Source organism: Macrobrachium nipponense, chromosome 48 (genome assembly GCF_015104395.2).
Source record: "Macrobrachium nipponense isolate FS-2020 chromosome 48, ASM1510439v2, whole genome shotgun sequence".
In the NCBI taxonomy this organism is placed as follows: Eukaryota; Metazoa; Arthropoda; class Malacostraca; order Decapoda; family Palaemonidae; genus Macrobrachium; species Macrobrachium nipponense.
The window spans coordinates 21,057,826-21,129,914 of record NC_087223.1 but is presented as its reverse complement, the minus strand read 5'-3'; the positions used below and the strand labels follow the sequence as shown (position 1 = coordinate 21,129,914).

General features: G+C 37.7%; 2 protein-coding genes across 3 annotated transcripts in view; one reads left to right on the top strand and one right to left on the bottom strand.

Moving 5' to 3' along the window:
- The window catches only part of LOC135205115 (probable G-protein coupled receptor Mth-like 1), a 33,433-nt gene extending 13,452 nt beyond the window's left edge, over nucleotides 1-19,981 (top strand). Inside the window, exons 2-8 of the mRNA XM_064235463.1 lie at nucleotides 4,834-6,007; nucleotides 6,540-6,618; nucleotides 12,703-12,786; nucleotides 13,627-13,718; nucleotides 15,022-15,232; nucleotides 15,970-16,059; nucleotides 18,316-19,981. Coding sequence (XP_064091533.1) covers nucleotides 4,834-6,007; nucleotides 6,540-6,618; nucleotides 12,703-12,786; nucleotides 13,627-13,718; nucleotides 15,022-15,232; nucleotides 15,970-16,059; nucleotides 18,316-18,598 — 2,013 coding nt within the window. The 3' untranslated portion in view covers nucleotides 18,599-19,981. The remainder of the gene's footprint in view (nucleotides 1-4,833; nucleotides 6,008-6,539; nucleotides 6,619-12,702; nucleotides 12,787-13,626; nucleotides 13,719-15,021; nucleotides 15,233-15,969; nucleotides 16,060-18,315) is intronic.
- An 11,762-nt stretch (nucleotides 19,982-31,743) lies between these two features.
- LOC135205114 (DNA damage-inducible transcript 4 protein-like) lies at nucleotides 31,744-61,847 on the bottom strand. Of its 2 annotated transcripts, none has more exons than XM_064235461.1 (4): nucleotides 61,380-61,847; nucleotides 50,218-50,338; nucleotides 49,389-49,487; nucleotides 31,744-32,088 (listed from the first exon to the last, which is right to left on the bottom strand). In XM_064235461.1, exons 1-4 carry the CDS (start codon nucleotides 61,432-61,434, stop codon nucleotides 32,019-32,021), a joined length of 345 nt encoding a protein of 114 aa, XP_064091531.1. In that variant the 5' UTR covers nucleotides 61,435-61,847; the 3' UTR covers nucleotides 31,744-32,018. The 2 variants fall into 2 exon arrangements, with proteins under 2 accessions (XP_064091531.1, XP_064091530.1); XM_064235460.1 differs by lacking the exon at nucleotides 31,744-32,088 and adding an exon at nucleotides 45,429-48,138 and having other exon boundaries at nucleotides 61,380-61,827.
- Nucleotides 61,848-72,089: the final 10,242 nt, after the last annotated feature.

Genomic DNA, 72,089 nt, shown 5'->3' with positions numbered 1-72,089 from the left:
TATTTCCGGCGTTGAGTTTTGACTTGAGTATCGCCTTGAGTCTCTGCATATATTCTTTCCTGATCGTGTCCTTCATCTCTTGGTGTTTTATATCTCCTCCTTCCATTATTCCCAGGTATTTGTATCCTGTCTCATCTATGTGTTTGATATTGCTCCCATCTGGTAGCTTTATCCCTTCAGTTCTCGTTACTTTGCCTTTTTGTATGTTGACTAAGGCGCATTTTTTCTATTCCAAACTCCATCCTGATGTCCCCAGATACAATCCTTACAGTCTGGATTAGGGTATCTATTTCCTTGATGCTCTTACCATACAGCTTGATGTCGTCCATGAACATCAGATGGTTGATTCTGTTGCCTCTTTTCTTGAGTTGGTACCCGGCATCCATCTTCTGTAGTACTTTCGTCAAGGGAATCATGGCTACTACGAAGAGTAGTGGGGACAGTGAGTCGCCCTGGAAGATCCCTCTCCTGATATTAACCTCTGCTAGTCTTATTCCAGAGCTTGTAAGTATTGTATTCCAGTTGCGCATTGTATTTTTGAGGAAGCTGATGGTATTTTCCTCTGCCCCATATATTTTCAGGCATTCTATTAGCCATGTGTGTGGTATCATGTCGAAGGCTTTCTTATAGTCTATCCATGCCATGCTTAGGTTGGTTTTCCTTCTCCTACTGTTCTTCATTACCATTTTGTCTATGAGGAGCTGGTCTTTTGTGCCCCTACACTTCCTTCTGCAGCCTTTCTGTTGGTGGGGATGGTGTTTGTCTCCTTTAGGTAGTTGTATAGCCTTTCACTGATGATACCTGTTAGTAACTTCCACATTATTGGTAGGCAGGTGATAGGCCTGTAGTTACTGGCTATATTTCCCTTACTCTTGTCTTTTTGTACTAAGGATGTTCTTCCTGTGGTCATCCATTTGGGTGCTTGGTGATTTGAGATACAATGCTGGAGTTGTTCTGCTATTCGTGGGTGTAGGGCCTTGAAGTTTTTGAGCCAGTATCCATGGACTTCATCGGGACCTGGGGCTTTCCAGTTTGGCATTTTCTTTAGTTGGTGTCTGACTGTGTCTGTCGTGATCTCTGTGAATCTTTGTTTTATTCTTCCTTGACTTCCTGGAGCCATGTTGCATGTTTGTTGTGTGATACCGGATTGCTCCATATGTTTTCCCAGAGTCTCTTACTTGGTTCGGCTTCAGGAATTTCTGGGTGGTTGTCTTCCCCTCTTAGTTGGCTGTATAGTCTTTTCTGGTTGGTTCCGAATAGTTTGTTCTGTTGGTATCCCTTATTCCTGTTCATGTACCGTTGGATCTTATGTGCTTTGGCCTTAAGCTTCTGTTTTACATCTTCTATTGTGTTGTTTAGTCCCCTCTCTTGTACTTTGTATTTCTCGTTGAGTTCCTCCCTTGTTTTCTTGCTTCTTAGCCTTTTATTATTATTATTATTATTATTATTATTATTATTATTATTATTTTATTTAGATGAAACCTATCCAATTGGAACAAGACCAAAATATGCCACCGACTTGAAATTCTTTAAGCTTCCAAAGAATATGCGCTTCGTAATTCGTATATTTTTTATCTCTTTTTTTTTCATTTCCTTAATAGCTCTGAGCCCAGGGCAAGTTCGTTTAATCAATGACAGACTCTCTCTCTCTCTCTCTTCTCATCGTCGTCTCGGCTCGTCTCTCTCTCTCGAGGTCTCCTCTCTTCTCTCTCTCTCTCTCTTTATGGCCGCAGTTTCGGTCAACAGTAACCTTCAGAAATAATCGAAGAACAGAATATATTATATAGGATTTAAACCAAAGGCCAAGCACTGGGACCTATGAGGTCATTCTGCGCTGAAACAGTTATATTGATAGAAAAACCTCAAAGCTATTGCCTTTGCAACAGTTATGAAGGAAGGTTGAGGAGAGGCAGATGGAAGAGAGAAAGAATATGAAAGGAGGTACAGTAAAAGGAATGAAAGGTGTTGTAGCTAGGGGGGCCTACGGAACATTATGGAATGTCTACAGTCCGCCGCGTGAGGTGCACTGACGGCACTACGGGGACCAAAAAATAAAAAATAAAACGATATTCATAATGACGGCAGAAGGATTTGGGCTAAACCCCCACCCCCCTAATAATCCCCAACACACACACGCGCGCGCTCGCGCAGATCCTGATTTCCAATCAGGAATTCCTCTCTCAGTGATTTGCTTTCTGTCAGTCACGATTTGCTTGACTAGCCAATCAATCAATACCCTCAAGAATGCCCAGGCGGGTATATGTAAGATGCCCGCACTCTGTGATTTCGGGGCACCGACCTGCAATAATATTAGTGTCCCTTTTGTGTATATTGAGGTTGAGTGTCTACCTATATGAGAGAGAGAGAGAAAGAGAGAGAGAGAGAGAGAGAGAGAGAGAGAGAGAAAGTGGATACTATTCTTTATTAGCAATATCTAGACACTGAATGAATTCAGACAATTGAAATTTTTGTTTTTAACACAAAATAATCTAATAGAGAGAGAGAGAGAATACTATTCTTCGTTAACAATATCTTGACACTGAATGAATTCAGACAATTGAAATTTTAGTTTTTAACAAAATAATCTAATAGAGAGAGAGAGAGCGGATGCTATTCTTTGTTAACAATATATAGGCACTGAATGAATTCAGTCAGTTGAAATTTTTGAATTAACTCAAAATAATCTAAGAGAGAGAATACTATTCTTTGTTAATATATAGACACTGAATGAATTCAGTCAGTTGAAATTTTTGTATTAACTCAAAATAATCTAATAGAGAGAGAGAAAAAAAATACTATTCTTTGTTAGCAATATCTAGACACTGAATTAATTCAGACAATTGAAATTTTTGTTTTAAACACAAAATAATCTAAGAGAGAGAGAGATAATACTATTCTTTGTTAACAATATATAGACACTGAATTAATTCAGTCAGTTGAAATGTTTGTATTAACTCAAAATAATCTAATAGAGAGAGAGAGATAGAGAATACTATTCTTTGTTAACAATATCTAGACACTGAATGAATTCAGACAATAGAAATTTTTGTTTTTAACACAATATAATCTAATACAGAGAGAGAGAGAGAGCGAGTGGATGCTATTCTTTGTAAACAATATATAGACACTGAATGAATTCAGAAAATTGAAATTTTTGTATTAACTCAAAATAATCTAAGAGAGAGAGAGAATACTATTCTTTGTTAACAATATATAGACACTGAATGAATTCAGTCAGTTGAAATTTTTGTATTAACTCAAAATAATGTAATAGAGAGAGAGAATACTATTCTTTGTTAACAATATCTAGACACTGAATGAATTCAGACAATAGAAATTTTTGTTTTTAACACAATATAATCTAATACAGAGAGAGAGAGAGAGAGAGAGAGAGGATACTATTCTTTGTTAACAATATCTAGACACTGAATTAATTCAGTCCGTGTAAATTTTTGTATTAACTCAAAATAATCTAATAGAGAGAGAGAGAGAGAGAGAGGATATTATTCTTTGTTAACAATCTATAGACAATGAATGAATTCAGTCAGCTGAAAGTTTTGTATTAACTCAAAATAATCTAATAGAGAAAGAGAGAGAGAGAGAATACTATTCTTTGTTAACAATATAAAGACACTGAATGAATTCAGACAGTTGAAATTTTTGTATTCACTCAAGATAATCTAAGAGAGAGAGAGAAATTTTTGTATTAACTCAAAATAATATAATAGAGAGAGAGAGAGAGAGAGAGAATACTATTCTTCGTTAACAATATCTTGAAACTGAATGAATTCAGTCAGTTGAAATTTTTGTTTTTAATACAATATAATCTAAGAGAGAGAGAGAGAGAGAGAGAGAGAGAGAGAGAGAGAGAGAGAGAATGAATTTGGACAATAAACGTCGACCCAGATCCCCAACGAGACAACACGTGACCTGATGTGTACATACCCAGCTAGTGACCGACCTTCTGGGTCCCCATTGGTATGAAATGGTTCGTGTTTATATTTTCTAGAATCATAAGTCACTTAAGTTATCAGCATAACTCAGCTAAGCCACTTGAAATACTTCTAAGTGGATGTAAGTCTGCCAGGTCCATTTGGGTCCACACTGGGAGCAGAGATGAACCTTGAGGCATAGTCCTTGGGACTTGAAAGGTAAAAAAAAAAAAGTCACAAAACTGAGTAATCTGGAATGACCTTCATAAACTGCCAATGTGCATATAGTGCCAATATGTGTAACAAATAAAGCATTTTTTAAAGCGGGTACTTCTATAATTTGTAGTAATGTGATTGTCCACAAGCGACAAATCTTCAGACCTGACTCAGCTGGAGGATGTATCTGTCAAGTGTCGTCAGCATTCTGTTGACGCAAACTTGCACAAGCACAAGCGTTGGTTGGAGTAACTCTTCATAGACTCAAAATAGATTAAAGTTAGTAAATTCATGCCTTCAAGTAAGATGGCAGCCCTACAAGCCGCCAAGACCTGTTGATTACTGTGCGTTACTATAACAGGAACAGTTTTGATATACAGTCTTTTGGTGTGAATACCAAGCTAAGCAGTTTTCCAGTCTGTACACTAAAAAATATTGAAGGTACAACAACGCATTTGAGGTTAGGTTGTTGACATCCAAAAGTGAATCTACCTCTTTGGAACTTGGCTCAAGTCCTCTTTATTAAGCGCTTCTCGTTCAGTGAGTGTGGCCAAACTTAGGAAGTCTTTTTATATGCCTTGAGTTTCCTAGGACGTCCAATGTTAACCAAATTTTTTGTAGCTTTAAGATATTAATTCCAGCTTGTACACTCCATTACATTAACCTTATTCTATTGACTTTTCAGGAGACTCCAGTGTCCAACTTCCGCGTTAGAGTCCAAGACCTGGACTGCTCCAACAATGTCACACACAGGCAGATGGTCTTCCCGAAAGGCACCTTCTACCTGAGGAACCGGGGCGACATCGTCCTAACCGAAGGAGCCGCTCACCTGGTAGGCCTTCGCATTAATGACTACTGTATCGACCACTTCTTGGACGAGGAAGGCAGCCTGTCATGGAGAATGAAGGCCTGCATCCCTCATCCAGTTGTTCCGAGATGCTGTCCGCCCGATCAAGTGTTCAGGAATGGTACGTGTCAGACTGGGCCATCTCCTCCTCACTTGTACCCACCAATCAAGGCAGACCCAAGAGGTGGGGAGCCTATCACCTGGCCAGTCATTAGGAATCAGATTCATAGTCCCACGTGTGGCAACGGGCAGGTCATGAGGACTGTCGCTCTAGATATTAACGGGTCATACCTGTTGGCACTCGCTAACGGGTTGGCTTACCGATGGTACACACACGTACGCAATGGGAAGTCCGAGTTTCACTTCTGTCCGGACTTCTGCATCGACGGGATACAGAGCATCGACGGCACAATGGAGTATTTCACCAACTTCTGTTACACTCTCCCCGAGCAACGACGTCCCGAGAAGTGCGACACGGACACCTGCATCCGCAAGTGCTGTAAGCCTGGCGAAATCATGAGCGTGGACCACTACCGCTGCCTGCCGTATGCAAAGAGCAACTTCGAGCCTCCCGTTTCGGAGAGCCTCGACAAATACGAAGTCGTGTACGGCCGGCCGCCCTGTGCCATACATGTCGTGGAGGTCAACAACACCATAATTGACTCAAAGGGCAACTGGGTCATTGGCGAAGATTCCCTGTCGCCCAACGAGTACTGTATGGACACATTCGCCTCCCAGGGAACCCAGACCATGAGGGCCCTCATATGCTGGGGTGGTTACGAGGTCAGCGCCTGGATGAAGGCCCGCATGATCATCTTCCCCGTGTGTCACGTGATCTCCCTCGTCTTCCTGGCCATCACGGTGGGATTCTACCTCCTGGCGCCTGTTCTGATGAAGCAGGGAGGGTGGCACCAGCTGGCTTATGTGCTGTCTCTTATGCTGGCCTACGCGTCTACATTCAGCCTCAATATATACCACACCAGACTCACTCCTGGAGGATGTGTGGGAGTAGGTAAGGAGAAGCGTTTCTGTCACTTTTTCTGTTGCCAAGTCTGGTAATTTTAAAGAATTTAATATCTTAATTAACATTTTTTATCTTGTGCCACTGGAACCCCAAAGGTTCAAGCAAGGCACATCGCATTTCTACTATAACAATTCTCCCGGAACTTTAATCATTTACTTACATTTTTATATAGTTATTTATTAACTTGTTAATATATTCCTTCTTTTTGAATGACTGATCTCTTCTGCTACTTCTTTCTAGTGAGCACCATAATAATATCCTTTGGAAGCTTGAATTTCGAGTCAGTGGGCTTGTTCCATATGAATATTGCTCATCTCCTGAATAATAATAATAATAATAATAATAATAATAATAATAATAATATTTACCAAGTTGTACTATTAGAGTCAGGTTATCACCTTTCAGTCCCACTAACAGTCAGACTGAGTCAACAAAAAAACCAGCAGTATTATTTTTTAAATACCTCTCAGCAAAGGTATAACAGCAAGAAATATTCTAATATATTTTGTCTACTTTGCAGCCCTCATCATGCAGTTCGGCTTCCTGTCCACATTCTTCTGGCTGAGTGTCATGTGCTTTGACATCGAAAACAAGATAAGGTCAGTGAACTGTCAAGCAGTTTTGCTTTATATGGATACCGTAAGTCAGTATAGTCTAATTATACAGCTGCTAACTTACGTACAATTGATTCAATTTGCTAGGAGGGATTTTAGCCAATGTTATCAAATGGTCTTAATAGTATTCCTAGTGTTGCACGATTCCCTAAGTGGACTGAAAGTATTTTTTTATGAAGACTGGTTGTGCTGAGTGGTTTAAACGCAAAGGTAGATCGAGATCAAATAGGGACTGCGTAGTTGGTAGGTAGGGGTAAGATTTTTGAGTCTTGTGGAAATATTTCTTGAAGATCTTTGACTACCAGTAATGCACCTCGAATAGGGGATGTAAGAGGGAAAATCATACTGTCACAGAATAGAAAGGTGCAGTGATTTTACAAGTCAAGACGCTGCACTATTGCAGTGATGGTGCGGTTAAGTAATCGATCTTTCCTAGATTGTGAGCACCAAGGGTTTTAAGGGGGTGGTTACTTAGGTGGATACATCTCGGGTTAAAACTCACGGGGGTCACTAACTTGTAAAGAACCTAAGTAACTTAGTAACTATCCAGAATATGTGAGGACGGATCACATAAAGGAAAAGGTGATAAGGGGTGGATGTATGAATTACTAAAGCATAGCATTATTTTCAGTGTACCAGGAAAGGTTTATGGTAGAATACTGACTGAAAATACATACCACAGAATGACTTGTAAGGTACAAGCTGTGTATGTGGCTTCAGACAAGAACTAGGGTGTGTGAATCGAGTGTCTTTAGTGTATATTATGAAGCAGTTGTGAGGAAAGTTTACGAGTAGAGGGAAAAAAGCTTTTACGTGGTCAATTTAGGCCCAGGAAAAGGTCGTGGTATCATTGACCGAGCCACAATGTGTTCATAGTAAAGATTTATGATACAGAATAGCTTGATTTTGTTTGTTTGCATGGTGCTTTTACGTTGCATGGAACCAGTATGGTTATTCAGCAACGGGACCAACGGCTTTATACGTGACTTCCGAACCACGTCGAGAGTGAACTTCTATCACTAGAAATACACATCTCTGACCCTCTCAGTGGAATGTCCGAGACAGAATAGCTTTGAGATTATTAGAACACCTTTATGACGAGATTTTAAGCTTGTGTTAGATGATATAAACATGATTGATGGCTGGTTTGGTGCAAAGGCGTCTGTCAGACGAGCATGGGCTGGGTTTCCATGCCTGTCCAATACCTCTGCAGACAAAGAGAATGGAAAGGACACTTTCTTGATCGAGAGTCGTTGTTGGCCAGATTTAAAAAACACGTCTTTGTGGAAGACTCGGGGGAAAGATGGGGGAAAAATTTGAAAATAAACTAGAAAACTACGCCTAGAATACTATCTGCTTCGTTCTCTGAAATCTCTTCTAAGTGATTTGTAACGACTCATCTCGGTTTCTGGGTCACAACCGGAAGGAGACAAACTCTCGGCTTTGGCGCTGTTATTATTGCTCGCTGTTACTCTCTCGTTTGCAGCAAAGCTGTTAAAACCGGCTCGGACGAACCAGCGGGTGAAGACTGCTGCAGCAACTCTCTCTCTCTCTCTCTCTCCTATCTCCTCTCATCGTCTCTCTCTCCTCATCTCTCTCTCTCTCTCTCTCTCTCTCCTATAAGGCTATCACCCTCACACACCCTAAAAAACCTACTGGGAAACTATCAAGCTAGCACCTTCAGACACTCTCTCTCTCTCTCTCTCTCTCTCTCTCTCTCTCTCTCGAGCCGGTGACACCCTGCCAACGACTAGGAAAAAAAAAGACTATACAGGCTCTGGAACCGGTAAGTAAGAGGTAACCGCTGGAAGGCAATTGAAGGTCTCTCTGGAACTCTTTGGAAACCGGCGAGCTGATGGAATATGTATCGCCTTTGCAAACTGGAACTATACTAGGGCTAGTACTATCATACTTCCGCTCTGCAATCATGTATCAAGGGAATGTATTTAAAAAAAAGACATTTCTTACGCATGACCGTAACATTCAACCGTATCCGACTCTTAAAAGAAGTGAGAAAGTTAAGAACATTGATCCGGATCCGAACTCTCTCTCTCTCTCTCTCTCTCTCTCTCTCTCTCTCCACACACACACACACACACTATATATATATTATATATAATATATCTATATATAGATATATAATATATATATAATATATAATATATATATATATATATAATATCGTTAAGGAGAAAGTTAGAAAGCGGTTTTAAAACCGTTGAGCTGGACGATGGTTCATCGACGTACCATCGGCCCAGAGCCCTAGACTCATAATGCTGCCGTTTGCTGGTTACGTAATAATAATAATAATAATAATAATAATAATAATAATAATAATAATAATAATAATAATAATGAGTGAAATTCGCTCGCTATCTGTTAGGGTAAGGCTCGAAGGACAATGTGCAGTTGGAATTCCTGGAATATCTGGATTCCTGGAATACTGTTGTCTTTGATATACACACACCTACACGCTATTCCTGTACGTTGGCTACGTTATGACGGTATTATTATTATTATTATTATTATTATTGATAACCAGACATTTTCTCTCTCTCTCTCTCTCTCTCTCTCTCTCTCTCTCTCTCTCTCTCTCTCTCTCTCTCGGGCTGCAAATTCCTCTTCCTCGGAATTCACGTTAGACTCAGTGGCCCGCGAAAGGTAAACTTAACAACATTATTATACAAAGAACTGGTAGAATCTCTCTCTCTCTCTCTCCCTCTCTCTCTCTCTCTCTCTCTCTCTCTCTCTCTCTCTCTCTCTCTCTCTCTCTCTCCGGTGAGACTCTGACAATGCGTCTAGTTCCCACTATCTACCAGAAGTTGCTGAGTCATCGCTATTATCTCAATTATGGTAGCTGTTGTTGGAAATATATATATACCTTTCTTTTTTTATGGATCACACTACTGTTTTATATAGATATTTGGTATTTTTTCAAAATGTTTTTTAGATTCGGTGGCATTTTTAGTCTGATTTTATGATTTCTTTCGTGCACGAGTTACAACGATCATGCCTCAGTTGACACAAGCACATGAGAGAGAGAGAGACCTTACCTTACAGACCTTACATCTTGTTCGGGTTGCCCCAGGTCCCTCAGTGTGAGGCACCTCTAATGTCTACCAGAGAGTTGCTAGTACATCTTCCGGTATATTTTGCATCTTCCAATCTTGGATGGTCTGGGATGCAGTTTAGATATTTGTCGAGTTTATTCTTAAACACATCTACGCTCACTCCTGATATATTCCTCAGATGAGCTGGCAACGCATTGAATAGACGCTGCATTATCGATGCTGGTGCGTAGTGGATTAATGTCCTGTGTGCTTTCCTTATTTTTCCTGGTATAGTTTTGGGCACTATTAATCTACCTCTGCTTGCTCTTTCTGATATTTTTAGTTCCATGATATTTTCTGCTATTCCCTCTATCTGTTTCCATGCCTGAATTATCATGTAGCGTTCTCTTCTCCTTTCTAGACTATATAATTTTAAGAATTGTAGTCTTTCCCAGTAGTCTAGGTCCTTAACTTCTTCTATTCTAGCTGTAAAGGACCTTTGTACACTCTCTATTTGTGCAATATCCTTTTGATAGTGTGGGTACCATATCATATTGCAATATTCAAGTGGACTACGAACATATGTTTTATAAAGCATAATCATGTGTTCAGCTTTTCTTGTTTTGAAGTGCCGTAACAACATTCCCATTTTTGCTTTACATTTTGCCAACAGAGTTGCTATTTGATCATTGCATAACATGTTCCTATTCATCATCACACCAAGGTCTTTAACTGCTTCCTTATTTGTGATGGTCTCATTATTAGGTCCCTTATATGCATATAGCTTTCTTTCTCTGTCTCCATAATTTATTGATTCAAATTTATCAGAGTTAAATACCATCCTATTTACCTCTGCCCAATCATATACTTTGTTAAGGACTCTTTGTAGAGCGTTCCTATCTTCATCACAAGTAATTTCTCTACTTATTCTTGTGTCATCTGCGAAACTACTCACTACCGAATCCTTCACATTATTGTCTATGTCTTCAATCATAATAACAAACAGTATTGCAGCTAACACCGTACCTTGCGGCACACCGGATATTACCTTGACTTCATCCGATTTCTCGTCGTTTGCAATAACTATCTGTTTTCTGTTGTGTAAAAATTCTTTTAACCATCTTCCTACTTTATCCACGATATTGTGTTTTCTAATTTTCTTCGCTAATATATTATGGTCTACTTTATCAAAAGCTTTTGCAAAGTCTATATAAACCACATCTGTTTCATTTCCGCTTTTCATATTTTTGAATATGTTCTCACGGTGGACTAACAGTTGGGTTTGTGTACTTTTTCCGGGTACGAAACCATGTTGTCCTTTATTAAACAAATTATTTTTTATTTAAATGTTTCATAATATTTTTCTTCATTACCCTTTCATACACTTTCATAATATGTGATGTTAGACTCACAGCCTATAATTACTTGCCTCTAGTCTTGATCCACTTTTGAAAGTAGGGGTAATATATGCTAATTTGTGCTCATCATAAATCTTGCCTGTATCTACACTTTGTCTTAATAATATTGCAAGTGGCTTTGCGATAGAATGAACTACTTTCTTTAACAAAATAGCAGGAATTCCATCAGGCCCTGCAGCAGCTCCATTTTTAATTTCATTAATAGCCTGCACAATATCAGCTTCATTAATATCTATGTCAGCTAAATATTCACTATTTTCATCCCTTACTTCTATATCATTATCTTCATTATCTATTCTAGGGGTGAATTCTCTCTTATATCGTTCTGCCAGTATGTTGCAAATTTCCTTTTTTTCATTCGTTAATCTCCCTTCAATTCTCAGAGGGCCTATTTCTATTCTTCTTTTATTCATCTTCTTCGCATATGAGTATAATAGCTTGGGGTTTTGCTTGATATTTAATAGGGTTTTTTCTTCCAAGTCCCGTTTTTCATTTTCTTTTGATTGTATAATCTTTTGTTCTGCATTTTCTATCTTACTTTTTAGTTCTATAACTTTCCATGCATTTTTTTCTTTTGCAAGACCTTTTTTCCACTTTCTGATTTTCTGGAACAAGATCCTTCTGTCTCTTGGTATGCATGAATGATGTTTACTTTTCTTCTTCGGTATATATTTTTCCACTATTTTCTCCAATATTTTATATAATATCTCCGTATTTTACCCTTATGTCATCACTTACGAAAATGTTATCCCAATCTTTGTTTAATTCTTCATTAATTTCTGACCATTTTATATTTTTACTTTAGAAGTTGTATTTTCCATATCCTTCCCACTTTTTCATTTCTTGCTTATCTCTATTTTCACTTGCTTTGGAATGAACTGTTAATTCTATGACATTATGGTCTGAAATATTCGCATTATAAACTATTATTTCTTTAACATAATTCATCTCGTTCACAATAATAGGTCTAAAGTATTTTCCTTTCTTGTTGGCAGGTGAGTAAGAGGAGAGAGAGAGAGAGAGAGAGGAGAGAGAGAGATAGAGAGAGAGAGAGAGAGAGAGAGAGGTGCAAAATAACGGATGTAGAATCACTTACGCTGGTGTGATTGGCCAGGGGTTGGTTGGGCGGTGGGCGGTTCGACAGGTAGCTATATAGGTATGATACTAATCCAGTATAGGAGGTGATGGGAGTGATATATATATATATATATATATATAATAATATATATATTTATATATATATTATATTATATTATATATATTATATAATGTATTATATATATATATATATATATATAGATATATATATTATATATATATATATATATATATATATATATATGTATATGTATATGTGATATATATATATATTATAATAAACTATTACTTTTAAATCATTATCTAAACCAGGTGTTTAAAGACGTTGTGATGCTTTCTTTAGGCACTATTATTATTATTATATTATTATTATTATTATTATTATTATTATTATTATTATTATTATTATTATTATTATTATTATTATTATTATTATTATTATATTATTATTATTATTATTATTATTATTATTATTATTATTATTATTATTATTATTATTACAGGAGTCTCAAGGAGTTCAGAGCCTATGTACCATTGCATCCCATGGCCTACGTTGCTTTCGGATTTGGTGGACCAGTCCTTATAGGGTAAGTTGATTTATTATTATTATTGATTATTATTATTCAGAAGGTAAACCACCCCTATTCATAAGGAACAAGCACCCCCCCCCCCATGAAAAAGGGGGCCCACTACCTTGAAATTCTTTAAGCTTCCAAGGAATATTACAGATGACAGGGCTAGAAAAACCTGTAGCAGAGTAAACAATGATTAAATGAATCAGTAAAGATATAAGAGTAAGAGAAAGCTATTCAAATACAAGTTGAATTGTCTGTTCGGAGAATAAGATATGACTGACTGCTGATGAAACTATCACAGCAGATTGTCAACACTCCAGTAAAAGTTATATAGTGACAGATTTTCGTAATTTTTTTTTCTTTTTGGAAATTACTGAATCGTGAATCTTCCGTGACTTATAGTGAATATTGAATGCTCAGTGAATGCAAGTGATTTCAGTCAACTTTCACCTGATCCGTGAATATAATTCGTGTCGTCGGGTGTGAAAGTGAAGTGCAGTCTCTCTCTCTCTCTCTCTCTCTCTCTCTCTCTCTCTCTCTCTCTCTCTCTCTCTCTCCGCTTATTAGCTCCTTTATCTATCTATCTATCTATCTATCTATCTATCTATCTATCTATCTATCTATCTATCTATAAAAGTAATCAAACCCACAATCACGTTCTAACAGAGACGAATTTCTCTAACACCCACTCCGACATCGAACCCAGGCTCCAACCTCTCTTCATTTTGTGACCTGTGTGTTGTGGGGGTTGGGGGTTGCCCAGTTGGTACAAGCTGATCAGGATTTCAGTCAGAAATATATATATATAATATGTGTGTGTGTTTATTTAATAACAGTACTTTCTCCTTGTAGGCTGGTCACGTTGATAATCCACGCGACGGTACCCATTGGTACACCAGGCGTCGTCGTACCTGCCATTGGCATATCTAGGTGTTGGTTCCATGGTACGTATCAACCCCCAAACCACCCCACGCCCCGCCCCCCTCTCTCTCTCTCTCTCTCTCTCTCTCTCTCCTCCTCTCTCTCTCTCTCTCTCTCTTTCCTCGTCAAGACGGTTATTTGCAAAACGCGCTGTGTCAACAATACATTCCAACCTATTTACATTAAACGAAAACCAAACAAGAGGTAATGGATGGAAACTAGAACTGAAGAGATACAACACATCCCATTGTGGGAACTTCTTCATATACAAGATATGTTTAACGTGGAATAAACTGCCACCAGAAGTTGTAAACAGCAACAGTGTGGAAGAGTTTAAAAGAAAGCTAAACAAAATCATTAGGAGGACACTGTGAATGCACAGTAAAACCTGCTCCTACAGATTAAGTGAGCACACGATATCTCCTCTTAGGATGGACTAACAAGTCTTTGAGACATTCTAATCCTTGTAACTTCTTGTAACTGTCTCCCAGTCATTAGGTATATTCAAGTTGAAACAGAAAGCTGAATACGTGTTTGTGTAGGATATTTAAGAATCTATATATATATTTATATATATATATATATGACAAATCTATATATATATTGACATACATTATATTTTTCTAGGACACCAAGATGGGTTGAAACAATCTCTCACATTCCCAACCGCCAGGGTTACAAGATACACGAACGTTTACAATAGGACCAGGAATGTGTACAATCTTGAGAATTTATCATCAAATTCCTGTATCTTTAACTCAATGCAAAACATTTTTTTCAGACATTTTTAGACTCTTCCATAGGGCTTTCCCACCCCCCAACCAAGAAGAACAATAATAATAACAACAACAACTATAACTAAGTAGTCTGTAGGCTTACCCTTCGAGTAAGCAAAAAAATATAAGTAACCAATTATCCCATCCTCAAATTCCTGTATCTTTAACTCAATGTAAAACACCTTTTTCAGACCTTTTTAGGCTCTTACATAGACCTTTCCTAACCCCCAACAAGAACAATAATATAACAACAGCAACTATAACAAAGTAGTCTGTAAGGCTTACTCTCCGAGTAAGCAAAAATATATAAGTAACATATTCTCCTATCCCCAAATTCCTGTATCTTTAAGTCAATGCGAAACATCTTTTTCAGACCATTTTTTAAGGCTTTTCCGTAGACCTTTCCTACCCCCTAATAAGAATAACAACAGCAGGAATAATAACAACTATAACAAAGTAGTCTGTAGGCTTACTCCCCGAGTAAGCGAAACAATATGAGTAGACGATTCGAATGAAAGGTGAACTCTGACCCAATCCCTACCATCCACAGGTGACATGGAACTGTTTGTGTATTTCTACGGCCCCATCGCCGCCCTCTTCCTGTGCAACATAGCCCTCATCATCTCCACAACATACAACTACATGCAAATCGAGCAGGGGGCCCTGGGGCTGGCCATGAAGGCCAAGAACGAGACCCCCCAGGGGTCCCAGCCCCCCATCGAATACGACAGACAGAAGCAGACGAGGAAGAACTTTGCTGAGTGAGTTCTCTATTGTTGACAGTGTCCCCTGTCAGGGTTTGACAGACCTCTTAGGGTCCCTGTGCTTGGCCTTTTGGCCTGAATTCTGTAATCTGTTCTTTGGAATTTTTTTCTTGTTTTTATTTGTGTTCTGTTATGTTCCTTATTTGAGTTTCTCCATTCTATGTGCTTTTGTACCTGTTTTGTTGACCCAACCTGCTGTATGTGTTTTCTACGTTTTAGTTTGTTCACCCAAGTTCCTGTCATGTTTTCCACTTGTTACTTTGTTTAGCCCATTTCCTGTATGTTTATCTATTTGTTGATTTATTGAACACCAACTTCTGGCTCTGTCTGTGTGAGTTTAGCAAGATATCTCACAACACCAAGAACAGCTGATGCAACTCGCCAGTTCTGAGTTATGGTCATTGTCAGCTGATCTCTCTCTCTTTCTCTCTCTCTCTGTAATAGTGGCTCTTCTCTAGTCAAATTCATAATAATTTATAAGAAATTCATGATATGTATGATAAATTCACATTTTTATACAAGCTTTTTCATATCAGTAATCTCGAACCTGCATTGTAATTGTAAATTTTTATAACAAATGTCAAATTTTTTATATCCTCTAAATATGATTTTTTGGAACTTGTTTTGAAATTGTTACTGAAAAATAGTCAAAATTTTTATGTTTCTGTAAGTGTTATTTTTTATTTTTTTACACCAGAATGTGATAGTTTTTTTAATTTCTTCTTTTTTTTCAGATTCAAGCACAAATTCCTGCTTCTGTCTCTGATGTGCTTCAGCTGGATTACAGAGGTCCTTTCATGGAAGATCCCGCCAGCAGAGATCTGGTGAGTCTCTCTCTCTCTCTCTCTCTCTCTCTCTCAAAGCAAAATCTCAAAATAAGAAGACGTCTTTGTTCTCTTTTGGCAAGATTCCTTTTTTCTTCAGTGCCACTGACATTTTCTTTGTTCTATTGTTCCTGTTTCCTTGAACTGCTGTCTACCTTGTTGGTTGCCCAGCTGCCCTTGTTTAGCTGCCACAAGTCTAGAGTCACTGAGTTATCATGAGTTGTTCCGCTCTAGGTCTCCGGTTGTGTTTGTTTTCGTGACGTTGCGAGATGCCATTCTGGTTTCTATGGCACTGTAAACAACTCCAGTAGATTTCTGTATAGTTTGAGTGGTCCTGATTCTGTAGTGAATATGTGAGGTTATATTTAACATTTGTCTAAGCCTTCCATCTCTGCGGCATGTGGCACTATTCCAAGGAACATGAAAACAACGAACAGATGATGGAGAGAATTTTTCGTAAAGGTCTTAAAGGAGCAACTCTGTCCTCATTTTCCTTTTCAATGCTGTCAAGGTTTCCTCAGAGACCATATTGTTTGGATCTGTGTGGTAATTTCAAGCGTCCCTTGATGTCTTCACTGTTAGAAGATGCTCTGGAATCAATCTCTCCACTCTTGTGTGGCTGCACTCTCCTGTTACGGAGTGTTGGTACCCAAGTTTGGTTAAAAGTGACTTTAATCTGTCCAGGTACAGTAATGGCATACTTGCAAGCTTGCTGTTCTATCTTTTAGCATTTAGACATCTTCCTACACTGGAGGAGTTGCTGCAAACCATAGTAAAGGACTTTATTTCCTCTTTTAAGACCTCTGAAAAAAAGGGAAGGCCTTATTCCCACCCACTTCCATCATGAGAGCAAGTAGTAGTAGCTCTCTTTCACAGAAAACAGGTGCAAGATCTTCAAGCACCTGATCAGTCCTATTGGTCAGTGATACCTCATCAAGGTATATCTCACAGATTGGGGATTTCTGGGTCCATAGGAGAGAGTCTCTCTGTCCTTAACAATAACCACTTCCAAGCAGAAGTGTTTGCCTGCGTGTGTGTGCCAGGAAGGGTATTTCTGCAGTACGAGATGGGTATTTTTGTGGAAGACTATAAATGAGCTGTCAACAATTAATAGTTCCAACATCATGGATGTTTATGAATAAACTGTAATCAAGACCCCACCTAGGGGAGTAAGAATACTGTGGTAGGGGGTTAAGAATACTACCGCCGTTGGTCCTGTGTGTCGTAAAAGGTGACTAAAAGGACAGCTGCTGCCTTGCAGACTTACTTTTTTAGTAAAAGCAGGTCCACTGCCAATAACTGTGGAAACGGCTGCCTTGCAGTCATACTTTTTTAGTAAAAGGTTAGGCCCACTGCCAATAATTTCGGTTGATGACAGCAAGGGCATGCGGTCGTAAAAACCCCCTTTGCCAAACAATACACCATGCCTGATGATGCCTTTGATAGAAGGCAGTGGAGGAGAAGGTGCATCAGGCAACCGATCCCTTAATGTAGGGATAACGGTGGGAAAGAGGAAGAAGACCCCAGCTAGTAATGAGAGCCAGAGAAAAAATTACCATTTACCACTGAATATCTTCCAGCCAACCTCCAAGGGAGAATGAAACAACCCAAAAAAAGACCCATTTCCAGTGTCTCTCAGAAACTCCAGCTGCCTGAACCCACTGGCATCTTGAGTAGGAATCTGTTAATTTCTCAAAGCTATGGCATTCAACTACCACAAATACAGTTCTTCAGGAACTAAGGTGAAGCATACAATTGAAGGCGTGCAGTACAACCTATGCTAGTGGGCCAAGCTGTGCCCACTGGGTCAAGATTAAGATAGTTTACAATGGAAAGATCAGCTTTAATCTTACGATATACCTAACAGAATTTTCTAAAAGAAACTCACTGACAGAACGTACCTATACTTAGGAAAACAGCTGTTTGAGTCGATAAGTAATAAATGGGTTTACCTCCAGGCCTCTTGCAGAGTGAAGTACACCTGCTTGGGACTTGTAAATGTTGTAAGAGTAAAATTTACTGTGTAAATTAAATTTAAATTTATTTCCCTTGTATGAAGTTTAAAACCTACAATACATAGCCAGCATGTTATATATCAATAAAAATACTAGTTGTATGTCAACTGATATTCCATTCAAAACTAACCTTACAATAGTCCCTTTCTATACTTTTGACTTTTTTAATAAGTGAAATGGTGCAATTTAACATCCATTGCTGGAAATAACAGAATTATAAACCCATTTAATGTTTTCCCAGGGCTCTGACGGACATCCTGAACAGCCTACAAGGCCTGTTCATCTTTTTCATCTTCCTGACGAACAGGAGAAACCTCAAGGTCCTGAAGGCCCGTCACCCGCGCCTCTACTCCGTCTTCAGGCCCGTCAAGAACGTCTTCAGGAAACTCAGGGGCGTCCTCAGGAAGGGAGGCAAGAGCGGCAACCAGGACGACTGCACAGGACTGGACAAGGAGCTGTCCATATCCTCGGAGTTCTCGGAGCTGTCGGAGAACATCAAGCCTTCGGATCCCACGGCGACTTGAAACAAGTAGATTATGGATCAGCGCGGCGAAATGCTCTTACTCGAAGTTTGCAATTTTCTTTTTTTTTGAGCAAATAAAACGCTTGCTTCTTATGATTTTTCTAAAAATGGGACGGACTTAAGAATTGGCAAGCAAGGGGCCAGAGGGAGAGAGAGAAGACGCTTTGAACGAGTCATTTCTATAATCTTAAAACTGTTGTATCTCGAAACAGAGATGTCAAACTTTGCATTGTCAAATCTTGGGTCTGATTCTGGACGTTCCTGCAGATCGAGAGGAAACATTGGCAAGAAATGAAAAGCACAGATTACAAAAGTAATACAGATTACAAATGCCATTAATCCTCTTGGTGTTCCCCCAATTGGCTTTCCATATCAGTGACGGTCCTGGATAGTGAGAAGTGGACCACGCAATACCCAAATGCTATAATATAGTGTTGATGACGTGCCATCGGAAATTGTGAAAAATAAGGACATCAAAGTTTATGAGGAAAGATTATACAGTGCGTCACCGGCTTACGGCGGATTCGATCTTACTCTGTTTTACAGCACTGTAACTTGCCGTTGCGTCAAGTTACGGTGCTAACGGCAAGAATAGGCATCAAGTTAATGGCTCTTACGGTGCTGTAACTTGATGCGACATCAAGTTATGGCGGCCTTAAAGGCGAAACACAGACTTACGGCAGAAATCAACTTATGGCGCGGTGCCGGAACGGATCCAATGCCGTAAGTCGAGGACCTACTGTACATATATATATGACATTACAAAATTTCAGTTCGTTTATTTTCTATTTAACGACATTACCCGATTTCCAGAGCAGAATCACCAATAATAATTAATCCAGTCGAATCAGAATTGACATTTGAAACTTCCCACATATAAATGGTGACCATGGAAAAACAGATGCAAACGAAAATGAACCCCCCAAAAAAATATATATATATTTTTTAAAGTGATATGAGGTCTTCGGTGATATACTTATGAAATGTAAATTTGGCAAATGCACAAACTTCTGTAACTTATTATGCGTTCGACTTTGTATTTTTACTTAATAGATTTATATTGAGGGCTTTGCTGACATAGACACGCGTGGTGTGTTTGTGTGTGTGTGTGTGTGTCTGTGTGTGTATGTGAGTGTGTGTGTGTGCTGATTGTTTGACTGACTTCTAAAAATCAGCCAGCGTCCCAACGATGATGTCATCCACCCCTAATGTGTATGTATACTTGTACATGTGTAGTATGTTCATATCCGCACGAAATTCCCTTTATGAGGTTACAAGGGGCCTGTCAGATACATCAGTCATCCTGTATTAGTTCATGCTTATATTTATAGCTTTTGTTAATTGTTATCATATGTGAAATAAATATATATGGACAAAAAGCTGCTTTTGTTGTTGTTATTCAGACCAAGGATTTTGAAAAAGGGATACTGAGTCATATCTCAGGAGACTCCCAAAGGATTCCATGTCAGGAGTTGTTCCTGGGGACTCAAAGGATTCCACGTAAGGAGTCGTTCCTGGGGACTCTAAAAGGATTCCACGTAAGGAGATCTTCCTGAATCTATGGAAAGTCTGTAGCATAATGTACAGTGTCCTACTGTATAGTATGCAGGGGCAAAATAAACAGGTCATACCTAGGGTGACCAGACGTCCACCCCCAACTTCGAATCTCTGTCCCCAACCTCGCCCAGACCCCAAAAAATCCCCACTGCAAATGCAAATCGTAATAGATTGCTAATTCTTCAAAGATATGACTTATGAATAATTTTTTCTCGAAACATCTATGGCTATTGTAGCAGCATAGTGGTTCATGTAAAAATGTTTTTATTATTATTACTATTATTATTATTCTATTTATTTATTTATTTTTTGGTCTATCACAGTCCTCCAATTCGACTGGGTGGTATTTATAGTGTGGGGTTCCGGGTTGCATCCTGCCTCCTTAGGAGTCCATCACTTTTCTTACTATGTGCGCCGTTTCTAGGATCACACTCTTCTGCATGAGTCCTGGAGCTACTTCAGCCTCTAGTTTTTCTAGATTCCTTTTCATGGATCTTGGGATCGTGCCTAGTGCTCCTATGATTATGGGTACAATTTCCACTGGCATATCCAATATCCTTCTTATTTCTATTTTCAGGTCTTGATACTTAACCATTTTTTCCTTTTCTTTCTCTTCAACTCTGGTGTCCCATGGTATTGCGACATCAATGAGTGATACTTTCTTCATGATTTTGTCAATCAACGTCACGTCTGGTCTATTTGCACGTATCACGCTATCTGTTCTGATACCAAAGTCCCAGAGGATCTTTGCCTGATCGTTTTCTATCACTCCTTCAGGTTGGTGCTCGTACCTCTTATTACTGCAAGGTAGCTGGTGTTTCTTGCACAGGCTCCAGTGGAGGGCTTTTGCTACTGAATCATGCCTCTTTTTGTACTGGTTCTGTGCAAGTGCCGGACATTCGCTTGCTATGTGGTTTATGGTTTCATTTTTCGTATTGCACTTCCTACATATGGGAGAGATGTTATTTCCGTCCATCGCTCTTTGAACATAACTGGTTCTTAGGGCCTGACCTTGTGCCGCTGTTATCATTCCTTCAGTTTCCTTCTTTAGCTCTCCCCTCCGTAGCCATTGCCACGTGTCATCGCTGGCTAGTTCTTTAGTCTGTCTCATGTATTGTCCGTGCATTGGTTTGTTATGTCATTCCTCTGTTCTGCTTGTCTTTCTCCTGTCTCTGTATATTTGTGGGTCTTCGTCTACTTTTATCAGTCCTTCTTCCCATGCACTCTTTACCCACTCGTCTTCACTGGTTTTCAGATATTGCCACAGTGCTCTGTTCTCGATGTTGACGCAGTCCTCTATGCTTAGTAGTCCCCTCCCTCCTTCCTTTCGTGTTATGTATAGTCTGTCCGTATTTGCTCTTGGGTGTAGTGCTTTGTGTATTGTCATATGTTTCCTCGTTTTCTGGTATGCTACTAAGTTCTCCATTCCACTATTCCTGCGCTGCATCTGATTACTGGCACTGCCCATGTGTTTATGGCTTTTATCATATTTCCGGCGTTGAGTTTTGACTTGAGTGTCGCCTTGAGTCTCTGCATATATTCTTTCCTGATCGTGTCCTTCATCTCTTGGTGTTTTATATCGCTTCCTTCCATCATTCCCAGGTATTTGTATCCCGTCTCATCTATCTCTTTGATGTTGTTCCCATCTAGTAGCTTTATCCCTTCAGTCCTTGTTACTTTGCCCCTTTGTATGTTGACTAAGGCACATTTTTCTATTCCAAACTCCATCCTGATGTCCCCAGATACAGTCCTTACAGTCTGGATTAGAGTATCTAATTCCTTGATGCTCTTACCATACAGCTTGATGTCGTCCATGTACATCAGATGGTTAATTCTGTTGCCTCTTTTCTTGAGTTGGTACCCAGCATCCATCTTCTGCAGTACTTTTGTCATGGCTACTACGAAGAGTAGTGGGGAAAGTGAGTCGCCCTGGAAGATCCCTCTCCTGATATTAACCTCTGCTAGTCTTATTCCAGAGCTTGTAAGTACTGTATTCCAGTTGCGCATCGTATTTTTGCGGAAGCTGATGGTGTTTTCCTCTACCCCATATATTTTCAGGCATTCTATAAGCCATGTGTGTGGTACAATGTCGAAGGCTTTCTCATAGTCTATCCATGCCATGCTTAGGTTGGCTTTCCTTCTTCTACTGTTCTTCATTACCATTTTGTCTATCAGGAGTTGGTCTTTTGTGCCTCTACACTTCCTTCTGCAGCCTTTCTGTTGGTGGGGGATGGTGTTTGTATCCTCTAGAAATAAGTAGTTGTATAGCCTTTCACTGATGATACCTGTTAGTAACTTCCACATTATTGGTAGGCAGGTGGTAGGCCTGTAGTTACTGACTATATTTCCCTTACTCTTGTCTTTTTGTACTAAGGATGTTCTTCCTGTGGTCATCCATTTGGGCGCATGGTGATTTGTGATACAGTACTGGAGTTGTTCTGCTATTCGTGGGTGTAGAGCCTTCAAGTTTTTGAGCCAGTATCCATGGACTTCATCGGGACCTTGGGCTTTCCAGTTTGGCATTTTCTTTAGTTGGTGTCTGATTGTGTCTGTCGTGATCTCTGTGAATCTTTGTTTTATTCTCCCTGTTTCTTCTTCCTCAACTTCCTGGAGCCATGTTGCATGTTTGTTGTGTAATACCGGATTGCTCCATATGTTTTCCCAGAGCCTCTTACTTGGTTCGGCTTCAGGAATTTCTGGGTGGTTGTCTTCCCCTCTTAGCTGGCTGTTCACGTCTACAAGTTTCCTCTCTTATATTATCAAAGCATACATATTTTACTAGTGAAAGTAATACTCGCTCTGAATAAATGCCAAGTATGTTTCCTGCCTGAATCATATTCATTCATTTAATCAAGTTTTAGTATACTCGTAAATATATCTAAATATAAAATCATTTGAAGAAAAAATCTCATATATCAGGCTCAGGATGCAAAGATCAATCACTGCAATTTTTTTCTCTCTCTCTCTCTCTCTCTCTCTCTCTCTCTCTCTTTATATATATATATACACCTATATATACAGGTGTCCCAGTTTCACGTCTCAAATAAACAGTCACCCTATTAATACCCAAATACTTTGGATTATACCTTAAATAATCATTGCCTCTACCACTGAACAACTAATGAGGTTATGCTTTCGAAAAGACTGCAATGCAATTAATCCAATTTTGGCCAAGCACTGCGACCTACGAGGTCACTCAGCACTGGCAGGGAAACTGAGGGTAAGAAGGTCATATACATGCAATAGGAGGAAAACCTCAAAGCAGTTGCGCTATGCAATACCTGTTAGAATATAAACGGAGGGATAGCCAGAGGAATGAAAGGGACTGCAGCCTAAAGTCATGCCTACAGTGCACCCCGTGAGGTGCACTGAAAGCCCTAAACCCCTACGGCGATCAAGGTATATCGAGTATAAATATTAAGCAAGATGCAGCCACGAAAACTCAGGGACACTGCTCGTGCCACATACTGGAATAAGGCTGCAGTGTTTTTCCAGATGTAACTGCCCACACAAAAGGGAAAATCCTGGAATACACATTTCCAACGGACACTGGAAATCTGATTTCACGGAAGAGTTCATCTCCCAACCTATTCCTCAACGAGCATTCCAGCAGATACGCCCACTAGACTCAGACTAGACACAGGTGGAACTGCCAAAAATATTCATTGTTATTTATCAATTGCATTGTTAATTTGGAGAGCGAGATGGTAGAAATGAAGTGGAAACTGAGGTAAATTAAATGGTTAAAACAACGAACAGTTAGCAACGCCTACAGTGCGACACGTGAGGCGAACTGACGGCGCGTTTCCAAGCGTCACCTTCGAGCAGCTAGTACTAAATACGGCTGAAGTTCAATGGGACGCCGTGTCAGGGATTCTTATTTACTACTATATATATATATATATATATATATATATATATATATATATATATATATATATAGATTATCAATATAATAATTTACAATACAATATAGAATTAGGTTTGTATAATAATTTAATCCCCGATTGGCTAGTGCTAAATATGGTGTCCCACCATATTTAGTATCAACCACTCGGGGACGTACGTCAAAACATATTTTAAGCCAATAAACTTCTCATTATATCGGAAAATTCATCTTCTTACCTCACCTATAATGCATTATACACATTATATTCTATACCATTTAACCAACAATTAATCAGAAACCATCGCGGGTATTTTAATAAGTCGATTTAAAGTTACACGAACCATTTCAGAATTCGTCGAAAACGATCAAAATTGTGTGGATTCCATGATTAAAATAGTTTGTCCTTAAATCTAAATTTTCCATTTTCTATGTCAGCATTTTCTTACGGTAACCATTATAAATAATGGATGCGAGATTTCTACGCTAATATTAATTTACAAAATTGTGAAAACTATAAAGACAGTGTATTTTTTTAGATAAATTACAATTGTACGTTAAAGAAAGGAGCTTATATATTACATATGTGCCTGTATGATCATCGAAAATCGTTAGGATTGTGGTAAATAAACGTAAATTATAATATAGATATTTGCACAGAAAACAATAGTCTGTATATATCCCTGGAAATTCAAGTCCCCAATACGTGAATGGTAAATAAAAGTAAATAAAATATATATATTTTCAAAGAAAACAGAAATTGTAGTTGTAGTATATATCCCTAGAAATTCAAGTCCCCAATAGGTGCATAGTAAATAAAAGTAAATCAAAATATAGATACTTGCAAATAAAACAGGATTTGTTGTATATATCCCTCGAAATTCAAGTCCTCAATGGGTGTGGGACTTTTTGTCTAAAACTTTGGTATAAACCACTTTCGTCTAAGACACTCGGGGCTAAAGACACTTTTGGCTAAACATTGGTCTAAAGACACTTTTGGCTAAAGATACATTAATTGGTCTAAAGACACTTTTGGCTAAAGATACATTGGTCTAAAGACACTTTTGGCTAAAAACTCATTTTAAGCAGCACCATCGCCTCGATCAGTTTAATTAATTCCTTTTCTAAGGGAATACATATCTCTCGACACTTTTGGCTAATAACTCTTCTTAAGAAAGTACTATCAGGAAATTATTATTAGGGTTTAATGACTTGTTTGTTTGCGAATATCTCAATGTTTACAAGTTTTTAAGTTTGTTATTTCTACTTATTTTAGGTTCTTCTAAAACCCCAAAGTGGAAAGTACTTTACAATTTGTGAAAACAACCCGAGGGAAATATAAACTTTGCTACAATGGTTACTATTATATTAAGAATAATTGAACCAAAACTGCTACGTATTAGCGAGGTGAAGATCGAAGGTGTCCCAGCCGTCTTATCTTAAGCAGAAATGGCAAAGTTATGAAGACTTCACATCACAACCATGCAGGTAAGAACTAAACAATTTCCCAAGCTTCCAACATCATTGGCTGATGTAGACGTTCAAGGCAGATTTAGAATAACCATTGGAGGTGAAGACTGGCTAGTACATGATTAGTGGACAAGATGAAAAGAGAGAATTTTGATTTTTCGGGACCATCGTCTTTACAACAGTTACGTTCATCAAAGTACTGGTTCGATGAAGGAACTTTTGAAACATGCCCCAATATTTTCTACCAAATAGATACAATTCATGCCCCAAGTCCATGGTGAAATACATCCTCCTGTTTTTGTATTACTACCTGGGAAATCGGAAGAAATTTATATTAAAATGTTGCAAGCTCTTGCTGGAGCGACGGAAGAGCACGGAATTGAAACTGATATTACAGAAGTGGCAATCGACTTTGAACTGGCAGTTCTCAATGCATTTTTACGTGTTTTTGGTGATATTGCTTAGACCACAGCGTCATTGGACCAAAGTATCTTTAGACCAAATCGTCTTAAGACCAAGTTGTTTTTAGACTAAAGTTCTTTAGCCGAAAGTGCTTTAGACGAAAGTACCGCATCCCTCCTCAATACGTCTATAGCAAATGTGAATCAATAAACGTTAAAACCGACGCAGTGAGTTCATCGTAAGCCTATAGGCTACCTGGTAGGCCTATGGTAAATATAAAAGTATCACTTCTTATAGTTTGAAGTATGGGTGTTTGTGGTCTATGGTGAAGACTAACTTTATACCAACTCGTAATGTCAGCCAAATGCACAGCTCTCTTCTGGAACGGATATGCACCCCAAAAACCATAACACCAAGATGCTCCACGCTACATAAAGCGCCTTCAGTTTCACGTAATTAACCTTTATCATTCTGCTTCAAGGGGATAATAAACATAACTTTATTCCTGAACACTTCTTAAAGACGAAATCAACTACAAAAGTTAACTTTCAATACCAGCATCTCAGCTTCTGGGGACAATGATAGTAAGTTATGTAATTAAAAGGTTAATTTCAAACATCAGCAGGTAAAACATTATGAAATGGCTTTATAAAGGCGATTTGATATAGACTATTTACAGGAAACTAACCCTTGGGGATATGGTCCCCTAGAAGTGGCTGACTGGAAAGTGATTCAGAGACGACAGAGGTAACCCTCTAATACTGGCTGGTAAACTAACAGTTCCCATCAACTACAATATTAAATTTACCGCCCATTCTCCAGCTAAAACTAATCTGACTTTGAGACGCCATTCCAAAAACATTAAAGAATCCAAATCACAAGAAATATAATCAAATATCAAAACAAGATCAACCACAGGTGAGGCTGATGCAGAACAAAGAAATGACATAACACAGCCCAGTGCAGTAACATGGTTAGAAGCCTTCAAGATGTATACCTAGGGATAGTTCCCATAATGCCTTTCTGCTGTCTCAAGTCACGTGACACCTATGCACTGAGGAGATATAAAGGAGGATTAGATGGCCACCAGCAGAATTCAAAAGCCACAAAGGAGATAGTACTGGACTGGAGCTCAGTCCAGTGACAATGGAGTAACTGATATGTTGAAGAAGGGTGCTTGAGAGGTCATCAGAAGGCCAATGATGATAGTTTGAAGACAAGCTGTGGGTAAAGAGGATTCCTGCTAAATCTGGAGGAAGAGTAAGGCTATTTTGAAATACATTCTAATTAAATGAAAGGACTCTTCTAACAAGACTATGGTTAGAATGCCTAGTGGTACCCTACAAAGCAGAAGTAGGGACAAAATAGTATTACACATAAGTCATAATACTCTGCATAAGCCAACTGGACAACAGTTACACCATGAGATGAGTTTCAAGGACATGGAAACTATTTTTGAGAATTGCAGCACATCAGGACCTTTATCCATTGCTGGCATAGAGAACCAATACTCAAGACCAATCTCTGTCAACAACAGATCCCACACAATAGCATACATATATGAAGCATTTTCATGAATAATAACGAACACTTGTAGATAGAGGAAGCCTTGCTATTAATATATAGATTGCTGAAAGCACTTTATATATTTCTTGACTGTTGCACTGTAGAAAGCTAGCAATGAAGGTATAACACTAAGAAACTGGCAAAGATTCCAGTCAATCTAAGTCTCCTTTTATGCTCAAATCAACTTCATACAAAAAAACAAAGGTCCTAGGACACTATAGGCCTCTGCTCCAGAACAAACAGCCGACCAAATCAAATGACATCAAAGGTGAAATTCAAGGTTTGATCCCGTGGTGAGATAGATCGCTTTGAGCAAGTTCTATTGCATACCCCATGAGTCTCTTGGCCTAAGTAATGAATTAGGTAGCTGGGAATGATCTCAGTGCACTGAGGCACGCCACTTATCCATTATTTTCCAACATTATACAACCAATTCTGTTTACCTAATACAATGGGGGACAATTTGTCTCGTAAGCACACACACACATACCTTCATAAAGAATTAAACACGAAAAACGTGTCTGGCCATAAAGTGACAGTAATAAGGTAGGGTAGAACAACCACACCTAAGGTAGGGTGACCATATTCAATGAAATTTACATTAAATGAAGAAATGAAGAACATGTCAGTATGTATATGAAAAAAATGCAAAATCTAGAAGTCACTGGGTTGAGAGAGAGAGAGAGAGAGAGAGAGAGAGAGAGAGAGAAGGAGAGAGTGAGGGGAGAGGAGAGGAGAGAGAGAGAGAGAGAGAGAGAGAATTCACCACTCACAGACAAACAGAACTGACTCAAATCTCTCATCAAAGTTGGCTCACCGGCCACCACAAAAGCCATGCAATTCTGCACACAGTCCAAGGGGGTTGTGGGGCAGGGGTTGTGGGAACTCTGAATGTGTGTCAAACCAAGTAGCCAGGCCTACGTGATACCTTGCCAGCCACAAGGGACCAAGATAGACCTCGGCCTATAACCCCTGGTGGATGAAGGGGGAGGGGAGTAAGTTGGAATACGTGACAGAACACAGCCTCTGCAGGTAATGGTTTTAAAATTAGCAGAAGGAAGACGTCCACTAACTCACGCCATGTTGATTTCATTTCGTGGTGGTGATACTGCAGTTTGAATTGATCTGATCTATAGGCCTATTCATATTCTATTAGGCCTATATATCTCGCAGCACTGGATAGAGAGCTTGAGTAATATGTATGTCGTTTTTGTTAACTGTAACTATACCGGTAACTATATTCCTGTAAATATTATCGAAAAAGGAAGGTATAGAGAGTACTTCTTAATAGTTCATAGGCCGCCATGATTTCCTGTAGGTCTATAAGGTCTCAACTCACTCTGAAAACTGGATTCTCTCTCTCTCTCTCTCTCAATAGTTAAAGCTCAACTGTTTCTCAACTGTATACAACATTGTGACTGTTTTGTCATGGGGATAAGATAAGACAAGACGGACGCCCATGACCCAAACCCCAACCCACGCCCAGCCCAAACTCCCACCCACGCCCACAACCAAACTCCAACCCACCCCCACAACCCCAAATTGCAACTCGCTCTACAAAAAAATTAATACTTAAAACATAAAATAGGAAAAATTGAGTAAGTCTATGAGTCTATGAATACTAATATCAACTTGGATATCTCCAGAGAGAGAGAGAGAGAGAGAGAGAGAGAGAGAGAGAGAGAGAGAGAGAGAGATCCGGTTCGTCCATCAGTGACGAGCGAGGTCGAGTCAAACTGGTTTTTTATTTTTTATTTATTTTTTTCTATTTATTCGTTTGGCGCCGACAGGGCGAGAAGCCTCCTAGTAACCTTACATAGGCCAGGAAAGACTCACGAAATAATTAAATAAATAAATAAATAGAATAAATGAAATGCAATTACAAAAATGGAGAGAAAAGGACTGAAAATTGTGGGTCTAAACACAGTGAAAATTCACAGTTAGAGAGGCTGGACAGCAAGATTGAAGAGAGGAAGAGGTAACTGGCGAGGTGCGGTAGAGAGGTTAAAAAAAGTGGCTGTGCGCCAGTAAACGCTCTTTAGCACCTACAGTGCGCCGTGTGCCCCCTGACACAAGGTGGTAGGATGTTAGGTAAGGAATCTGGCTGTCTTAGATAATGCTATGTACCTAGAATAATATATATATATATATATATATATATATATATATATATATATATATATATATATATATATATATATATTATTACGTGACAATCCAGCACACATTCCAATCTATGCCAGGGGCCGTGGCCCGGAACGCAACAACCAATCAGGAGCGAGCGAGCTCATTATGGGTGTGACCGAGGGGACTTCAACCAATCAGGTGGAGGGACGGTTGCCCATGTCCACTGGCTGAGCAACAATGACGTCAACCAGATCAGTATGTGTTTGATTAAAACCTTGTTTAAAACTGGGCCTTATGTCAGCTTCTAATAGTCAGTCAGTCATTGACGTCATTGTTAATTTTTTAATAATAAAATGCTGGTCAAAATATTATTCCTCGAGTTTAAGGACATTAAATGACTGCAGAATGAAATTGAACCTAACAAAACCTCTTGCAACTTCCAAGCGCTTATATCAACAATACTGTTACTTGCTTATATCAACAATATTGTTAAAGTTTTATTTGTTTACCTAAAATATCATCCTTAAAATAATAACTTTTATCATCGCAGAATAAATTAATGTTAAGCTTCGTATCTGTAATCTAATGCAAATGTGCAATTACAAATTTATACAGTAATACAGATATGCAAATGAAAATCAACACAGTATGACAATCTATGTTCATTTGAACGCCAATAATACATGGAGGAAGTTTTATATTATAATTAAATGAATTCCCTTCACGTACGGTTAAGTTGCTATGCACAAACACAAAGACTTGGTATCAGTCAGCATTTACTTGGCATACCTAAAGGGGAGGATCACGCGTAGTTATGTCTCAGCTAAAACAACTTTTTCTTGTTTTTTTTGTTTTTTTTATTCTTCGTGTTTGCGTCATGGGGGCTGGTTTTGAAGGGTGGACTTCCGTGCCTTATCCAGAATGTTCCAGTGGGTTCTGGAGCTGAATCACTGTTCTTAGCAAATTATGAGAAACGTTTTAGAAGATATAACTTATGTGTGTATATTTATTATGATAAATAAGCTATATATTTTTGCAACGCTTGTTATGACGCAAATACGAATAAAAACAAAACTTCTAACGTGTTGATTGAGCGGTGGGATATAAACCAGGCGCATGAACCTCCCCCTGAGGTACGCCGTCCAAATGCTCATTAACTCTCTCTCTCTCTCTTTCTTCACACTGATGTGCATCAACTGAACCGTACACGAAGGGAATTCATAATTATAAGACGAAACTTTCAACTCACACAATACATTGGGAAATAATCTGTGGTGTCACATTCTTAAGAATTTGTGTTTGTCATGGAATCGTCGAGGTAAATATGACACATGTTTGAGCGAGCTCGGTTTCCTGAGTGTGAGACTTTATATTTTTTTTACATGCACATTCGTATTACTGTATAATATTGTATTTGTTATGTATAATCATACATTTACATATTTGTGTTGCATTAAAGACAAGCAGTTCAAGGTTTATACGTGTAATATGTACGTATATACATAAATAATCAACCATATGTATGTATATATAAAATATAGAAATTTTAAGAGTAGTAAATAGTAAAACAAGTCCACCTCCAAGAGGTTACTTGTAATATATATATATATATATATATATATATCATATATATATATATATATATATATATATATATATATATATATATATGTAAATACAAGTTAACCAAAGACTCATACGAAACATATAGTGAATTTTGAATAATTCCACTATTACCAGCCTACCTATCTACCAAATTCCTATTTAATGATGGAACTCCTATATCTACTAGAATTAATCCCTGACATATCGTGTTGCAGAATTACTGTATGAATTACATAACAGAATTACCTTATGAATTATATTACAGAATCACCTTAATGAATTACATTTGGGGTTTAAAATGGGATTTATTACAGGTTTACTGAATTAATTACATTACAGATTTACTAAATGAAATACATTACATATTTAAATTAAATTCATTACAGGTTCACTGAGTGAATTACACTACAGATTTACTAAAGTAATTTCATTACAGACTTACTAAATTAAGACATTACAGAATTACTAAAGGAATTACATTACAGATTTACTATGTGAAAAAATTACAGATTTACTAAAGGAATTATATTACAGATTTACCAGATGGATTACATTACAGAATTACTAAATGAATTACATTACAGAATTACTAAATGAATTACATAACAGATTTACTAAATGAATTACATTACAGATTTACTAAAAGAATTACATTACAGATTTACTAAGTGAATTACATTACAAAATTACTAAATAAAGTCTCAGTAACACTGTCAAAATTAACATTAAAAGAAAAATATCTAAACTCGCCCAATACCCTGGAGCTTGCGATGCCATACCCTGGGGCACGTCGAACACTGATGCCAATCTAGACGGACGTTGTGCAAGTCTTAGGGAACACGGAAGTTGGGCATAGTGTCTCAAATACCGAAATAAACCTGTAAATACATAAGATATCAGTGATAGCACAGACCAAAATCATTATGGAATTCATACTATGTCTTCTAAACATTTTAATGTTGACTCAATATTTCAATGCTATTATTATTATTATTATTATTATTATTATTATTATTATTATTATTATTATTATTATTATTATAAAATTAAAAACAAGTTAACATATAACACGGGCTAGGGCCCTATCAGAGAGAGAGATAGAGAGAGAGAAGAGAGAGAGAGAGAGAGAGAGAGAGAGAGAGAGAGAAGAGAGACACCAGGTATTAGTATGCACTTTCCAAATATTGTCCAAATCTCGCCCGTTCATTGTTCACTTTCTAAATTCCACCACGGGGGGTTGGGGGAGGGGGGAGGGGTGGGAGCCGTGATTTCATTAGCAATTGGAAATATATAAGCAATAATTATAATAACGGTAGCAGACTATATGTTAGGTCTCACAAATAATAATAATAATAATAATAATAATAATAATAATATAATAATATCAGCTTACAGCTGGTATGTATATTATAATATATGATATATATATATATATATATATATAATATATATAATATATATATATATATATGTATATATATATATATAATATATATAATATATATATAGAGAGAGAGAGAGAGAATGTGAGCAATAAAGGGAAAAACTACAGTAAAATTATTATTATACTAACAGTCATTCTAACAACTAAACTAATGATATCAACAACATTGGTGATTCTCGTGCCGGAAGAGAGAGAGAGAGAAGAGAAGAGAGGAGAGATATAGAGGCAGAGAGAGAGAAGAGAGAGAAAGAGAGAGAGCCGGGGTGGGTCCATGCGTGCACCCAGCGGGACGCCACTCAAAGTCCTCACGTCGTCGGCTTCAAACCCAGATGTAACCAGATTCTCTGGCATAAGGTGAACGCCTTTTTGCCTTGAAGTGCTTACAAGAAAACACCACCACCGGATGGGCATTATAAGGGGGTCAACGACCCCCCTGAAGAAATTGGCCATGTGCCCTGATGAAACCGGAACACTGGGTATGTAATTAGTACCCAGGATGATGAAATAAATTCAAACAAAACAATACTATCACTGGATGGGTAATATAGGGTAGCCACTGACCCCCAGATATTGGCCTCATGCCCTGAACTAACTAACTGGCATTATGGTTAATGCCCCTGCTTAAATTAAAAAGAATAAATATAAAAATTAAACTCCTTAGGGGGCCCAGAGAAAGGATATACCAGCCAATAATCAGACTAGCAGAAGGTTTAGCCACAAGCGATGATCAAGACCCCAATATGCAATGAAATTCACTATGAAAAAATGGACGTGGTTAATTATTGTAGAGATTTAGGATTGAATATGCTGTATTAAATATACATAGGATTAAATAGACTTAATATCTCGCACAACGAGATTTATGCCCAGTCTATTGGCTGATCAAAAAATGTCTATTCAAAAGATAGGGCTGGACCTTCATAACGTGAAGAATTGGTTGGTGGGGGGGGGGGGGGGGGGGGGCGTTTGGAATGGCTAACTGGGGTGAAACGCTGTCTTGTTGGTGGGATAGAACCGAACCCGTCAACAGTGACCAGGAAACGAGAGGAAGTTGGGGGCCCACTTCCAGGAAAATGAAAAAAAAAATTACTATCTTAATCAAATACTTTCGATATTTGCTCCCAAATTATACCATTAAACATTTTAGTAATATCTTAGGATATAACAACAATACCAGACCTCATTATCCATTTTATAATTGTTTTCAGATCATGCCCCACGTACCCAGGGTACTATAGCCCAAAAAGGCCATGAACTCTCTTGGCACGCTTTCACTTGGACACAATGCCCTGGTATATGTGAGCAACTTTAAAAGAATGATAGAGTATTATATATATATATATATATATATATATATATATATATATATTATATTTTCTCGTCTCCAAATATCGACAAGCTTATCAACAAAATTACGAATAAATAAAGAGAGAAATAAATTTAAACCTGGGAGAGCGTCCATTCAAACCAGCAAGCTGATTATCGTACTAAAACCTTCACACACACACAAAGTTGAAACTGCATCGTTTGGGATAACAATGGCCTCTTGGTGCCAAATAAGGCATTTAATTTATTCCCTGGAGTTTTAACGATGGCTTTCAACGCATAAAACTAAACGGGACCTAGGCCTAGAGTAATGTCATATTAAATTAGAGCGTAAAATCAGCTGATTTATGCATGACAGTTTATAAGTCTATGCTTCAGTGTAGGGCAGATGTCATAGGCAGAAAACGTAATATTAACATGATATAAGTCTAGTAATGTTATATAACAGTAGTTTGTAATATCAGCTGTCATTTATACATATATTTATGACAGTTTATAAGGTCTATCGGACCTATATTTCAGTGAATAACAAATGTCATATAGCCAGTTAACGTTGCTAAACGTGATGTAAACTTAGTAATGTTATATATAAAACTAGTGTGTACAATCAGCTGTCATTTATACATATAATTATGACATTTTACAGGTCGATTAGGCAAATATCTCATTGGAGAAGGGAAGGTCATATCCAGTACGCGCCTTTCTGATCTAATACCTCCATTGTTGTGGCAATTACATATCAAATATTTAAGCCTCCAGATCCTATATATATAAGTCATACATGTCAAAAAGACGTTTTTAAAAATGTTAATACAGGATTCATCTCGTTGTTTCTGGTAAAAATTTGAAGTTTCACCTAATTTATAAGGGAAAATAAAGCTTAAATAGGCCTATTTCATTGACAATGGATACTGACATGAACAAGGTAATGAATGGCTGCTAATGACAGCTGTCCCAGAAATGTAAAAATATTTTATTTCAAGTTTTTTATGACGATAACCGGCATAAATATTCAAATTACGGTTTTAAGGAAAAGGCTAGTATCTAAATTACGGTTTTTCCGTAAAAGGATTATTCTATTAATGATTAAAATGAAAAAATTTTAAATTTTACTTTATAAGTTGTCCAATTTTTGGATATATTTCTCTGGAAAGAGGAAAAAAATTGTTTATGGCTATTTGTTTATTTGGCCGCTTTTTACCGTCGTCATGCCGAATCAACAATGATAAATAAATGCTATAATAAGCACAGATTTTAATGATAATGTCTGTATACATCATACCTTTCACCGCGAAGAAAAAAAACTTAATTTAAAACTTTGTTTCTGAGGAAAGCATAAAACCGTCGCCATCTTCCCGGTCGGCATTCAAATTCCCTTTCAATATTCGGTGTCAATTTTCACTTAGATAATCAACACTTTCGTCCTCGCCGTTATGTCAAAAATCATCCTCGATGCATCCTCCGCCATATTTTCAAGGCGTCGTCGTCGATGTCGGAAGGATGTTGAAGTTATTGGAGGATATTCTGGCGTTTCAAGAATAACGCCAAAGACGTCCTCCTCCCACATGGGAAGCATGTTAGCGATCTGTGACTCTGAGTCTGTCTGTGTTAAGACTTGGCTAAGGCTTATGGGAGAAATTAGGACCAATCAGCGTTCAGAATTCGCTTGAGGCCATGACGTCATTATCCTAGCATTTATTCTTACTGTGTGTACGATAATTATCCGCTGGTCACGTATATTTTCTTTATTGATAAATTATAATCTAATATGTATATTATCCGTTTTTTCGTTCGGGTTATTCATTAGTTACTTTTATCGTCTGAATAGCTCTTAATTTCTAACAAAATTCAAGTTTTATTATTGATGAAAACCGAAGTAGAACACTTTTATATGTTCGTATGATTCATTAAGCTGCCCTTCTTGAACATGATTCTCATTTGTAAATAAACAATTCATTCATACGGTCTAGAGCCCCTTATTTAAGAAAAGTCTCTCATTCCTCTCTTAGCAATGGATGGCAAGGAAAAGCCATCAAATTTCGAGAAATTCAAGAATATAGACATTCAACCCAGTGACAGTGGCGACATAATTGAATTAAGGACAAATATAACAGTGATGAGGACTGCCACCCCTGGGTTTAAATTTTAAACCCAGATTTGGGTTTTTTTGTCTCATCCGGGTTACTGGTTTTTTTACTTGGAAATCTGGTTTTGTTGCAAAATTATATTGAAGTACGATAATTTGTAAATAATATGTATCTATGGTCCTTAAGTGCACACGATATCAACAAGACGTTGGAACTTGCAGGAGAAGTTATATTTGGTTTTGACCCAGAAGTGGTTTGTCGGTTCGTCTCTGTTTAATACATGTCTCAGACAGGTATTAAGACCATTTGCACCAACACAGTGTCCATCTGGACACTGTGTTACCACATGGAGAAATCAAACTTTCAAACTCTGTAAGTACGAGATCTTAAACAATATACCTTTTTAAAGAGTCCTATAGTTAGGGTGTAATTGTGGGTCACCTTTTAGATACTTTCCTTTTTCGGAAATGCAACCACACTAATCATTTGGTGAAAATGTTTCCATAATTTTTCTGAAAATCTTGTCATTAGTATATATCCATATATATATCTATATCTCACACACACAGGAATAGAGATAACTACTTACTGGAGGTAGCATTGGAGTCTCCACGGATAGGGATCGCTACTTACTGGAGGCAGCATTAAAGTCTCCAGGAATAGGGATCACTACTTACTGGAGGCAGCATTAAAGTCTCCAGGAATAGGGATCACTACTTACTGGAGGCAGCATTGAAATCTCCAGGGATAGGGATCACTACTTACTGGAGCCAGCATTAAAGTCTCCAGGTATAGGGATCACTACTTACAGAAGAATAGCATTGAAGTCTCCAGGAATAGGGATCACTACTTACAGAAGAATAGCATTGAAGTCTCCAGGAATAGGGATCACTACTTACAGAAGAATAGCATTGAAGTCTCCAGTTATATGGAGACTTCAATGCTGCCTCCAGTAAGTAGTTATCTATATTCCTGGAGACTTCAATGGTACCTCCACTAAGTATTTATCTATATTCAAATAGACTTCAATGCTGCTCTCCAGTAAGTAGTTATCTATATTCCTGGAGACATTAATGCTGCTCTCCAGTAAGTAGTGATCCCTATTCCTGGAGACTTCAATACTGCTCTCCAGTAACAGTAAGTAGTAAGTTTATGGTATGGTACCCTTTGGTATTTGATGATCAGCCCTGGTAGACTAGCTAGGTGGTAAAGTTTATTAGTAGGCTAGCTAGTCAGTAAAGTTTGCTTTTAATGCCATAATGTAGTATAACTTTGAAGAATATGATAAAAATGATAATGGTAAAATTGAAGAATAGGCTACTACCTTCAAGTTTTATGGCAGATCAAATTCAGCCAAGTCCTCTGCGTACAAAGAGGCTTGAGAACTTACTGATGACATTGGTAAATGACATCATTATACTTCATTAACACGTACAACTGCAGCAGGCCCTTGGCTAGGCCTCATGATACTATGTACATTGTAGTACTGCTAGTAGTAGGGAACATTGTCACTCTTAACCGTGGTTATATGAATTTAATGTCAAATAGGCTTTAATAAAGAGCTTATCATAACATTCATCATTTTATTTTGTTAGCTCGAAAACCAGGTGTGTAGTTGACAGCGAGTTGACTAATGTCTAACACACATTTATTTGAGGTTGTTTTTGACAGTTATAAAGATTTCATGAATGAATAATGTCACTATCTTATGAATATGATCCCCTATTCTCGTGTGATCCTGTTTCTGTATGGAACGCAGTTGTTGCCCCAGCACTGGGTGCCAAAAGTGGCTTTGTTGCTGTTGGTCTCTGCAGTCGAGGCCGCTGCTATTTCTCAGAATCATCGCATAACAATTGGACTTGTCTGTACAATCTCTCTTCTCTATATCTATGGGTAGACCCATCTTGTAACTTGATAAGGATAAGAGGAAAAGGCATTGAACGAAATTGTAGCCTAATAAAATAGCATGTGGGGTTACTTTCAGTCCATATAACCATGGTTAAAAGAGTGACAATGTTCCCTACTACTATAGTCCATTCACATAAGGTAGATTCTTGTGCCTACGAGACGTTTGTTTGGCGGCCTCTGATTGGCTGGTACCGGGAGGCAGACTGTTCGCTCAGTGGGTCATATTTTCGTTTGTAGCTTAGAAAACTAGCATTATGTTTACATTTCTTCATTTATCTCACGTTTTACAAAATCACGGTAATGTGATATATCTCATATATATATATATATATATATTATATATATATATATATATATATATACGAGATATATCTACATTACCGTGATTCATATACATACATCGAGCTACAAATGTCCTTTAATATCTAATTCGTTCTACCTCGGAATTAATATATTTTCATATATGTTTAACCGAAGGGGAATTTTTTAGTCGATAAGAGATTTGTTGGCTCTTCCGAGGTAGAGTGAATTAGATATTAAAGGACATTTGCAGCTGGATGTATTTCTATATATATATATATATATATATATATATATATATATATATATATATATGTGTGTGTGTGTGTGTGTGTGTGTGTGTGTGTGTGTCGCGAATAATTTGACAAAAGAGCAGAAGTTCAGCCTCGATGTTATGAGAAGGAGATAGCCCTACCTGAAGAGAAAAACTCTAGCCCTTACACAAGGGCAGCTCAAGGAAAACGCACTGAATTTTGCTGATTTTATGCCAAAATAATACTCTTGAAATTCTGCGTTACTTCACTAAATGCACAATGTGGCCACGCGACCACAAGAATTGGAAAAATATCTCAAAAAGGACACAAAATTTCACTGCAATAATCTCAGGTACATGATTCTAATACAGTGGGGTATAATCGAAAACACATAATAACCAACTAACGCCTATGATGGCCAAGATAAAAAACGATTACTTACTGTACATGGTTATACTCACCAAAATCACTCAAGTCTCTCGCAACGCCCTTCCGCGTGGAAATGGATAAGCTAAACCCTGGAGCTCCCCCCCAACCCCACCCGGCCCATTTGATCTTCACTGGATGACTAGAAGCTATAGAGAGGGGCGATTAATGCCTGCGGGGTCTTTTCACACCCACGCGGACTAGTCAATTATGTAGAATTTTCAGTTATAAAAAGGGCATATCCTTTTCTCTTTTGTAGACATTAATTTACAACAGCACACACGGATGATTTTGAAATTTACAAAAACAAAAACACAAAAAATCGCACACGAGAAACATCCCGTACTTACCTCCAAAGTAAACACGTGGAACCTTGCCAACCAGCAAGGGCGGGAAAACGTATGTGTAGCGGTGGGATTACGTCATGAGAAAATAGTGCACGTATTTTTTCTCGACTATATATATATATATATATATATATATATGATATATATATATATATATATATATATAGTATGTGTGTGTGCGTGTGTGTGTATAGAAAGATATAGATATATACTAATGACAAGATTTCCAGAAAAGTTATGGAAACATTTTCACCAAATGGTTAGTGTGGTTGCATTCCCGAAAAAGGAAATTATCTAAAAGGTGACCCACAATTACACCCTAACTATAGGACTCTTTAAAAAGGTATATTGTTTAAGATCTCGTACTTACAGAGTTTGAAAGTTTGATTTCTCCATGTGGTAACACAGTGTCCAGATGGACACTGTGTTGGTGCAAATGGTCTTAATACCTGTCTGAGACATGTATTAAACAGAGACGAACCGACAAACCACTCTGGTAAACACCAAATATAACTTCTCTGCAAGTTCCAACGTCTTGGTTGATATCGTGTGCACTTAAGGACCATAGATACATATTATTTACAAATTATCGTACTTCAATATAATTTTGCAACAAAACCAGATTTCCAAGTAAAAAAACCAGTAACCCGGATGAGACAAAAAAACCCAAATCTGGGTTTAAAATTTAAACCCAGGGGTGGCAGTCCTCATCACTGTTATATTTGTCCTTAATTCAATTATGTCGCCACTGTCACTGGGTTGAATGTCTATATTCTTGAATTTCTCGAAATTTGATGGCTTTTCCTTGCCATCCATTGCTAAGAGAGGAATGAGAGACTTTTCTTAAATAAGGGGCTCTAGACCGTATGAATGAATTGTTTATTTACAAATGAGAATCATGTTTCAAGAAGGGCAGTTTAATGAATCATACGAACATATAAAAGTGTTCTACTTCTTCGATTTTCATCATTAATTAAACTTAAATATTGTAGAAATTAAGAGCTATTTAGACGATAAAAGTAATTAGTTAGTAACCCGAGGGGAAAAACGGATATTATACTTATTGGATTATAATTTATCTATAGAGAAAATATACGTGACTAGCGGATAATTATCGTACACACAGTAAAAATGAATGCTAGGATAATGACGTCATGGTGAAGTTGTCAGTGACATCTATCGGTTATAATTGAGACTAATTATTCCCTATTTGAATCTATATCATTTTTATTCTTGATATAATTCTTAAATATATTTATGAATTTTATTTATCGCTTGGATTATAATTTCATAACCCAAAAATAGATTTTAGAGTTTATGATAAAAAAAGCTTTGTGATGACGTCATAATCATGACAGTTTTGAAGGTGACGTGGTCAACTTAAAAAAAAAAAAGGCGGTAAAATCAACCATCGTCCTTAAATAGTTAAAGTTCAACCTCAAGTGTGACTTGAGCTTCAAGTATGACTTGAGTTTGATGTTATTACTTTCATTTATGGTCAAATTGTTCATATATTATCCTCAGATAAGTAGTGAAATCGGTATAGCCTTCAGCTTAGGCCTAACCAAGTTTGCCTACGCACGGAGTACTGTAATTTTGCTCCTATGGGTTAATTACGCTTCCATTTTGTTTATTTTAGTTAAATTGCTGTCATTTTTAAACGAATTACTTTATATTCTTCATATAATTCCTACAGAGTTCGAAAGACGACGTTACAGTTGGCTTCTGTCATATAGACCTACTCCAAACAAGGCTCCCTTTAGGCCTAACAGATTCATTTGTCATCTACAATATTCGAAGAGACGTACTTTCATACTCCATATTTAAATGTCAAATTCGCCTTATCGAAACAAAATCTTTAATTTTTTCCCTTTTAAATCTGTCTTCTTAATACCAAATTGGAGCTTAACGCATATAGTACGGTTATGGCTACCAGCGTTCGAAGTCTATTCATCTTTGCTCAAATGACTTTAAAACTAAGTATAAGCCTACTACGGGTGGTCTAATGGTGATTTAAAGGTTTATTATACAAAGCAAATCTCTCTCAAATATTATTTAGACATTTCAATAGCTTGATGAGTCACGCCACATATATTTTAAAACATTATTCCAGCCATTATACAAAAATTCTTCGCTAAACCTATAATACAGATCGTTATATACAGGTTATACATCATAATGTATAAGCAACATTTGCTTTTGATCGAAAAAGCAAAAATCTCTGTCGTATAATGAACCTATAGGCCTATATGGACGACTTGGATTAAACAACGTATCGCTTTGATGATAAACCTATGCCTATAATAGGCCTATACATCAGACGAGCATTTTGACCTTTCAACATGACGTTATTATTGATATCGCGAATTCGATACTTTTAGATGAACGTTCATCTCGCGAAAGATGGAAAATGCTCCCTGACTGAATTTCATTTACGTTTATCGAAATAAATTTGGTCTCAATTGACCCATCCAGTGAATGATGTCATCGGTAGATACTCCACTGTGGTGGGTCGCATACTTAATGGAGGAAATAGTGGGTCTAAAAGTTCTTATTACCAAAATATTTGATGAAAAGTAGATAAAAACTCTCTAGGGGCATTTCTTGAACCTAGTCCTATGTGGCAGGTGTTTAGGGTCTAGTTGAGTCTCGGGCGCATTTTTTTTAAGAGAAAAATGTTTATTGGACTAATAATTATTGCGTAATTATCGTAATTGTACATCTGCGAGTTAATACTAGTAATATTACGTCTGGGTAACGGCATAAAACGGACACATTCCGTCGACAAATAACGTAAATGAGTCTACGACACACAAGCACCAATAATGGCTTCCTTTACTGCGTCGTACGTATAGGATTTTGCGTTCTTTGTTTACACATTTACGAGTCCTTTCAGGAACAATATAGTCTTCACAGAACCAGAAATCCTGCCACTGCCCTGATGTCCTTGGATCTCTCTCTCTCTCTCTCTCTCTCTCTCTCTCTCTCTCTCTCTCTCTCTCTCTCTCTCACGCAGTTGCTAACTAGTTCGAACCCGCTTTTGCTCGCTAGGTGGCAGCTATACCAAAAGCCGCCCAATATTTCAAATAAAGAAGCGTTTTTATTTTATTTTTTCTATGTATACATATAAACCTATCTCTCTCCTCTCTCTCTCTCTGTCTCTCTCTCTCTCCTCTCTCTCTCTCTCTCTCTCTCACGTAGTTGCTAACTAGTTCGAACCCGCTTTTGCTCGGTAGGCGGCGGCTATACCAGAAGCCGCCCAATATTTCAAATAAAGAAGCGTTTTTATTTTATTTCTTCTATGTATACAAATAAACCTTGAACTCTCTCTCTCTCTCTCTCTCTCCCATTGTTTTGTTACGAGGAGGAAGCTGGTATTTGATTCAATTGCTGCAGCCTAGTAGAGGTCAAGTGGGTGACTACTCAAACATTTCATTTCTCTCTCTCTCTCTCTCTCTCTCTCTCTCTCTCGTCCTTTCTTAGAAGTCTAGGCTCAAAACCAGGTATAGAAATCCTCTCTCTCTCTCTTTCTTTCTTAGAAGTCTAGGCTCAAAACCCACGGCTATTAGAAATCTCTCTCTCTCTCCTTTCCTTTTCTTAAGAAAAGTCAAGGCTCAAAACCAGGTATGAAATTCCTCTCTCTCTCTCTCTCTCTCTCTCTCTCTCTCTCTCTCTCTCTCTCTCTCGTCCGTGAAAGCACTACGTACACAGGTATGCACGCGTCCCCAGCCAAGTCACTCAGAGCCAAGGCTATACTCACGAAATTTAGGGGGAGACACAGAGAGAGAGAGAGAGAGAGACCCTGGAGGTTTGTATAACATTACTGATAGATTTAGTGGTTTTTAAGCGAAGATTTTTAACGAAATATATATTTTTTTCGAATATTGTCCAGTAAACTTTAGACTCATAACATGTGGCACTAGTGGAACAAGGCTTAAAATGCCACAAACATGAACTTGCCAAGTGAGAGTGCACTTACATACACACAAACACACGTACACAAACACATACACACACACACAAACACCCTCATACACACTTAACCAAGCCATCAGGACACTCCAAGGATATACCTCTAGACTCACACAAAGAAATACACTCGCTACTGAACAGGCTGTGGGTATATTAACATTGAATACCCCATTATTCATGCAATTGCAAGCAACAACACTTCCGCATATTCCGCCAGTCCCGCATATCGTGGACCCATCCCCCTTAGCCCCCCAGGCCCCCTCAAAGGGGGTTATAATGCTATGCAACAGCATAGCCTGTGTCTCTCATAAGGTGGCCAAGGTGACGTCGTTCATTGAACGATAGAACTGCATTATCTGAACGTATTCAAATACTTTAGACCATCATACAAGTATAGAAGTATGTATATATTAAATATATAATTATGCACACATCAAACCGGTCTTTATAAGTAGCATTTTTGGAATATTTACTTGAAACGTCAACACTAGACCGAGGTGAACCGCTGTCAAATTTATTTTGGGAAATAATTCAGTGATCGTCGCCTCGTTCGAGGTAATGCTGTTACCTCGACAAGGGAATTCTATCATTCAGTAATACCTTGACTAGGCTACCCCTCTATTACCTCAACGAGGTAATACTATTGTTCAGGGACGTCTTAATACCCTAGACGATGTTACCCAATCACCTCTACGAGGGAATAATTCTATTGCCCACGGAGGTTATTCTAAATAACCTCGACGATGTAACCGTAGCATCACAGCGAGGTCTGTCCATTACCTCGGCAACAGGTTTCGTAGAGGAAGCTTTTGAATTATTAACATTTTAATTTTTAGTTTTTTATTATTTTTGTTAAATTAATTTTTATTATTTTATTCATTTTTCTTTTTTGGCAAAACTGAACTAGAGAGAGAGAGAGAGAGAGAGAGAGAGAGAGAGAGAGAGAGAAGAGAGCGAGATGAGATGAGAGGTAGAGGAGAGTTGATGAGAGAGGAGAAAGAGAGAGAGAGACGCGTGGTTCGTTATCTCTCTCTCTCTTATCAGATGTTATTTTCATTGATAACACCAGCCTTATCTTGTTGCTATAGCCATGAGGTAAATATATTGGTCAGTAGTAAATTAATATATGATTTAAATATATTGATCAGTAAAATAAATTATTTAAATATATACCATCTACAAAACACCTTATATATTTGATGAATATTATCATCAACTTTCTTTATATAGGTAATTACCTCAGACAAGGTTACGTCCTTATCTCGTCTGCTTACTTGCAAAGTCAAGCAAAAATAGACTCGATTTTCACGTCAGACAGGTTTTTAACCTCCAGACTGCCAACGGATAATTTGAGAGTTTGGGAGATATAGGAATGCAAGTCTCGGCCTTGCTCCTGAAGGTGAAACGAAGTCTGCGACCTTTGGCAAAGCCGCAGACTTAGCTAGGTCGCTGTCCCAGACGCTATTTTCCAAGGTTTAGCTGTTGGCTTATTTTAAAATTGCCTGTGGAAGGTTTGAAAAGAGACAGTAATAGAGGTTCTATCAATAGCAGAAGAATTTTGGTACCAATAACACAAAGAATTTGGTGTCCATTGGTCACACAATGTCTGGCTTTCCACCATATGGTACTAATATTACCAACATATGCACAGAGAACTCATTATTATACTGGTTTGTTTATCTTAGAAGTCCAACTGGGTCTAGGTAATCACATTTGGTCTGTCTCAAGGACGTTCCAAGACCTTGGTGTTACATTTCAAGGACAAGATACGAACCACTTAACCATCTGACATTGACCCATATTTTGTCAGATCACCCCAATGATATTTGTCACGTGATTAGCTACAGGTTTGGGTTGACTACAGAATCCAGGCCAATGGCCAGGCACTGGGAACTATAAGGTCATTTAGAACTGATAAGGAAACTGGCATTAAAAAATTTGAAAGGTGTAACTGGAGGAAAAGCTCAAAGCAGTTGTACTGTGAGGTGGATATAGTGCCATCTGTTAGTTTGATTGTATTTGCCAAATTAGTAAGTTAATTATTTGTTAATAATGCCATTTTATTCATACTGTAATGTTTTACCTTGTACAGATAATAACAATAATAATAATAGTAGGAGTAGCCAGAGGATTACCATTAAATAATAGACAAGATTCAAACTTTCACTTTTATCTTGAGCAGATCTTTTGTAAGACGCTACAGAGCGCCATGGAAGACGTGTTTCTAATAAAAATATAACATTAAAAAAAAAAAAATCTTTACATCTGACCTCACTGAAAAAAAACATACTATGTACACTCTCACATGAAAATGATGTAGTGGCATATGTACAATGAAGATAAAACAATGCTTTGACTATGTATGCAATGAGTGGGCTATGTACAATGAGTAAGAGTTGCCTGACGAGGGTTTTTTTTTGAGTGAATATGATGATCTATACAGCGGGTACAAATTTGCAATTTTATAAATCAACATCAACAAATATGATGAATTTGATGCTCAAAAACTTCATCTGGAGTTTGGTTTTAGTTTTCTGGGGAAGACGGACGTATGTACATACTCTACACAAGTTGAAACGTCAAGTTGTCTGATGTCATTATAAAAACTCATTGCTCTAAATTATTGCTTGACGATAATAACTATTACAATTATTACATTTCAAACTTCACATATAAAACACTAAAAAACATGGTGGTTAATTTGACAATTTCTGAAGGGTCCAAATTGACCATTGTATGAAACTTTGTAAAATTATCAATTATTACAGTCCACACATATACAGGCAGTCCCCAGGTTACGGTGGTCTCGGTTTACAGCGTTCAGACTTTACGGCGCTTAGCTCATGACATCGTTAACCAGATTTTACGGCGCTGTGAACACCATTTATTCGCATTATTATGATCTGCTTTATACAGATTTTTCCGGGTTACAGAGCGCCATCTGGAATGGTAAACCCGCTGTAAACCGGGGTACTGCCTGTAAAACACTAAAAAATTATGGTTAGTTTTACATTTCTTGCAGAGTCCAAAGTGACCTTGACTTACAATCACATGGTATCAAATTCTTAACATTTCTTTGATAAACATTACCAATATTCCTATGGTTGAATTTATCAATAACATCACTAACCTGCTATTTCTATTTCACAGGAGGTAGCTCTCTGTAGGAGCAAAATTCTACAGTATCAAATCTACAGGGAAAACTCTGACGGAACTCCCAAGTCAGAGTTACTATACAGGTAAGGAATCTCATTATCCTGTTTGTTTGTTTGCTTCAACCTTTGTAGCTACAGTTTAGCCTAGACTAAATGTTACAGACTTATGTCGACAAGCGTTACACCTCAACAAAACCCTTTGCCACAAGATTAGAAACTTAAGAATATTTAGAAATATTTCTATAGACAAAAAGCTAGCTAGGCTTGCATACCTTTTCGCCCTGATAGTACAATGTAGCAAGACTGCCGTTTACAATATTTAAACCTATTTTCACTAAAAATTATGGCCTTAAAAAAAATCAGCTTATCTGAGTTGACAAAATTCACTCAAAAGTTGGTCTAAACACTTATTCTCAGTCACCAATGCTGCCAAAAAACTGGCTGCTCACTGATTCAAGGCTGGTGAGACACAACAGCTAAGCCATTTTTTGATGATGTTCACAAAATATGTCAGATTTGTACAAATTAATTTTCATAGCGCAATAAAAAGGTTTTACTTCATATTGTGCCTGAAAAATTTAACAACTTTCCTGTTTCAGATAAGCCACTTATGCTTACATTACTAGCTAATATTCCCAAGCACTTACAAAGTTACAACCATCTGCCCTGACCATTCATAAAATCAGAAACAACACTTGGTACTCTGGTGTACACAAACTGAAGTCCATTGTAACTTTTAAATATCTTAAATAACATGTTATCATACTCAAGCTACAACAGACCAGGATTCTTGCTAACAATACACAAAAAGAATGTCTCGGGTTATAGTAGGTTCCACGTCTCAACAAATACAGTTCTAGTCTCAGAGGAACACGTCCAGTTCAGACCAATGTTACGTTTACGTCAAGAAATGTAAAAATTTGCAATTATCTACTTCTATGACTATTGAAATTGAGGTTCCAAACTTAATGTTTTGTTTTGGGCATCCAATACTATACGCTTCCGTAAAAAAGTTGATCTTACATCATACAGCATGAACAATACAGTATCCCTGAAGCAAAGGGGCAGTGGTACCTTGTTAAAAACTCATCTTTGTCCAACTGGTTAAGAAAAACATTCGTAATACTACCGGTGTTACATTTCTGAGGTAGCTCTCACGTAGAACACCAGAGTTGAAAAAAAAAGGATATATTAGAGCAGATTATGAATCCCTAGCAGGCACCAGTAAGTCTTCTGAGGCCGTCAGAGAACAACAGCACTTACACAATCACACATCAACGGACTGGTGGTCAGGAGGGCAGCATTCAATAGACCAATGACTTTTAGACCTATGAACTTGTTTCAGCAGGCAGCAGCAGCAGCGTCCAAACCCATCTGATGGAAATACTCAAAACCTCCAACGGCTTCTAGAACCAGACGCTGCGTTCTAACAGACACTGGCGTCGCAGAGTGCAGGCTGGAAGCCAACGACGCCAACTTCTTGGCAACACTTCGGAAGACTCCTCTAAGAGGGACTTGACTTGATGGCTGGTCATCGAGTGCCATTTGAGCAGACCACCAGAGAGGGCGGTCACGGCTTGCAGAGCCTCTTGATGGCGTAGCTGGAGTGCAGCTGCAGCGTCCTGTCATCTGAGGCTGGGTCTCTGTAGAGGGTCAGCTCTATGAACGTCTTGGGGGTGCGCCTTGGGTCCGCTACCACCTGCGCCAATCTGGAAGGAAAGAGGCCACTTTTCTCAGTCGAGTTCAAATGGTGGTTCGATGGTGTCAACTTTTCAGTTCTTGATATTTCTAATCAGTTATATCCTACACTGAGCTTCTGCTATTAGTGCATAAGTATGTTGGTTTATGTGGCACATAGCCACACAAGACATATACCGCTTGGTCGTATTTCTGCTAAGCTGGATAGACTCAGAGATGAGGTAATTGGATTCCTCGTGTGTTGAAAGGTTAAGAAGATGAATGCCAAGAATCTAATGACTGCTGAGAGAGAGAGAGAGAGAGAGAGAGAGAGAGAGAGAGAGAGAGAGAGAGAGAGAGAGAGAGAGCGCAATAATTTTAATCCAGAGTACATGTTCTCAACTTGAATAAAATGTTTGATGTTGAGGGGACAGTTTTGTGAAAGCTTATAAAAATATTCAGTTGTTCCATAAAGACATTCTGTCTACAGAAACTGGTAAATAATTAACTGAACGAGAGATACAGAGAAACCTACTGTAAACTAAAAGGCTAAAATAATTAGTGATGCTTCATAATCCACTTGCGTGTGACGAAATCAGCATGGTGGAGATCGTGTGCAAATCTGTATTATAATAAGTTCAGAGGAAGCTAGCACTGAATAGTGATTGGAATTTTCAGCGCGCAGTAGATGGTGAAAGAATGCATGATGAGAATGTCTCAGAAACAGTTCGGAATTAGTAGTGAGACTGACGACAGAATGAGAAGAGCAGAATTACTAAACTGGTCAGACAAAGAAATCGGTAGAGATTTGAGGACCCCATAAAGAGGCTGTACTTTGAATTGCATGAAAGGAAATTAAACCACGGATCTGAAAGTTCGAGTTCACACCAGACCAGACACCAGGGTTTCCTAATCCGGGTTCCTCCAAGGAACTCTATAGTGTTCCCTTGGGTGGGGTGGGTAGGGTTCCCGTTTGTCATAAAATCGTCCAAGAATTAAAGTTGCGCTAAAGAGAAACAGCGTCAAGTGTCACATGTTGGCTTGGCGATGCGAGCTACATTGTGATGCAATGGTTGACTGTGTGTGTGTGTGTGTGTGTGTGTGTATGCGCGTGCGCGCGCCATAGGTCCCTTGGGATACAAAAAATTGCTACCGGGGTCCCTTTGAAGATATAAAACTTGGGAAGTCACCCATACGAGCTTAACCAACGGAAGGACGAATAAACCAAGTAAATATATTGTTATTTCTAAAATCAATTCAGCATTCCGATGACTCTCCTTACCTCTTCGACCTTCCATTATCTTCCAGATACAAATCGATCAGGGTCCCACGGAGGCCACTCGAGTGTCTAGACGAGAGATCGAGGATGTCAAGTGCGGCCCTGAAAAGAAGGAGATGCAAATCAATCAATTAGCAAAAAACAAATAGTAAAAAAAAATGAGCAAGAAATCAGTATAAACTGCCGTACATGCCGCGGCCCATAAAAAATTTCAAGAAAGCAGTGGTGGCCTATTATTAAACTCTCAAGAAAGGCCGTGTTGGTGGTGGCCTGTGTTGTTGTTGCGTTGGGCCAGACGCAAGATCATGGATAACTTATAACCTTAAACATAACAAAAACTACTGAGGATAGAAGGCTGCTATTTGGTATGTGTGATGATTGAGGGGTAGATGATCGACATACCAATCTGCAGCCCTCAAGTCTCAGTAGTTTTTGAAGATCTGAGGGCGGACGGACAGACTAAAGGCGACACAGTTGTCTCTTAAAATAGGAAAATGAAGAGGGGAAGTCTCGTGGGCGCTTGGCAATGCAAGGACATTGTAGGAAGGGAGCGTTTGTCTGTGTTACATCACGTTCTTTTCTTAGAAGCTTCTAGAATAATAATAATAATAATAATAATAATAATAATAATAATAATAATAATAATAATAATAATAATAATAAAATATCAGACATCTCCGTGCAGATGTGAAAACAAAAATTGCCTTTTGAACGAAGTTACGAAAAATCAAGCGGCGAGCAACACTTCCTACGAGAGAGAGAGAGAGAGAGAGAGAGAGAGAGAGAGAGAGAGAGAGAGAGAGAGAGAGAGAGAGAGAGATAAGTTCCTCACCTTCGTAGGGTATTTCTGGGTAATATGACATTTTCACACGTGAGATAGCGCTCAACACCTCTGTAAAGGACGCTTTTCAGTTTCTTCATCACCAGGTCGGCTTCCCTGCTCTCCGCATCCTCTGCAAATGATGGGAACATAGAGGAATTAGTAGAAGTAACAATAATAATAATCATAATAATACTATAATCCACACAGTCACACATAACAGTTCAATGGACCCTGCAAAGAATTTTTATTTTACATCGCTTACAATGCGGCCCCAGCTATAGGTAGCATACCCCGTGCAGGGGTTGGGTACTAGGAGCAAGTACGCACTATGCTGACAGTGTGCCCACCAGGGGCAAGCTGTAGGTAGTACCCACACGGGCTACGGAGGTTAAGGTTTATATATATTTTTTTCTAAAAGGAATGTTGGTTTGAATACAGAAATGGAATTTGCCGGCTATCTGAGAGAGAGAGAGAGAGAGAGAGAGAGAGAGAGAGAGAGAGAGAGAGAGAGAGAGAGAGAGTGAAGGTTACCACGGGGGAATTTAAACTTAGTAGACATACGACCTCCTGGCGTTTGGCAGCAAACTGTTCAAAGTCAACATGGGCAATGTTTAGGGACACCCTTTTTTCTGCTTTTAGAATAAACCTTGAGAGAGTTACAAGGAGTTACAAGGATTAGGATGTCTCAAAGACTTGTCAGTTCATCCGCAGAGGAGACATCGTGTGCTCACTTATCTGTAGGAGCAGGTTTTACTGTGTATTCACTGTGTCGTAATGATTTTGTCTAGCTTTCTTTTAAACTCTTCTACCACACTGTTGCTGTAGAGAGAGAGAGAGAGAGAGAGAGAGAGAGAGAGAGAGAGAGAATGGCTTCATCTTCACATCACGAATATGTATATATATATACACGAGTAAATACGTGAGTTCCAATCGAGCACTGGCGTGAATTTATCCTAACTCTATCAAGACCAACCACACAAAAGGTCCTACTACAATAGTCAGGATGTGAATCATACGTATCCTGACACATGCCACTGACAGGATGCGCCGACTTTCGCACCCAGCTAAAAAAAAAATAAATAAAATAAATAAAAATAAAAAATAAACCACATCCTGTACCATATCCGCGGCGCACTCGTCAAGACTGTTATAACAGAAGTTCGTTCTGTAAGAATTTTCTTTTTTTAATTTAAATTCGTTGCACAAATAATAAAATTCCAGAGCGATTCGATGAGGGAAGGAATGGACGAAGGATAGTGTCTCATTGTGACTCATTATTTTCTTATTATTATTATTATTAAGAAAGTATGCTACAGTGATATCTCATACTTGAACTTGCACTGCTATACGTATATACATACATACACACACACACACACACACACACACATATATATATATATATATATATATATATATATATATATATATATATACACTGGAATTAGATCATTAGATTACCAATGTTTTGAAATACTGACGTATCTAGAATTAAATTACCGTTGTTTTGAAGGTAATCTGTATAATATCTACAAACCTGATGTTTATATAACTGCATAACTACATTTATACCCGTTCCCTCTCATATTCTGAATAGTTGTGTTTGTGCATTTAATTAGTTTGAGTATTTATTGTGGCTGACCAGAATTATTTTGTATTATTAATTTTTATTTAAAGATATTTTTTCAAGTTGAATTCTTCGGTAATATGGTACTACTAAATGTTGTATACGTGACCGCGAACAGGTGGTCAGTCTCTCTCTCTCTCTCTCTCTCTCTCTCTCTCTCTCTCTCTCTCTCTCTCTCTCTCTCATTTATATACATACAAGAAGTGTATGCTCGTTTGTGCTCAAAGCACTCCTCTACCAGTATAGATATTATGATGGTAGTAGTCTCCTCGCTCAGAGAGAGAGAGAGAGAGAGAGAAGAGAGAGAGAGAGAGAGAGAATCAAGTATGCGAAGGTCGTCTCCCTCCTGAGCAGTGATGACCGGCCACCCAGGATCGTTGGCGCCACCAGAAACGAGTTTTTGTGCCAAGTCGTCCTCCGGGCGGGGAACGTCGTGTCTTGTACACGCCTTACAGGCAAGACTCTTCCCCGTATGCTCAGCACGCCATCGACGGGTGTGCGTTCGAAGGGCATCTGTCTAACGGGGGTAGAACTGGCTTTTAAGAGCGTCCTTGGGACGTGTATGAACGCGCATGAGTCTAGGGTTGGGTATATCATCAACAACAGGCGTATAGCTCGTAAGATTCTTCCTCCTTCGTGCCCCAAGTGCCCTCAAATGGGCGTGCGTTCGAAGGGCATCCGTCCGACGGGTCTAGGGACTGGCTTAGAGTCCCTAGGGATGTGTACGCCTAGCTGGACTGTCCATATGTTGGTCTTATCTGGTGCTGGAACCAACACTATAGGCCTATACCTCGTAGGATTCTTCTAATCGTATGCCCAAAATGCCCTTGAAGGATGTTATAGTTAGAAGAGCATCTGTCTAAAGGAGCTAGGGACTCGCTTTTAGCATTCTTAGGGGTATGTAGGCCTAGCTGGGCTGGGGGTATGAGTCTAAAGATGGGTATCATCACACCAGGCGCCAGTCTACGTGTGTTTTTGTGCCACTTTTCGAGGGTATTGGATTTTTTTCTTTTTCTTTTGCGTCATTTGGACGCTGTTGGGACGCGCATTCTGAACAGGAATCTGGGAGCTCTCTCTCTCTCTCTCTCTCTCTCTCTCTCTCTCTCTCTCTCTCTCTCGTAATGACCTAAATACTAAGATGAATTCTTATCGGCTGCCAATTAGCGGTCGAAAAAAAGTGTATATTTATATTTTTACCAATACTCTCTCGATGTATATTTACAAATTCATCAGAGAGAGAGAGAGAGAGAGAGAGAGAGAGAGAGAGAGAGAGAGAGAGAGAGAGAGAGATTGGCTAACTTCTCAAGCTTGGAAACTGGCGTGACCAGTCTTGCAAATGAACATGATGCCATATCTATTCAGTTCCTACGCAGTCGACCTGAATATATTGCAAAATGTTTAAAGTGACTCGATCATTTGTAAATAGACTAAAGGAGTTTGCTTATGGACTGGTGGAATTTGTATATATGGGCTAATAGATTGCATATAGACTAACAGATCGCCTATAGACTACTGGAGTTTGCATTGACTAATGGGGCTTGCATATAGACTAATAGATTGCATATAAACTAGTGGAGTTTGCATATACTAATGAAGGCTGCGTATAGGCTTAATAGTTTGCATAAAGATTAATAATAATGATTAGTAATTTGCATGTATACTAATGGGGCTTGCATATAATGCAGTTTGCATTATGCATATAACTAATGCAGTTTGCATTATGCATATAACTAATGCAGTTTGCATATAGACTAGTGGAGTTTGTATACAGACTAATCAGTATGTATAAAGACTATTTTAATTCATGTTTAATTAATCCTGTGCGAATACTGAATGTTAAATTTCAATATTCAATTATTTAAGACAAAAAATATATATAAAAGCCCAAGAATCAATTGGAATGTCACGGTGAAATATAATTTGAAATAAAAAAATAACACGTATAGGTCTACAGCAAGTGCAATAAAGTACGTCAATAAAAAAGAAAATTAACAAACAAAGAAATCTTAAAACAGATGCAATAAGGTACGCCAATAAAAAAATTAGCAAACAAGAAATCCAATTGATCCCTTCACAAACAACAACCAAAAGAGGACAAAAAACAAACAAAAGTTAAGTGTTTTAAATTTCTCAGCATCACCGAAGCGTAAAAGAGACGCCGTTGTTACACGGAAGTTTCGAAAAGATATTATTGAGATTCAAAAAGGATCTCTGAGAAGACCTTTAGAGTAGAGAGAGAGAGAGAGAGAGAGAGAGAGAGAGAGAGAGAGAGAGAGAGATTAGAATACAAATGATAGCTTCCATTGTCACAATAGGTCTAAAAATATAGTACGACTTGTTATTGTCAAAGAGTTGAGTCTGATAACATTCTCTCTCTCTCCCTCTTTTTGTACGTTGGTAACAATAGACAATATAATCAATTCTAAACCAGACGTGGAAATTGTGAAGACGACAAAACACACACTATCTCTCTCTCTCTCTCTGAATGTAGTGCTTAGCCAATCAATAATCCTAACGAGAAGCCATAAATAATTACACGCATATCGACTGAACTCTGGCTTGGACGGAGAGAGAGAGAGAGAGAGAGAGAGCCAGCGTGTGTGTTTCGCGATAAGACTATCTCTCATATGACTGGGAGGGTTTCTGCTGTTGATGAGAATTGGGAATAAGTCTTGCAGAGATAGAGAGAGAGAGAGAGTCAATATTTACACTGGTACACAACTTTCATTTGCACGAGGCTGCTTAAATACGACTTGGCAACCAACGATGTTTGTGTGGATGTAAACAAGCTCATTATTTGCCACTCTCTCTCTCTCTCTCTCTCTCTCTCTCTCTCTACCACTTGTTCAGTGTGCTATCTCACGTACCAGACCTGCACACACATTTAATCCCTAGTATCATACCTATGATAGTCATAAATATAAGTACACTTACTATCAATAGTAAGTCCAGTACTATAAAAAAAAAAGTAAGCTAAAGTACCCAGTACTTTACAGACTTTCCACATGACTGAAAAAAACGACTAAATAACTAAATAAATAACTACAAGTGTGGTGATTCAGACATACATGCTCTTTAATCCCATACCTACAAAATAATAAAAATATTAGTACTATTACTATCAATAATAGGTCCAGTACTATCATAAAAGTAAGCTAAAGTACCCAGTACTTTACGGACTTTCTACACGACTAAAGAAACGACTAAATAACTAAATAAATAACTACAAGTGTGGTGATTCAGACAGACGTCACCTGATGAATACGAGCCAACTCCGGAATCCTGACAAAACGGTCTTTTTTTGGCACTATAATTAACCCATCCCCTGCTTATACCTGGTGTATGTGTGTGTATGTGTGAGTCACAAGACTACCAGTGATTAATACGTTTGTTATTTTCGTTAATTTAAGCGGTATAAGTCCGAATTATCGTCTGGTTTCGTTATTGCAAAGGAAAATGGTCTCTCTTTCTCTCTATCTATCTATGTATCTCTTAGTCTAGCTTGACTGATACGTGTTTGGCTTAATGACGTATATATACCACCTGAGTTGGCTTCTAATTTACATACCAGACACGTCAGTGTTAATATTAGCACAGCAGTGGTACAGCTTTGGTACAGCTTTAGTACAGCAGTATGCAGCAGGAGCAATAACCAGTTCACCGTAACCTTGAAAAATAATGAAAATAATTTGCTTTTGGGCACGCGTGATTCACCTACATTTTCTAGAATTAGTAGGGGACAGGAAACGGAGATAAATAAAAATTCGCATTAAACAAAATTACGTCAAACTGCTGGATTTTCACAAAATCTACACATCCTGTGATTAAGCAGGAATTAACAATGCTTGTCTAGGCCTAAGATAAGAGAATTGTCAGAAATCTACGCATTTACTGTGACTAAGCTGGAATTAACAATGCTTGTGTAGGCCTAAGATAAGAGAATTGTCTGAAATCTACGCATATACTGTGACTAAGCAGGAATTAACATAGCTTGTGTAGGCCTGTGACTAAGAAGGAATTAACGCGTGTATAGGCCTAAGATAAGACTAAGCATACTATGACAACAGGAATTAACAACACTTGTGTAGGCCTAAGAAATTTGCCAGAAATCTACGCAGTCTGTGACTAAGCAGGAATTAACAATGCTTGTATAGGCCTGAGATAAGAAATTTGTCAGATATCTACACATACTGTGGCTAAGCGGGAATTAACAACGCTTGTGTAGGCCTAAGATAAGAAATCTGTCAGATATCTACGCATACTGTGACTAAGCGGGAATTAACAACGCTTGTGTAGGCCTAAGATCAGAAATTTGTCAGAAATCTACACATACTGTGTCTAAGCAGGAATTAACAACGCATAAGGTTACAAAGGTTTATTTTTGTATTTATATATATAAACCGTTTTAACTAAAAATAACGGACTTTTGTTTACATCAAAGTTCGAAAAAAAATGTTCAAATCCATTGCAGATAAAATTGCGCATTTGACAAATGGCGTACCACATGACCTCACCGGCTTTGTAAGTGAGAACGTGACGTTCTGAAAGAGAGAGAGAGAGAGAGAGAGAGAGAGAGAGAGAGAGAGAGAGAGAGAGAGAGAGAGAATATATATCTTTCTCTCGCCTTCTCGTACTAGGCGCCGGACTGCCGGCAAGACTGTCTTCTTAACCTTTTCCTTGTTATTGCAAAAGCAGCGGTTGTTCCAGCTACATTTTTTTTTTTTAATCTGTCGAGAGAGAATGGTTGTTTCTCTGCTGGTTGCAACAACGAAACCAGAGAACAACATAACATATAAATACCTGTTAGCCAAAAATACCTAATTCGTACTAGCCAAGGCCACATCGGTCTACTGAACCTAAGTTTCTTGATATTCAGACTAAAATCGGTCTTAAAATCAAACAGGCCTATGTTAAGTAACAACCAAAGAAGCTTAAAAAGCTTTTAAAAAAAGCTTTACAGACTACGAAATCAATAGTCTGTAGCTGTAACTCTTTGTAAATGTCAAGTTCCTTTTCCGTGGCATTTCGGTGACAGTAAACTATTTAAAGCGCTTTGTAATACAGCCACAATAAATCTGACTACAGCCCGTTTTGTCTGATATAAGGGTTTCTTGCTTATTTATTTTATGATTAATTTATACAGACGTATCTGGATTATCGAGATTGAAACGTGTTTATTAATATACAACAGGAATTATTGCATGTTTTTAAAGATCTGGTTACGTCAAAATATACGATAGTTGTATAATCAATTCTGCACAAGGTTATAGTACATTACATTATACCAAACTTTCCCATTGGAGCCTTTTAATGTATTTTTTTTTATCCTTTCAGACAAAATCACCGAGATACACAGTATTATAAAAAAAGCCATTTAATTTATAAAAGTTCTTGGAACTAGATTCTAAAAGAAACCATCACTTATAAGATATATTTAGTTTGTAAAATTTTGGGAACGTCTCAAAAAAAGTAATAAAACCTATTGAAAAATATATTTAGTTTATAAAATTCTAAGTACTAGACTCAAAAAGGCCCCAAAACCTATTAAATATATATTTATTTCTCAAATTCTAGGTACTAAACTCAAAAAGGCCCCAAAACCTATTTAAAAATATATCTATTTCATAAAATTTTGGTAACCAAAATCAAGGCTATAAAGACAGCCAGCCTAGCACCCATTATCTAGCCCAGATCTGCCTCTACGAGAAGGGAGAGAGAGTTTTAAATCTCAAGATAATTGTTTAGCGATTAATTCTGGGTATTGAACTTAGTACTTGGGCATTTACAGCCATTAGGCTGAAAAAAACTTTAGTAATCCCTACAGTGCACCGCGTGGGGGCTATATATGTATATAATATTGAGAGGATATATATAACAGTGTAAAAGTAAAATTCTCTGGTCTCTCTTCAGAGCAAGACCGGTACTGGCATAAGGCTTACACCTACGTTATCTATCGTAATTTCCCAGTGACGTACTACCTTATATATTATAAATATACATATCCTTCCGCCATCACCTTTTAGTAAAATGAATTCTGTGGAATTATGACGTAAAAAGGAAATTTACAAGTAACATGACGTCTTGAAGCACCACCAAACCTTTTACGTCAAGCATGGAAATCTAGGAGGAGGAAATGGGGGAAGCCCTCCGCACTATTTCTCTCTCTTCCCCGTCATTTCCCCGACTATTTTTACCCATTTGGAGGACACACCCTTTGCTTCAAACACCAAGGATGCGAAAGCAACATTCTACGTCCTTTTTCACGCTGAAATTGACGTCCATTTTGGGGTAAAATATAACCGAAAGTTGGCTGACGCTAAGCATGACGCCGTCGCCCCAAGCGAGCCGGTCGGATTGCAAGCCGCATTCAGACGCTCCAACTGAAAGCACGATTTAGTCACCTTCCTTCAAACGTGATTTGAATCAAACTATGCAAAGGCCGCGCTCTAACCCTTATATAGGCAGGCGAACGGTCAACGGTTCTGGTCGTAAAGTTTGCGCGTATTCGCTTTGCACTAATAAGAAAATAAGACGATTTTATGGCATCTTGTTGTTCTCGTCGTAGTGGAATCTTCCGACGTCGAGAGAGAGAGAGAGAGAGAGAGAGAGAGAGAGAGAGAGAGAGAGAGAGAGAGAGATAGTGTATACGTGCAAGGGAGCATGTCTGCTAGCAACGCTCCACGTTTGCATAAAACTTATTTATTAAGTGATTTCCACTTCGTAATGGCTTTGAATTTAGCGCGTTTGCGTTCATGCCACACATGTACTTAAATGCATTTTACGCTAGAAAACAAATATGGCGTCTGATTGCTCGATATATTCCGATAAATCGTTAAATAAAAGAGTAACTGTCATTTTTTTTCAACTACCCACGCCCAACCAAACAAACATACCGTTAAGTCCCTTGTAAGTCTTCCGGCAAAACAAAACAAACAAAAAAAAGTCTGCTTTTGTTGTTGTCCACAAGCTAAATGCTGAGCCACAAACCCCCGCCCCCCAAGGTTGTAGCTACCACCCCTGGGGAGGGGGGAGGGGCCAGTGGCTCTAAAAGAAAAAAAAAAAACAGGGTTGGTCTAGCGACTGAATACAGCTATACGTCTAATTCCTCCGCCTCTCCACAATCTGTTTTGTCTATTGAATAACATTTTGACTGTAATTCCCACTGGAATTTTGAATTAACTGCCTAAGTATGATGATAACTATAAATTTTGAGACCTGGAATTCCAGATCCAGTATGTACGAAGGCATAGTACTACAAAATATTCCTAAATACATTTCCTGTCAACTGGATTCTTTTTATAATAAAACCTGAGCCAGCCCTCCATTGTAGGAAGACATAAATAAATAATCCCCTAGCTATATTTGGCCGTGTGCACCGTTATATGGTAAAAAAATATCTACGTATAACTATCACATAACATATATATTAAAACACACAGCCGACATTTTTGTCATAAAACACGTCGGGTATAATAAAGCAATAATGATTTTCATGTCTAAACCAGATAAGCCAACAGATAACGATACGGGGTCACTGTATAATCTTATCGTCATTATTGTGTTTAATAACAAACGTGGGTGTGATGTATGCACGCCGTGTATAGTGTAATCACAATACGATAGTTTTATGGTGGTTAAGCAGCGTTGAATCGTAAATTAACTACTTCACGACCGATAGCGAACATATAATATAAAAAAGGGCGAAGATACTCTATCTTATCACTGTTTCAATATTTTTCATTAGAAAAACGCATAGCAGATAAGCGTTATTATATAAATACAGGAAAAAAAAATTATTCAAGATAGTAAGCTTGTGAAACAACATAAGTTTTGAGTTCAAACAATTATATATATAAGCTGTGTTGTTGGCCAGTGCTTGTGATTTCAAAATAATAATAATAATAATAATAATACAACCTAGGGGATAATACGAGGACTAGACTCAAATTTAACAAACAACAGAAAAAAAGCTGTTTTAATACAATACCAGAATTTCAAATCATTAGGGACCGATTTCGCAATTATAATAATAATAAATTATTAACAATAATAAATTACGCATAAATCTAAAACTACAACCTACCCCGTGAATAATATAACCCTAGACCTAACGTAAAAAGTACTGAGTCATGGCTATTAATTAAATCAGGTTACAACTACTTTTAACAAACAAAAAACCAAAAAGGAATCAATAAATAAATATAAAACCCTTTAGTACGAAGTGCGGAAATGAATTTAAAAATGACGAATGATTTGCCATTTCAGGACAACAAGGAAACAGTTATATGTAAAGTTCACTACACAAGCAGTTCAAAACCGACAGTAGTATTAATACTTTCTTGACGAACATACGATGAACCCAGCCACCAGTTGGGCGCCAGTTGAAGGTCCTTTTTTTGGAGAGAGAGAGAGAGAGAGAGAGAGAGAGAGAGAGAGAGAGAGAGAGAGAGAGAGAGAGACTTAATTATCATTCAAGCACTTAATTCACTACACGGACTACTAGTTCCATTCTCGTCAGGTTCCGAGATCGAACTCCGTTGACGAGAGAGAGAGAGAGGAGAGAGAGAGAGAGAGAGAGAGAGAGAGAGAGAAACTTGTTCACCTTAGCCATTCAGAGGTGAACTACAACAATTAAATGCGTAGTTATATAAACATCAACAAATTTACTGTTGCAATGGACATTCCTACTAACTATTATTATTATTATTATTATCATCATCATCATAAAAATGTATACTCTCAAGAACTTCATTAGAATATTTTCATGAACCATAAACGAAAAATTACCAATTAAAACAAAACTGACATATAATTAACAACAATTATAAACAATACAATAACCACAATTCATAAATTATACATTTGCATAGATTGTTAATACTTGACGCCAACTGTAAACCTGAATGTATGGCAAGTGATTGTATTCTGGAATGTATTTTTTTTTTGCATTTGTATAATTTATAAACATCTGTATAAATTTATATGCTCTATAAGTATTTGTATGTGCATTTGTAAACATTTTCCTATAATCAGCATGAATAAATGAGTATATGTGTGAGCTATTTACTAATTGTATACAAATATTAATACATTACAACATACATACATATGCAAATACATTCGCCAACCATAGTTTTTATGATAATACAAGAAAAAATTAATATTATGCATGTATAGTAGATAGGTATATATATATAGGTGTATATATATATTATATATATATATCTATATATATATATATAAAAATCTATATATCTATACAGAGAGAGAGAGATTCCATACATACAAATATATCTATGCGCCAACCATAGATTTGTATAATACAAGAAAAAATTAAAAACATTACATATAATATATATATATATATATATAGATATATAAGAGAGAGAGAGAGAGAGAGAGAGAGAGAAGAGAGAGAGAGAGAGAGAGAAGAGAGAGAGAGAGAGATTACCTAGCAACGGGAGCAAATTGCCGCTTTCGCAATTGATAAGGGGTACCATTTGCCACACATAAAAAGAAAAAAAAAATAAAAAAATAATTCTACCTTCTTCGATGATCGGCGCCAGAGAGATCGTGGACCCGTTAATGACGGGAGGCATTTTCAGGGCACTAATTTTCGCGACTGGAGGAACCTCAAGACAATTAATAATCAATATTATTCAATCTCTTCTCGTTGACGCCAAATTAAGTTCCTCCTAAATTTAGGGTCCCAGATGCTTATGTTGGGAACTCCGTCAGATTTATTGTCTTTTTTGTTTATATGTAGCACTGCCGCGAATTCTCCTTCGGTTATTTATATCTTAAGGCGACACTGAAGAAGGTATAACACTTATCACTCGTTTTAAATCGTTAAGTTGCGATTCGTGCCCACTGGTAGAAAGCGACTGAATCGGGAGCGTTTGGCGTACACGTTTAACCTCGAAGGCTCTTTGGCGTCGACTGATCGCGCGAGCGAGAGCCGAGAAGTCAAGTCAGCTGCTAATCCCTCGACGTTGCCCTTGGAAGTTGCCAAGACGCCTCTCTCCCTTATCTCTCTCTCCCTCTCTCATTTTCATCTATTATGCCCCCTCCTTCCCACCTCCCCCTCGCCTATTTGCGCGGGGTATCTCTTAGAATATAAATCAAGCCTTGGGCACGGAAGAATCACGAAATTTCGGGGCGATGGCATGCGAAACATCTAGTGTTGCCATATAGACCTCAATGTTTTTTTTTTTTTTGTCGTCGTTTTGTTGTTGGCATGGACGAATGAAGTTTGAATTTGATGTCGATTGGTGTTTTAGAATTATTTGGGGCTTACTGTGATTTAGAAAGGAACGCGACCCTGCCGTTGAATATATTACAACGCTGTCCACGCAGGTGGTGTGTGATATTCTCTCTCTCTCTCTCTCTCTCTCCTCTCTCTCTCTCTCTCTCCATGACGTGCATACTAATGTTTTGTTGTTAGTTTTGTGGTATATATTTTTTTTCTCGATGTCTAAATGATTTAATATGTAATAATAAGTTTAAGAATTTATTTAAGGCTTTTAACTAACTATGCACAAAAATATTTTTCTTATATTTCTGTATGAATTAATTGCAATATATATGAATATATACTTGTATATATAATATATATATTATATTATATAATATATATTATATACATATATATATATAGATATATATATATATATATATATATATATATGTAGTATGTATGTATTGTATGTATGATGGTATCTATATATATATATATACTATATATATATATATAATAGTGGGTATATATTATGTTATGTATGTATGTATATATAATATATATATATAGTAATATTAGATATACTATTATGTGTATGTGTTAGCATTAGCCCATTTCCCTTAACGAGAGGGGTCTCTCTCTCTCTCTCTCTCTCTCTCTCTCTCTCTCTCTCTCTCTCTCTCTCACGAAATAACCAGGAAATATAGGCACAGTGTTGACTTACAAATCGAATATAACAACCTGTTATTCTGTCACTTAATCGATCGAGCATAATGGTCACATGCCACCGTTGTTGGTGTCTCGTTCTTGCCAGCATGCTTTCCAAGATTCAAGAAGTGGCCTCATAAAGGGAAGTGACGTTGCACTTTTATGAAGTTGCACAACGGTCGGTGCAACGAAGAAGGTCAATTGGTTGTAAACTTCATCTTGGGGCACACGGAATGAAATGGCGATAAATGGTTTTTTTTTTTTTTTTTTTTTTTTTTTTTGAGCGCGGTGCCAGATAAACCATGCTATCAGTTGGGGTACTGTCGAGTATTATTGGTGTTCTATATATATATAATATATATATATATATATATATATATATATATATATATGTGTGTGTGTGTTTATTATATATTATGTGTTTAACAATGAAAATATAATAAATACAATTAAATTAGCAGAATTTAAACACACTGAAATGCACATAAATAAATAAATGTAAATGAATATTAAACAAATTCAATTAAAAACAAGCTGATGTTAAACAAACACTCGATAATGTTGCTGAGGTGTTGAAAGAGACGACGAATGTGGAAATATATCACCCTGGCTTGATTCCGGAACAAATACATTTGATAAATCTACATGCATTTTAAGATTGATTTAAATATATTTGATAATAATTATCTGATGTTTGAAAGCAAGCCAGTTTCAGTTTTATAACGAAGGTTAAAGGTTATTCCAGACGGATTCAAAATTTAGTCCCAAACAGCACCTGGGTCGACTTACCAAGATATCAATCACCTCAACCTTGATCTTTCAGACTCCATGTGGTCAGGTCACTTAGAGAAGATTAAACGGGGTCGTGGGACTGACCGCGGGTGTGGCTTTTAGAAGAAGCTTAGTAGATCAAATTGATCCTGGGCGGAGGTGGTTGAGGAGAGAGATAGAGCCGGTACAAGGGACAGACCTGATTAATACTACTACTACTACTACTACTAGAGCCGGTACAAGGGACAGACCTGATTAATACTACTACTACTACTACTAGAGCCGGTACATGGGACAGACCTGATTAATACTACTACTACTACTACTACTACTACTACTACTACTACTACTGAGGAAATTTGAAAATTGGAAATATGGAATTAATAACGTAAATACTACGCGAAATATTATATATATATTTTTTATAAAGAATTCCCACAGATTATTGTAAAAATATGATCTAAATATGGACAATTTATACATCATGTCATATTCTACCTTTACCTAATAATCATACATACAAATATACGTATATACATATATGTGTGTGTGTATTATATCTGTATTATATTAATTTCACCACTTAGGTCCACAATACATTCGTACATAATATATAAACATACAGAGAGAGAGAGAGAGAGAGAGAGAGAGAGAGAGAGAGAGAGAGAGAGAGAGAGAGAGATTAGATTCAAATCTCCCAGAAGGTCCACCTAATGGGTTCGTTTCAGATAATCGACACCGGGCCACTTTACCCACATTGATAAAAAAGACCCGAGAATCCTCGTGGGCCCAACTGGGAACCATTAAAACTCTCTCTCTCTCTCTCTCTCTCTCTCTCTCTCTCTCTCTCTCTCGAACTCTCTCTCTCTCTCTCTCTCTCTCTCTCTCTCTCTCTCTCAAGCACAATAAACATAAACAAGTGGAAAGCAACTGATACTATATCTCTGTTATCAACTGCCTTATCAGCAGGTGTGGATCAGCACATCTGGCGAAAGCTCGGTCTTTCTTTTAGGGTTAAATGTGCTTGTTTGTTTGTTTACACGTCACAAACATGCACCAACGGGTTATACATAAGCCTATGCAAGGCAGTACGTTAGCTTCGTTTTGTGTACAGCTCAAATATGTATCAAAAAGGTTAAACCTAGGCCTATAGAAACCTCTGCACCCAGACTCCGTATTGACAAACTTATGCAAAAGATACGTATTTATATTACAATTATAAACTAACTATAATGCATTCCTATATATCACACAAGGGCAACTATGTATCTATAAGACGAACAACAAGCGCGTGCTATAAACATTTCCTATAACGAACCAAGTTGGGTTGGATGACGTCACCAACTATGGCTTCTCTAAGTCTTCGTAGCGGGCCCCGCCTCTCTCTCTCTCTCTCTCTCTCTCTCTCTCTCTCTCTCTCTCTCTCTCTCTCTCCAGTTCACACCTGAGAGAGAGAGAGAGAGAGAGAGAGAGAGAGAGAGAAGAGACTTACGTAACCTGTGGTAACAAAAAAAAATCACCTTGAGGAAGGTGAACATACGTCTGTTAGGCCTAACTGAACCACGTAGGATCCGGTCATTACCTTCTCTCTCTCTCTCTCTCTCTCTCTCTCTCTCTCTCTCTCTCTCTCTCTCTCTCTCGAACCTTTGTCCTCAACCCTTTGGGCCGGAAAGGGCACAGGAAACAGTGGACGCTCCTTCCTTCCTCTGTGTTTCCTCAAACTTGGCGTTTATTCGTCCCATTTTTAATGGTTTTTCCCGGTCAGCTAAGGTCATGAGGTCGTGTTGCCTGATGCACGATTGGTTGTCCTTATTTTTCACATCGGATTTCTCCCTTAGAGAGAGAGAGAGAGAGAGAGAGAGAGAGAGAGAGAGAGAGAGAGAGAGAGAGAGAGAGAGAGAGAGAGTTAAGGTTGCAAAAACTCTCAGGGAATTTCTCACCATCCTCCAAATTATCATTATTATTATTCTAAAACAAAAAATGTGTCGATACAAAAGACTGAAACAGTGAAGCAATCTCTCTCTCTCTCTCTCTCTCTCTCTCTCTCTCTCTCTCTCTCTCTCTCTCTCTCTGTGTGGTTTATTGCTGATGCAGACAGTAAACTCGTCCCCTTCCGACCCCCCCACCTAAACAAACCCCCCCCCCACATTCCGCCTCTGCTAAAATAAGAGTGGCGTGAGACTGTCTTTGCTTACTTTGAATCATTTCTTTGTTTGCACTAATTCATTTCTATATTTTTTTAATTATTACTTTATATGCAATAATTCTCTGTCCTTTTCGTAGTGTGTGATGTATGGATTCACATTTCGTTTATATAATATATATATATATATATATATATATATATATATATATATATATATATATATATATACAGTCAGGGTGAATAAAAAAGAATGACCCTATTTCATGACTAAATATTTTATGAAGGAAAAAATAGCAAAAAATAAAACTTATAATACAAGTTTTCTACTAACAGTCAAGTTTCATTTCACATGTTACAAGTGCTCAGTATGGCCACCCTTTGCAGCACGAACAACATCAATACGATATGAGAATTCTTCCCAAACAAGTTGAAGCACATCATGATCAATTGAATTGATCGCTGTTGTTATTCGATGTTTTAACTTTTCCAGGTCAGTTGGCAATGGCGGAACAAAGAGGCAGTTTTTCATTTAAAAATGCTCTAACTAACTGATAAGCTCCATCTGGAAAACTTGACTGTTAGTAGAATACTTGTATTTTAAGTTTTATTTTTTGCTATTTTTCCTTCATAAAATATTTAGTGATGAAATAGGGTCATTCTTTTTTAATCACCCTGTACTGTATATATATGTATATATATATATATATATATATATATAATATATATATATATATATATATATATATATATATATATTAGAGATTCCTTTTAAAATATTACTCACTGTTTACTCACAAAAATCAGTAAGTAATATTTGAATATTACGGATCAATTCGAATTACTTCCAGTTAAATGAAGAAAGATATTTATTTCTGTAATTTCCAGTATAAATAGAATTGGCAGTTTTAATCTATAAGTGCGTTTACTTTTCTAAGATTGCTGTGGTGTGGCTTGTACAGATATCATACTCTGCCAATTTTCATGTTATGGTATTCATATTAGCTTCATGGAATCTATTGAAATAGTATTCATTTCTTGAAATGTGGTTATTTGTTTGCATCAGATATTTTGAATATATCTTATTTCGTATATTCTTCGTTAAAACCTCAGTTTCATTAACGAAAATGAAGATATGGCATATTTTTTTCCCAGCGATGCCAGATCTGAGTTTAGGGGACCTATGATTTTTAAGAGGATTTCAAAGGTCATGATCAATATCATGAAAGGATTCTCGCTCTCGATCACCCACTGTGAAAAGTGATTCCCGTAAACGTCTTCACCCACCACCTGAGGCCAAGAAAATAGTCTATAATTTCCTGAGATACTTCATTTTATAAAAACATTATGAAGGTCCTGTACCTGATGTTCGAAGGCTATCCAGAGAACGTCTGAAGCAACAAAAGTGTCAGAAATGACTATTCGTAGACTTAACAAGGAAGGAAGAGAGGCGGGAAATATAATGGAATCTCCAGTGTTTCAAAAAAGAAAAGGGAAAGTGAGTCCTATGACTGACTTGGATGATTTTGATTAAAATGTTTCCAAGGGCATAATAGATCGATTGACTTATGAATTTATGTCTCAAGTCCAAACACCAGAGCCAACAGGCCGTTCAGCGTATCTATAATTATAGAAAGAGAAAGAAGGAATAGCTAAATAGAATCGGGAATGAAAATAACATTTTAAAAAAATTAATGGGAAGAAGTAAATCCTTTCCCTCGACTTCCAGGGTCTAAAGCGAATCCTCCGGAGAAGGATTATATCTGCCTTTTCTACCGGGCCACACCGTAGCCATCTTAGAAAAGTAAACGCACTATAGTACCTTAATGATTCTTGTAAGTATTTTTTTTTCAATATCCTTGTTAAAATTGGTACGACAGAGGTTACTCTTTTATGGTTCTTACATTAACTTATTCACGCGTAAGGATAATTGAAACCAAGGTGGATTGAAACCACAGTCGTACGGGAACAGGACCTTGGCTGGTTCGGACCATGTACTGGCTCATTCGGACCTTTATCCAGGCTTATTCGGACCTTCATATGATTGGCCGATTTTTTATCTCCTGAACAAGAATTTTAAGTAATATTTATTCGGACGACTGTAATTATCCCCCAGGGGCTCGTACTAAACACGGCGAAATATTTTGACGCCCCAATTCCTGGTGGCTTTCGTATTCGCGGGGACGAACGATGCGGAATGCTTATATAGAAATACCCATTGCTATATATAATATAAAATTATTATTATTATTATGGGTCCGAATCATCCTAGCAAATGGTCCGAAACAGCCAAGATTAAGGCCCGAATCTGGTCCGAATCAGCCAAGGTCCGAATAAGCCTCCATCCAATCGTACATATACGTATATACAAAATAATCCACCTGCAGTTTTAATTTAGTCGTTTGTTTCTTACTGTTAGTCAAGACAAATACTAAGCTTTCAAATCATTGTAATTTCTTTCATTTATTCTCATTTACTCCACCGAAAAGTTGAAGATTCAGTCGATGTATTTGTGTTTTAACTTTTGAATTTGATTTCTGGTTTGATAATAGCGAAGTTCGGCCATGTAAGAGAAAGAAAACGGGATTTGCCTTTGTTACGGCTCTCTTACGCGTGCCATCTTTCCGTTGTTCGTGTGTTTTAAGCACAAAATCAAAGGCAAATAGATTCCATTATGGTTCGTCTACCTGTGAAAAGTCAATATATTATCTACTGAAGAATCCTATTTCCTATTTCGATAAATGAATAGTACAGAATTAAGGATAAATCAAGTCCATTTGAGTTTGTTTATTTGGAATATGTGATCCCGTTTTCTGTTGCAGGATTCCAACGGACTGAGATCAGCATTGATAAGAAAAAAAAGCAAACTGCTCATTACTAGTAAAAAATAACACATCCAGATATTATCATTTACATTAGAATGTAAGTAACATCATAATAATATCAAGTCGGGAGAGAGAAAACAATAAATAAAACGATCAATAATTGTGTTCTTCTTCAGGACTGAAATCCTGGTACGCCCTTTGCAGAGAAGTCTATGCAACTTGTAGATTTCTAAGGCGAACAGAAGTAGATAGACCTCGATATTCCTTGGAAAAAAAGTCTAATTATCTACATTTCCAAAAATAAGATAAAAAAATATAGGGGTCGATGGCGTAATCATGCATTCATAAACTTTGATACGAAGACGATAAGAAGTATAGGCCTAACGTCTGTATTTTTATTTATGCTTTTTATTAGGGAGCAACTCCACTGTGGCACAGACATATAATATAGCCTTTGGCACCTCCATTAACTTATAATTTGGGAGCACCGAAGACCTTTTCAACAACCCACCCCCTTTTTTCGTCCATTATTACTTCCTTTTCTTCTTCATACTTATCAATGTGTAATAGTGTGGCACAGTGTCGTTATTACAAAAGGCAATAACTTAATAATACTTAAGAAAAAGGCACGAAACGGATAATAAGGAAGAAAGGAGAAAAAGGGAATACGATAATGATTTTTCTTAGCGAAGGGATTTTGTTACTCAAAACATTAGGCTTTTAGCCATCAGACATCTGGTTTTCATCTCCCCCAAAAAGCCTCTGTCCGTACCAGCGATTAGTGACCAACAAGAGATTATAGTCGACGAGGGATATCGCCCAGGCATATTCGAGAAATTGGAAACTACTCTCATTAGCGCCTATGACTAATCGGCGTTCCTTTCGTGAACAGGTCAGAGAGAGCCATCTGGCATACGTTAAAAAGGAATTCTATGACCCGTTGTTAGAAAGAGGGAAGTACCAAATTCTTAAGTGCTCCACCCTCCCAAATATAGGCCTCTAGTATCGACGAATCAAAAGCCATGAGTGTTGGTCATAAGACAGCCCAAAAGGGGTATCAACGAATGACCTATGAGGTTACCAAGGGATACGCCCCTAAGAAGCCAGGACATGAAGAAGGAGGCGTATACAAATTCAAAGCCTACGAATTACTGTAGAAGACCTGACAGGAAGGCGGTCTCGTATGAAGTTAGTAGCCACTAAGACACAAAAAGTCTTTCAGAAAATGCCACACCCAGTCAGAATCCAAAAATCCAAAGGCGGGGCTAAGGAGATTTCAACTGAACAAAAAGGCGAGACAGAGAGAGAGCAGGCAGAAAAGGGAGCAGAGAAAAAAGGGGAACAGAGAAGCCAAGAGAGAGAACAACCGGGGAGCCTGAGGGGAGAGCTGCAGTGGCATGGCCGTGAAACAGAGAAAGACAGAAGAATCCCCAGAAGAAGAACAAGTGCAAAAGTGTGGTGTGCGAAGCAATCAAAGACAGTGAAAGTGACAATCAATACTCAGTAAATTTCCCTCGTGCCTATAGACTCGTAATTGCAACAAGTGCCAATTAAGTTTTATCAGTCCAAAAGCCCAGTAACTCAAAAGGTGGAAAAACTTTATAAGTATCCCAGCGAAGAATAAACCTATGTTAAGAAAATATCATCTTTCAGTTCTCATCCAAAACGATAAACCCTTTTTGCTAAATTAATATCATGAGCTTTCAGCAAGGTAAGAAAAATTTATATAAGTCTAATTCCCCAAAGTACAGCCTCCACGGCGCACGTTACCTTAGATCTGTGCAAAGAAAGTAAGTACCGTCACAGATTTATTGGTGGCAGAGCGGCGGGATACGATGAGATAAAGATTGATATAGTAACAAGATTAATTGGTGGGAGAGCGACGTGATACGAACAATGTCGGCATAAGAGATTTCAATCCATTCACGCCACTCGAAAAAGAAAGTTCTCCCCAAAGACAGTTACCAGTGCTTCCCCAAATACAAAGACAGTTACCGAGCTGTAACAATAAAAGCCACCCACACTTTGCGAAGAAAAACTCCACTCCGAAGAATAGTGAAAGAACTTCCACTAGAAGAACAAGATATCGAAAGCGTAAAGAATATATCAAGAGGAAAGAAAACATAATCCCGAATGCGCAACAGTCAACGCAATCGAGAGAGAGGTCCCCTTTCCCGAAGAGAAGAAGAGAGAGAGAGAGAGGGGGAACCAACACATCATTCAACGCGCTGGTAGGCGAACGCAAGCTGTCAGACGTAAACCCGGGTGCCGAAGAAGACGAAAGAAGATAAGTCCAAAATAATATCCCCACACTTACATAACATTAAAACTTTATTAAAAGTAAATTACGCGATTAACATTTCAGTTAGACAATTCCTGGTATTTCAAGATTAAAAGATTTTCACACTGAACCTTTTTTTTTTTTTTGGCAACGAAACCACGATATTTCTTATTTTACTAATTATAACTAATCAGCTACTAAGACCTTTTCCCGAACATTTGTATTTACTAACCAATAACTCAATTTGAATTAATTTAGATTGTGTCATTTATTTTGATTTTTTGTGATTTTGGTTGTTTTTTGTGATTTCTTTTACTTTGATTTTTTTGTTTTGATATTTGCTTTTTACTCTTATTTGTTACGTCGAGTGAATGTTTACTTGTTTTTATTTTGTTTGTTTAGGATAACAATGGTAATTCATGGGAGGTCTCTCGTTAGCGTACACTTTACGGTCAGTTCAGTATCGTTTTACCAGTACTGTTAAGAGGGATTTTGTTGTTGTTAAGAATCACTTACCGGTAACGTAAAACTTTGAGAATATTTCTGGGGAAAAAAAATTTTTTTATTTTTTTTTTTTTTTGGTGATCGAATACTTAAGTAAAAACAGTTTATTGTTATTATAATTTTCTTTTGGGATATTACTGTCATAACTTCGATACTTTTAATGATACTCAGTACTTAAGAAAATTTCCATTAACGAGTCGATGGTCAAGGGGAGACCGACTCCTTATCAGAACGTAAGAACGCCTGTGCTCACGAGAAGTCAAACAAGGAAATTAACCATGCCGGAAGGTACAGAGTCCGCGAATTCGAACGCAGCAGTAATGGGAACACATAAGGGACATGTGATTAATCACATAGCTAAATTTTGCGGAAGAAAGAACGGCCAGTTAGCTTGTAACTTAGAGAACTGGATAGAGCAGGTGGAGACACGCCTAGATAGCATAACAGGGACAGATAGAGAAAAGCTTATTGAAGCCAAGAGTTATCTTGATTTGGAAGCCGGAGGAGACTTAGAGCGATACGTCCACTCCGAGACTTACCGAGATCTTAAGAATTGGGAAGAATTAAAACGGTATTTTAGGAAGGTTTATTCCACAGTTGGTGAAAGAGATCCAGTTACTAGCTTGGCAAGGATAGTGCGTCAATTTAAGTTAGACGAAAGACGTTATCAAGAGTTTAGCTCTCAGTTGTATAACAACTAATTGAACGAATGGGGTAACTTCATGGAATCCACAGGTTGGATAGAGGTAGAAGGAGGCAAGCAAAAAATGCTAATGAGTCATGTT

Bases quoted from the DNA above. Each gene is read 5' to 3' on its own strand.
- LOC135205114 (XM_064235460.1), bottom strand. From the start codon at position 61,434: ATGCCTCCCGTCATTAACGGGTCCACGATCTCTCTGGCGCCGATCATC. The intron at 50,339-61,379 runs GTAGAATTATTT...CATCATTTGCAG, and splicing joins GGCGCCGATCATCGAAGAAG to AGGATGCGGAGAGCAGGGAA. The intron at 49,488-50,217 runs GTGAGGAACTTA...CCTTCTTTTCAG, and splicing joins CCCAGAAATACCCTACGAAG to GGCCGCACTTGACATCCTCG.